Source organism: Manis javanica, chromosome 3, assembly GCF_040802235.1.
Source record: "Manis javanica isolate MJ-LG chromosome 3, MJ_LKY, whole genome shotgun sequence".
Lineage (NCBI taxonomy): Eukaryota > Metazoa > Chordata > Mammalia > Pholidota > Manidae > Manis > Manis javanica.
Genome location: NC_133158.1, coordinates 157,820,768 through 157,892,856, shown reverse-complemented (window position 1 = coordinate 157,892,856; position 72,089 = coordinate 157,820,768). Strand labels below are relative to the sequence as shown.

At 37.2% G+C, this 72,089-nt stretch overlaps 1 pseudogene; it reads right to left on the bottom strand.

The window, feature by feature from the left end:
• Positions 1-14,804: 14,804 nt before the first annotated feature.
• Positions 14,805-63,133, bottom strand: LOC108392795 (E3 ubiquitin-protein ligase TRIM36 pseudogene; annotated as a pseudogene).
• Between the last annotated feature and the right edge of the window lie 8,956 nt (positions 63,134-72,089).

Sequence of the window (72,089 nt, the reverse complement as noted above, 5' to 3'; positions counted from 1 at the left end):
TATCAGTTCTAGCAGTTTTGGAGTGGAGTCTTTAGGGTTTTTTATGTACAATATCATGTCATCTGCAAACAGTGACAATTTAACCTCTTCTTTACCAATCTGGATTCCTTGTATTTCTTTGTTTTGTCTAATTGCTGTGCCTAGGACCTCCAGTACCATGTTAAATAACAGTGGGAAGAGTGGGCATCCCTGTCTTGTTCCTGATCTAAGAGGAAAAGCTTTCAGCTTCTCGCTGTTCAGTAAGATGCTGGCTGTGGGTTTATCATATATGGCCTTTATTATGTTGAGGTACTTGCCCTCTATACCCATTTTGTTGAGAGTTTTTATCATGAATGGCTGTTGAATTTCGTCAAATGCTTTTTCAGCATCTATGGAGATGATCATGTGGTTTATGTCTTTCTTTTTGTTAATGTGGTGGATGATGTTGATGGATTTTCGAATGCTGTACTATCCTTGCATCCCTGGGATGAATCGGACTTGGTTGTGGTGTATGATCCTTTTGATATATTTCTGAATTCGGTTTGCTAATATTTTATTGAGTATTTTTGCATCTATGTTCATCAGGGATATTGGTCTGTAATTTTCTTTTTTGGTGAGGTCTTTGCCTGATTTTGGTATTAGGATGATGTTGGCTTCATAGAATGAGTTTGGGAGTATTCCCTCCTCTTCTATTTTTTGGAAAACTTTAAGGAGAATGGGTATTATATCTTCTCTGTATGTCTGATAAAATTCCAAGGTAAATCCATCTGGCCCAGGGGTTTTTTTCTTGGGCAGTTTTTTGATTACTGCTTCAATTTCGTTGCTGGTAATTGGTTTGTTTAGATTTTGTGTTCCTTCCTTGGTCAGTCTAGGAAGGTTGTATTTTTCTAGGAAATTGTCCATTTCTTCTAGGTTTTCCAGCTTCTTAGCATATAGTTTTTCATAGTAGTCTCTAATAATTCTTTGTATATCTGTTGGGTCCGTCGTGATGTTTCCTTTCTCATTTCTGATTCTGTTGATATGTGTTGATTCTCTTTTTCTCTTAATAAGTCTGGCTAGTGGCTTATCTAATTTATTTTCTCAAAGAACCAGCTCTTGGTTTCATTGATTTTGTCTACTGTTTTATTCTTCTCAATTTTGTTTATTTCTTCTCTGATCTTTATTATGTCCCTCCTTCTGCTGACTTTAGGCCTCATTTGTTCTTGTTTTTCCCATTTTGATAACTGTGATGTTAGACTATTCATTTGCATCTGCTCTTCCTTCTTTAAATATGCCTGGATTGCCATATACTTTCCTCTTAACATTGCTTTCGCTACATCCCATAGAAGTTGGGCTTTGTGTTGTTGTTGTCATTAATTTCCATATATTGCTGGATCTCCATTTTAATTTGGTCATTGATCCATTGACTATTTAGAAGCGTGTTGTTAAGCCTCCATGCATTTGTGAGCCTTTTTGCTTTCTTGGTGCAATTTATTTCTAGTTTTATGCCTTTGTGGTCTGAAAAGTTAGTTGGTAGGATTTCAATTTTTTTGAATTTACTGAAGCTCTTTTTGTGGCCTAGTATGTGGTCTATTCTGGAGAATGTTCCATGTGCACTTGAGAAGAATGTGTATCCTGTTGCTTTAGGGTGTAGAGTTCTATAGATGCCTATTAGGTCCATCTGTTCTAGTGTGTTGTTCAGTGCCTCTGTGTTCTTACTTATTTTCTGTCTGGTGGATCTGTCCTTTGGAGTGAATGGTGTGTTGAAGTCTCCTAAAATGAATGCATTGCAGTCTATTTCCTTCTTTAGTTCTGTTAGTTTTTGTTTCACGTATGCTGGTGGTCCTGTGTTGGGTGCATATATGTATATAATGGTTATATTCTCTTGTTGGACTGAGCCCTTTATTATTATGTAATGTTCTTCTTTATCTCTTGTTACTTTCTTTGTTTTGAAATCTATTTTGTCTGATACTAGTACTGCAACACCTGCTTTTTTCTCCCTATTGTTTGCATGAAACAACTTTTTCCATCCCTTGACTTTAAGTCTGTGCATGTCTTTGGGTTTGAGGTGCATCTCTTGTAAGCAGCATATGGATGGGTCTTGTTTTTTATCCATTCAGTGACTCTATGTCTTTTGATTGGTGCATTCAGTCCATTTACATTTAGGGTGATTATAGATAGGTATGTACTTATTGCCATTTCAGGTTTTAGATTCGTGGTTACCAAAGGTTCCAGGTTACTTTCCTTACTATCTAAGAGTCTAACTTAACTCACTTAGTATGCTGTTACAAACACAATCTAAAGGTTCTTTTCTATTTCTCCTCCTTTTTCTTCCTCCTTCATTCTTTATATATTAGGTATCAGAATCTATATTTTTCCTCTATCCCTTGATTGGCTTTGGGAATAGTCAATTTAATTTTGCATTTGCCTTGTAATCAGCTGCTCCACCCTCCCTACCATGATTTTACTACCTCTGGTGACAGCTATCCAACCCTAGGAACACTTCCATCTATGGCACTCCCTCCAAAATAAACTGTAGAGATAGTTTGTGGGAGGTAAACTCTCTCAGCTTTTGCTTATCTGGAAATTGTTTAATCCCTCCTTCAAATTTAAATGATAATCTCCCTGGACAAAGTTATCTTGGTTCCAGGCCCTTCTGCTTCATGGTATAAATACATCATGCCACTCCCTTCTGGCCTGTAAGGTTTCTGCTGAGAAGTCAGTTGTTAGTCTGATGGGCTTTCCTTTGTATGTGATCTTATTTCTGCCTCTGGCTGCTTTTAACAATCTGTCCTTATCCTTGATCTTTCCCATTTTAATTACTATGTGTCTTGCTGTTGTCTTCCTTGGGTCCCTTGTGTAGTGGGATCTGTGAATCTCCATGGCCTGAGAGACTATGTCCTTCCCCAGATTGGGGAAGTTTTCACCAACTACCTCGTCAAAAACACTTTCTATCCCTTTTTCTCTCTCTTCTTCTTCTGGTATCCCTATAATACGAATATTGTTCCTCTTGGATTGGTCACACAGTTCTCTCAATATTCTTTCATTTTTAGAGATCCTTTTTCTTTCTGTGCCTCAGCTTCTTTGTATTCCTCTTCTCTAGTTTCTATTTCATTTATTGTCTCCTCCACCATATCCAACCTGCTTTTAATACCATCCATCGTGTTCTTTAACGATTGGATCTCTGACCTAAATTCATTCCTGAGTTCTTGGATGTCTTTCCGTACCTCCATTAGGATGTTGATTATTTTTATTTTGACTCCCTTTCAGGAAGAGTCACGAGGTCCATACCATTTAAATCTTTCTCATGAGTTGTATTAACAATTTTACTCTGGACAAGGTTCCTTTGGCGTTTCTTGTTTGTATATGGTGCCCTCTAGTGTCCAGAACCTCTATTCTGGAGCTACTGAGCCCCTGAAGCAATGTAGGGGCTTGCAGGGGAGCAGTACTGGGGGTTGGAAATAGCTGTTCCCCGCCTCCTGGCTCCTGTGCCTGTCTCCACTGCCTGAACCAGTGGGCCGGTCACACAGGTATAAGTTTTTGTCCCAGAGAAGCCATATATGGATCCCTGCTTTCCACAAACAGCTGGAATCCCAGTCTCCCCAGGAACTCTGCCTGTATTAACTTTCCAACCCAGTAGTCATGTGAGTCTCATGAAAGCACCATGAAATATAGGTTTGTGCTCCCAGTACAGCTCTCGGGAGCTAGGTGTTCAGCAGTCCCAAGCCTTCCACTCCCTCCCTGCTCCATTTCTCTTCCTCCCACAGCTCTGGTATGTTACCCCATTCCTGAGGTCTGCTCTTTTCTCCAGGTGTGTGCAGTCTGATGCATCCTCTTTCCTGTTGCTCTCTCAGGATTAGTTGCACCAATTAAATTTTCTAATTGTATCCAGTTTTAGGAGGAAGCCTCTGTCTCTCCTCTCACACTGCCATCTTTAATCCCATTCCTTTAAGATCTAGGTATCACTTTTAAAACTTTAAGCACCTTTAAATGTTGTGCCCCAAAACACCACATTACTCCAAGAATTTAAAAGCAATAAACTACATCTTTTCTTTATCATGCAAGTTTCATAAGTGTAGACTGAAAAATGTGCAGCATAATATGAAGACTTCTCATTTGCAGTGTTCAATACCTGGAGAAGAAAATTGATTTTTCCATTTGTTAGTTGTTTGGGGTTCTTTAGATAAAGATTACCATGTGTTTTAGAGGTGAAATTTTATCAATGGCATTTTCCCTAATATTTATTATTTCTTCTAAATAAATCATTATTTCAATACTTGGAGTAGAACAAGATGTTTGGGAATAATAATAATAATAAAATTATTGTGGCAGTGTTAGCAGACAGTACTAAATCCAAGCTAATCTGTAATGTGGATTAAATTCAATAGAGAAATAAGACAATATTGACTGGGGAACCAGAAATACAAGAAGCCATTTCTTTGAAACAAATTAAAATAGTCAGCAAGAAAAGATAAGGGAGAAAATAATGGAAGAAGCAGGATTTAAATATCTATTTGGAAGATAATTAAACTAGAAATTACAATTACTCTAGTTCACTTAGAACAATTTAAAAAACTCACAAACCCATCGATTTTTTTAAAAAGTTCTATAAACCGCACAGGAAATCTTACACTTTTTTACTTTCAAGCTACTATACACTTAACCCTAAAGGAATGCTAGAAGTATTTTAAAGTGGAGTTTGAGGGACATTTTGGGAGTTATTGGGTGCAATCAAGTTCCATGTTCCCACACAGAAAGGAGGAAAAAATAAGGAAGGAAATAAAAGTAAGGTGTGGAGGTAAAAGGTGAATGAGGTAAGGAGAGAAAATGAAGCAGAGAGAGAAATGACATCAGAGGTTCAATACCATGAAGTAATACAAATACACCATCAGCAAATTTGATTAAGGAAAAAAAGAAGAAAGTGACAAAAATAAACTACTGTCAGTCCATAAATTGACCCCTGAACACCGAGGACAGAGAGTGGTTGAAGAAAGAGACAAAGTGCTCCAGATTTTAGAGGGCAGATTTAATATGTAAAGGAACTTACATCTGAGGCTTGTCTAATGCCCAAGATGAGTATATGTCCGCAACTGCCAGCCAGGATTGTAACGTTCATCTAGAGGCCTCGACTGGGCTCAGGCCCCTATGCCTGTCCAGATGGTCTCAACAACACATTACTCTCTCAAGACTGCGTCCTTGACAATGGGAACAGTGGGCACAGCATACCTTCCAAGAACAGGGGAAGGGTGAGGAGCCTCCAACTGACCTTCCGGCTCCCAGGTAAACTGGCAGTCACCACCTCTCCGTGACATCCTCCCACAACAACTGAAGAACTAAAAGAGAAACCTAACTATATCTATCCCAAGATTTTCCTTAAAACAACAACAATAAAAAAAATGTAACTACCATGTAGACCTTTACAAGAGTAAATTTAAGATGCCATCTAAAATCATTTTTTTAAGAAAAATATAAAACTTACAAAGAATAAGCAATGTATGCACTCTAGAAAGTAAATGAGCACAGATGAACTCTCAAAACTATCATGCAAATGCAGGATACTACTGTCAACTTCTACCAAACTTTCAGAAAAGGTATATTCTATATTAGGAAAATTATTCCAGAGCAGAGAAAATTGTGTGCCCTATGTTAAATGCCAGAAAAGCTGTTAAGACTCAAAGGTAAGCAAAGAGGGTACTAAAGGCTCTCTATTCTAAATTTAGAAACCTTCAAGCATTGGTATATGCCATTATGGCACTTCCCAACACAATAAGACCAAAACAAAATGCAAATGAAAACTGCACAAGTATAAATTCTGGAAAGAAATAATCTTTTCCAAATTGTTACTCTATTTAACAAATGCAAGAAAATAGTATGTTAAACAAAAATAGAATTAAGGGTAGATTTTAGTCAAGTAAATGTGAAATTGGTGAATTTCTTATACAGCAGTACTAGGAAACAATTAGTAAATTCATTACGTAAAAGGAATCCTTTTAAAATAGCAATGAAATGTTTTTTTAAAGTCACAGCAATACATCTGAAAAGAAAGATTCAATAAGAATATAAAACTCAGTTGAAGGATATTAAAAACTTACAATATATTAGAAGTACAGAACATGGCTTGGAAAGATCTTCAGTATTTTAAAGATATAATTCTTCTCCACATACACTCAATGGATCAAACAAGTGAAGAGTTTTTTAAAACAAAACTCAACAGAATAATTACCAACGTTAATCCAAGAAAAAAATAATGCTGAAACTGGGCCAAAAAACCTTTGAAGAGAAAAATGAGAAAGAATTTGCTCTGCTGAAATTTAAAACAGGCTATAGAAAGATAAAATGTTATACATATTTTGATTTTGGTGAATATTCAAAAAACATATCAAAGGAACAGAATAAAAAGTTCAGAAGTATATTGTGCATTTATTTAAATTTCAAGATAATAAAAACAAGTTTTCACATCAATAAGAAAAGTAAACTATTCTATCATTCATGATGACCTGGCTCTCCATTTGGGGAAAAGTAAAATTAGATCATCACACTATTCACAAAAGTAAATTCTGTGGATTAAATTTCTAAATAGAACGATTTGAAAAGAAGTATAGAAATGTTAAACTGAAACATTTGTTAATTTATGTCCTTGATGTCAGGAAAGCCTTCAGAAACAAAATGGTAAATGCAAAATTATAGAGAAAAATGTTTGTAATGTTAACTACAACTAAATTTAAAGCTTCTGCATGACCAAATGCATCTTAAATAAAGTTAAATGATAACTGAAAAACAAGGACAAAATATGTTGAATGGATAAAGAAAAGATTTCCACAGTACATAATGCAAAAGGTGGGGACAAGTAGATACTCTTTTGTCAGTAAATTCCAAAAGAGAGAATATGAATCACAATGAGCTGTATTTGCCCATTGGATTAGCAAAAATGATAGTTGGAAAAAGAGTTCTCTAATATTCTGATGCTGGAGGTTTAAATAATATAACCATATTGCCCAACTCTATTAATATCTAAAAATCTGGACCCAGTAATCATAGATGATTATCTATCACAGGTGATTATGTACATATGTGTAAACAAGAGCAAGTACAACAGAATAAAAACACAAAACAGTCATGATTTTTATCAATAGATATGGTGAAATAATCTAAATAGCTCTATGTTGAAATACATTGCAGCAGTAATAAGTAACACAATAATATTGCATTGAAATATGGAATAATTTCTCAAGAAATTGCAGAAAGAAAGTTATAGAAAAATGTATAACATTTGTGCAAATAGACACAAAACATTTTTCTGTGCATTTATATGTATCCAAATTATGTAGAACTTAATACTTATAAGGTGGTCTCTTTAAGAAAGAGACTGATTTTTAAGTAAGTATGCAGACTTTTGGTTTATCTTCATATTTTTATCTTCAAATGGAAAAATAATACTCAATGAATTATTTTTGAGATTTAAAAACCTTTTAATCTTTTTTTAAAAAGTAGGGGCCAAGGGAAGACAATACAAAATTAAATCCAGCAGGCACTTAATAAGCTTAGAAATATTGTGGAAATTGTGTCCCATTTACTTAAATAAAACTATCAATTCATTTTTATATAGCCATCCACATAAATCATGTTAAATCAAGGCCATATTTTAATGGAGACTAACCATAAGCATTTGAGGCTATTAGTTATGCTTCCATTTGCAGTCTACACAGCACATCTGGGACTGATCTTTAATGCTATTGCAGGGTTTTTTGCAATTAAAGAGAGTTAATGCAAACAAAATCAAACTTAAATGACTCTTATCTTTACTCTGAAAGACCCAAGAGAAAAACGTACAGTTAAAAATGTTACTCTTCGGGCTAACTGACTATCATAATATTGTCCAACAGACCAAGACACAGGTTTGTAAACTACTTGGAGCAAGTGACTTACTTGAAGGAGGGTGGTTATATTAATACAGGTTGTGTTCCCTGAGGAAGCACAAGGGAGGTGAAATAGTGTCAGCATCCCTTGAGAAAATTATTTTAATTGTGAGGTAATTTTCCAAGGCTTTATCAGAGATTTCTGTAACAATTTCAATTCAAGCAGTGTTTATTTAGTGCATTTGTCTAAAGAGAAATAAGCAAGATTCCTGAAAATCTGAAATTTATAATCTGGTTGTTGAAGAGGCAGCCTTCAAGTGCAAAATAATTGAGGAACATTAGGAGATAATATATTCTCAAGTGTTAATGGATGTGATAAATTATTTAATGCTGTAATAAGTCCTAAGTCCATACTGGAATGGGCCATTGTTACCTGGAATATCAATTCACTGAATAAATTGAAATGAGACTTAAATTCTTAAGGTCAAATCATTTACATAAATTTTGATCTCTACCATATCCCTTTCCAGAGGATATCCATCTTGAATTGACTAATTTCAGTATGTATCAGAGAATTCATGCTAAAGGACAGCTCGGAAGATTCTTGTCTGGGGCAAAATCTGCCTCCCTACAGCTCTCAGCCATGTATGCAATGCTACCACACCTGGGACAAACAGAAAAAAATGTATATACACTTGCTTTTAGTATGCTAGTCTTCAAAAGCTCGAACACTTCCCCGTCCCTGGAGTTTTCTAATCTCCAGGACGAACTTTGGCTTTATAACCTTCCTCTTGTGGCCATGAGCTGAATCCCCTTTTCATCCTGGCCACACTCCTTTTCTAGGGTTTTAGTCTTTCTGCATCTCAACCTGCTGGTTAGGACTCTCTGTGCTATACTCAGCAGAAACAAACCTGAGTTTTATTGCCAGAAAGAATGCAGGGAATTCTTCTCACACCAACGTGGAGAATTCATCCCACACACACAACGTAGAACCAGGAAGCCAGATGAACCAAGGCTCTCCTGCCTCGGTACCTCCACATCTTCATCTGCATCTTCTGCCTGTGTATCAACTACGTCTTTTTCCTTGTTCTCTTCCTGCCTTTCTCTTTCCTTACTAACTTGTTCTGCTGCCTAATTTTAATGTTATTCTAGAGATTCTCCCAGCTGGATATTTAGATAATATAATTCCAGCTCCCCAGGACTTTTTCCAAGTAGTCCTTTCCTGAAAAGGATTCTGACATGGACCCGTTGAGATGGGAGGTCAACTTCTGGTCTGCCCAGTCTACTCCGGCTCTAAGGGGTGGGGCTGTGTTGTTCAAAACGACTGCTAGGGGCTCTGCCTGGGATTTAGCGTACAGATAAGAAAATCACAAGTTGGCCAGATGACTTAACATGTGGATCTCATACAAAACTTCAGGACTGATGGAGGCAATATTACAGTAGCACAACATATGTCAGAAATGAAATTAGTGAATTTCATTTTACAGATTAGGAAACTGATATATAGAGAAATTGAGTATCTTAAAGTTGTGTGGTTAATTTCATGGCTAAATAACAGGGGTGACACATTTCTTCTGAATCCCACTATATCCCCCTTTAGAGTGTTTTCATGGGGACATTTCTCTAACAAAAACTTCTCCCACTAAAATCTGAGAAAAGACCATGAGGCCTAATGATGTAAAGGAAGGAGAGAAAATAGTCATGTCTCTTGTATGAAAATTATTTCATGGTGAAATGTTACTGCTAGGACTCCTATTTGCATACAAAATGTCAGGCACATGAAACCTCACCTAACATAAACATAGAGCAAATTCTAAATTATTCTTATATTTTTAATTAGGTAATTGACATTTCTCCATTACAAGCATCCTAAATGAATTGGAAAATTGTTGGAGACATTCAATAATTTTCAAAAAATGCAGTTAAAATAGTTTTAAGTTGTTTTCTATACCACTTTTTATTTTTATTTTTACTTTTTTCTTGTCTATATTTTCTTAGTTTCTGTACCATTGATGCTCATATTTGGAGCCTTGATCCTGGAGGGACTGTCCTTCCTAGAACTGGTTAACTGCCAGAGACAGCAAACTACTCCCCTGTGAATACTCCTGTGCTACACAAACCAATCTATCCAGAGACCACATCCTCAGCTGTCTATTTTATCAAATTCCCACACCAGCCATTATTCCCCCTGCCCAGCATCACCCCAGGGTCAGGTACCAGACAAGCTGATACGACTCCTACAATTCCCACTAACATTATTAAAACTATCCGCCCTAAATTTATTGAACATACATATCCTGCCTCACCCACGTTTCCCTTCAAAACTCCAAAAGAGGCTCTGAACCATGCCCTTCTTGCCTCTTCTCTCTCCTGGCCAAATTACTTGCCCTTCCTCATTGAACTTAAATTGGCACGGCATTCCTCTTCTTTGTAGGCATCTGTAAACATAAACTTCTTCCTTTATGACAATCCTCTCCATGTCTGCTGGTGTACTATACCTAATTGAAGAAAATCCCAGGTACATTTTACAACACTCCTTAGAGATTTGGATTGAAAAAAATTGTGAAACCAAAGTACTCGATAATGGTACATACCGGTCCAAAAAATGTATTTTCTTGGTTTACAATGGAAAAACTCCTAACACGCATTTAAAATATATCTACCTGTCCAGTTTCTTAGACTTGTAGAAAATAAATTGCACAGATTCCTTTCAATGTGTTTTAAGTTTATCGACCTTTCAGGCAGTGTGCTTTTATAGTTAACTGAAATCCCTCAATCTTCTACTTAAGATCTCAGTAATCAGTTTTATTGTCTCCTTCAAGGCCAGAAGCAGTTAGTTTTCACCATGAGTTCTCTGATTAAAAGGAAAAAAAGAGAAGCCCATTCTTCTCCCTCTCCTTTGTTCTCCTGAGGAGCTAGTTTAAGGTTTGGATTTTAGGGAGACTGGGCAGCTGGACTGTCCAGTGTATGCCATTCCACCTAGGAACCGTGACAGGGATCAGGGCTCTTCTCTAACCTTAACATCTGAATGAGTAACAGACACATCAATAGGATTCATCATTCATGTTTTCACTTGTAATAAAGCCACAACACAATTCAAGTTAAAGGTGAAGAGAAAGAAATGATCACATAGATCATGACAGATTGTTTCCTTCTTATAGTAAAGTCATATTTGATCTGTAAGATGTGCTTTGACCACCCATTTGACACTTAATGTTTCACTATTACACTTTGAATTTTAATTTTTATATGCATTTTAAATAATGAAAGGGAATATTTAAAGTCACTTTTCATTAAAGTATTAAATTTAAAAAAATAAAGTGTAATTTAGATATATTTAAGAAATATTGTAGTTATTTTTCTTAGCTGAAGGTTTCCTGAGAACGCATGTAAAATTACTTCAGCAATGCCAAAGCCAATGGGCCCCATTCTCATACAGTATCTGATCCAGTGATACGCAAGGATGTGCCACATGTAACAGTACACACACTTAACCCAGTCTAGGAGGAGCCAAGGAAGGCTTTGCTAAAGAATGATATTGAAGCTGAGGTCTGAAGGTTAAATAGCAATTGGTATGGGGACGAGAAATAGAGAATGATATAAAGTAATACAGTCATGAAGAAAGATCCAGAAGCAAGAAAGGATGTACAGTAAATGACTATACTAATAATCTCAATTTTTCAGGCCTCTCTGTAGCCACAATCTTCACTAGTGCCTTTCCATACTGACCCTGAACTTGGCCATGTGACTTGCTTTGGCCAGTGGGATAGAAACAAACTTGGTGCAAGCCAAAAAAGAAGTGCATTTTTGCTTCCTGTCTTGAATCTCTCTGATGGTCAGGAGAACATGCCTGGGCTATCCTGCTTAGGACAAGACATGTAGAGACAGCCAAGGACATCCTGAATGAGGCAATAGCATGAAAACTGCCAGACTTATGAGTGAATCCCATCCAAGACCACAACTATTTAGCTCTGTCGATATTAATAATCATAACTGCCCAATAGTCCAGGATTTGGAGAATAAATGGTCCTTTTTTAAACCACTAAGTTTTTGGCAGTTTGTTACACAAATTATTAAGACAATAGGTAAATGATAGAAAAGACAAATTGACAGGCAAAAAACAAATACATAAAATCATTTTATTATCTCAATATGTTTTACTAAATTTCTGCAGAGATTGAATCTTCTTTCAAACGGTAATTTCATTTATGCTGTCTCTTTGGAGATGTGTCTCTTTGTGTCTTCAATTTGACCACACCTCAATCTCTGGAGCTGGATATCCATATACAAAAGAATGAGGCTGGACCCTTTCCTAACACCACATACAAAAATTAACTCAAAATGTATCAAAGCCTTAAACATAATTACCTAAAACTCTGAAATTCTTAGAAGAAAACACAGGGCAAGAGCTTCAATCTGGCAGTGATTTCTTGGATGTGGCATCAGACACAAGCAACAAAAGAACACATAGAAAAACTGGATTTCATGAAAATTTAAAAATTTTGTGCATAAAAAGAACAAACAGTATCACCAGTAGAATAAAAAAATTATCAACAGAATAAAAGGAGAATTTATAAAAATGGAATAAAATATTTGCAGATCATATATATGATAAGACTTTAATATCGAGAATATATAGAGAACTCCTAAAACTCAAAAAAAAGAAGAAAATCTTTCAAAAATGAACAAAGGACTTGAATAGACATTTCTCCAAAGCAGATATATAAATGACCAATAAGCACATGAAAAGATGTTCAGTAGCATAAATCATAAGGGAAATGCAAATCAAAATTACAATGAGATATCATCCTGTACCATTAGGATAAGTAACTGTCAAAAAATCAGAAAATAAAAAGCATCGATAAGAATGTGGAATAATTAGACTTCTTGTGTACTGCGGATAGGAATGTAAAATGGTTCAGCTGCTGTGGAGAACAGCATAATTACTCAAACAATTAAAAACAATTTCCACATGATCTAATAATTCACTTCTGGATATATTCCCAAGGGAGTTGAAAGCAGAGTCTTGAAAAGATATTTGTACATCTGTACTCATAGCAGCATTATTCACAATAACTAAAATGTGGGCAATCCAAATATCCATCAGCAGACAAATATATAAGCAAAATGTGGTATTATACATGCAATGGAATATCATTCAGACTTACAAAAGGAAGGAAATTCTGGCACAAGTCACAGCATGGATGAACCCTTTAGGGCTTGCTCAGTGAAATAAATAAGTCACAAAAAAGCAAGCACTGTATCATTCCACCTATATCAAGTAATTAAAGTACTCAAAATTAAAGAGATGGAATGTAGAATGGTGGTTGCTAGGGGCTGAGGGGAAAGGTGAAGGGAAAGTTATTGTTTAATAGGGTTTAGTTTTTCAAGATATAAAAGTACTAGAGATGGATGGTGGTTATGGTGGTACAACATTTTGTATGTATTTAATACCACTAAACTCTACACTTAAAAACAGTTAAGAAGGTAAATTTTATGTGAATTTTACTACGATATTTTAAAAATTGAATAAAAAAGATAAATACAAAATGAAATGTTGATAGGATTTGGATTTATATGAGTATCTGTATTTGTCAAAACTCAGCAATTGTGCACCTAAGATTTGTATGTCATTATATAAATTTTTCCTTTCAAATACTGAACTCTAATTAGTGATATGCATGCTGAATTATTTGCCGAGAAGCATACAAATATCTGCGATTACTTTGAAATGAATACAAAAAATAAGGTGGATTGTTAGATGGTAGTGACAGATGCAGGTGTGTGATAAAGCAAAAACACTGTGAATGCAGGTGTGTGATAAAGCAAAAACATTGTACTGTGAAGTACAATGTTAATAGTAGAATCTAGACTCTGCATGTATAGGTTATGGGTGTTTACTATAAAACTTTTCAACTTTGCTAAACGTTTGAAAATTTTAATAAAAATTTAGAAAAAAAGGTTTTTTGAAACACAAATGGAGGCATTCAGACATAATAGCAGTTTGGGGACATTTAGTTTAGGAGCAAGTAACCCTTCTTGTATTAATAGTTCTTGAAGATGTATTTATAGCCGAGTATACTCATTAATTTCATAATCATGAGCCATTTCATAATGATGTATAAAGTGTTCTCAATTTAACAAGTCATAAGAGTATGATGTATTTGGGAAACACTGTTATCCATAATAAAAATTAAACTATTCGCTCCTTAAATAGAAATTCTCAGTTAGTAAGAAAATTCAATTTTGCTGAAGAAGTTTCTTCCCTTGTAATGCTGACTAAAATGAAGTTTATTTCCAAATGAAGAGGCCTTTGGGACGTTAACCAAATCATACCCATGTAAAGCTTAGTTTATTTCCTTGTTTTTCAGAAACTATGGTTCCTTAATCCATTTAAGTTTCTGATAAATTCAGCAGTCAACTTGTTTTTTTCTAATCTTTTGAAAGGATGCACATAATTTTAATGTAATCTATTCCAACATCATTATGAATTACTCAAATTTAAATGAGATCAGTTGTGAAAAATAAGTATGTCTAGTTTGGTATCATACAGAAAAAAAAACTGTCTTAAAAGTAATCTTGCAGTGGATTCTAATGAATTCTGGTAATGGAACTAATGAAAACACAATATATTTGGCTGGCCCTCTTATTTATCTTTTGTTGGCCTTTTTAAAATGAAATTTATGTTTGTGCATGAAGCTGCTGTGTGAAGACAGCAGCATGTGGTCTTTTTAACCTTGTGAGGAAAAAACAACAGAAGATGGGCAAAAGCAATTAGGAAACAGGATAGAATTGAATATGGGTCGAGATGATGTTCATTTTACAAACCAAACTGTGTATTTACAGATTGAACACTTTCAGGTGATTTGCAAAGCTAACTTAAGTTTTTCCTACTTTCATTTTCTCAATGCTCTGTAGTAAAATGCCCAAATAAAATGCTTGCAGCAATTTTAAAATATAATTTTCCTTTCCAGTAGAAACAAAAGCATGTGTGTAAGTTTTCATGTACTGGAATTTCTTCACATGGTGTAAAATGAAGAAGTAGACATGCTGCCTTTTTTAAAAAAACTGTATTTCAACACAATTAGCATTTTATAAAAGAAACAAAGGCCACCCATTACATATTGTCAACAGCTGAAATGTAGGCCTTATAAGGACAGTTTCATTGTCTTTCACTGTCTCATCCCCAACATATAGTATTCAGTATAATAGTATATGATAAAGGTTTGTTGAATTTAAATCAAAATATGTGTATTTTAGTTCATCTCTTATGTGCTTACTTTGTGACCAATCATTCTCATTCTATGAAGAGTCCATTAACCATTTTCTTGTCTTCGTAACAATTCAGCATCAGAAGGATGTATGGTTCCAGCCAGAAAGACGTTGCTTTGGTGCTCCAGGTGTAAAGTGACAGGGACTGGATCACATCAGAACAGAAGAGAAAGGGCAAACCTGGGTGAGAGGAGGAAAACTCAGAATTTGGTGATAAACAGCAGGAAAGTCAAAGGCAGAATCTAGCATGACACCAAAGTCTAGACAACTGAAACAAAAATAAACTGACATAACTTTAATATTTTGGGAGGTTAATCTCCAATAATCTAGGGGGTCACGATTTTGAAGGAAACTGATAAAATAACTCATGCTATTGTAAATCCAGATTCTCTTAGAGTCAAGCCCCTTCATTTCACAGCATGCTAACTGATCTTCAGAGAAATGAGGTTGGCAGGTCGCACAGTTCAGCTAGTGGGAGAACAAAGCATCTTGTCTCTCTCCACAATGGTCTGCTTACTGCTTTGTCCCCAGGAACACACCTTTGAGTTTTGTGCTACTAACAGACTTCCTTCACATTAAGCTCACCCATCCACTCACAAATAATAAAGAGTATACCAGAAGCGATTAGTCCATATTCAGATTGTCATGCTGTGTTCTGAACATGTTCGCCTGTCTAGAGTGGCTGCATCCATAGGGGCATTGTTCATCATCTTGCTAGTGGCCTGCATCAGTTGAGAGGGCTATGTGACTCTTAACTTCTTAGACTGCAGTGATCATTCTCTCTCTTTCTAGATACACTGTCCACCATCTTTCTGTCTTGCTGTGTGCCTCAAGCAGTAAACTCTTAGATAATGTATTACTCGGGTCTCTCGCTTTCTGGTTTCCAATAGTTTTGGCCAAAGGAAGGCATGAGTGGGAGATCAAAGGTGGGGAAGGAAAAGACTGGGATAATTTTTCCTACTGCCTTTCCCTAGGACCACACTTCTACCCCTACCTCCAACACACAAACACACACACACACACACACACACACACACACACACACACACGCCCGGTCCATGTTTTCTGGCATTGCCTGCATCTCTTCACGGCCCCTAAGAATTGTTGGCCCCTTAATCATGGCTTTCTTAACCAAACTTCAGCACATTACTCTCTCCCCTTGTTCCTTCAGGCCCAGGGGTTGTTTATCTTTGGTAGCCTCCATCTCACTCTTTGCCCACACCTCTGTAAGCAGTCCCTGCAATAAAATCTTGAGTTGCACCTCTGAATGGAATTCTATTTCACACTGGGACACTGACTGGCACATTCAATAAAACTCAGCGTTAGTCAGTCCTGAATTTAAGCATAACTTAAATACTTATGCACATAATGACAAGGCCCTTAGAACTAGCTGTTTGTGCAACAAAAGGTTAAAAGAGTAAACCAATGTTTTCAGATGGATTTCATCACAAAATCCTGAGGCTTCCTTCTTATTCCATTTATATATATATATTCTTTCAAAGTTCACCACATTCTTTTTGCTTTCTAAAATCCTTCATCTTTTTTATGACATCTTGATGAATCACAGATTTGTCACTACTACAAAGAACCTCAGTGTAATAGGAGTCTAAGAATAGCATGCACAGTAACATGGAATTACACTACAGCCTGTGTCTTTCGAGACCGAGCAATCACAGATGCCAGCTCATATACATGGTCAGAGGACCACCCGGACTTAGAATTTCCTGAGTAGTAGTAACTTTTTAGCACACTGCCTACACATTTATAATAAGCATCTCTGGAAAAAATATTAGGTAAAAGAATTCATAAAATATTTAGAGATGGATAGTCATTTTTCACAATTGAACCTTCTAATATATGAGCCCATGGAGTCTCTGGTCAGTTAATTTAGAAATCCACGGACTTACTTCTGCTACATTCATTTACATTTTTTTGTTTTCCTTTATTTTTTACGAAACAAGATTTGTTTCCTAATATCAACATAGATTCAATGCTAAAGTTAGGAAAAATATGTGCCAGGGGATTTTTTAAAAAATTTTTTTCAATAATTACACTTGTCATTTTAATTTTTATTAAAAATTAAAGAAATCCAGGGGAACAATTTATAGACAACTGTACAATGTTTTAAACAGCTTTCCTATTCCTATTAAAGCTTTACATTTAAACTGTCTACATGATATGTGCTTACACAGGCTTGGGAATCTCAAATTTTAACCACACATGTGACATCAGCAGCTTTATTGCACGATGATCCACATAACACTGCATATTGAGTTCAGCCTAAGTCAAAAATTGCTATTCATAGGTGGGAGAGTAACAAAGCCTACCTACCCCTGAAATCCTCCGTGAAAGTCCTACTGGGTTGGGAGAGAGAGAAAGGGAGGGCTAGTTAAGGGCTATTAGCCTGAATAACAAATTTCCATTAAAAATAAATAAAAAATAAACAAACCTAACAGTTTTGATTAATCTATTAAAATATGAAAAAACATTTCAAAATGATTGGTTATAAAGTATATAACTGTAGTTTATGAGCATTTTAACTTCAAAACAATAAGCTAAGTTAAAAACCAAGAAAGAACATCTTTCAGAAATGAATGTAAAATTTCAATGAAATGTAATTCTTAAAGAATTTTAACTTTTAAAGGGGTGGACAGTCAGTATGGTTTTACTATCATTCCTGAACAATTAAAATTGTATTTTTACTTGTTTATATTACAATTATTATTAAACAATGCACCATAGAAAATGTCATACAATCAGTTACTTCATAGTTTGATATATTTAATGACACTAAAAATACATCAACTTTTCAAACATGTAAACATAACCAAGATAATCTGATATGTAATATTTGTGCCAAAAAATGAAAATCATAAGACACAATAAGAGGGCAAAAAGAACAAACATATCAAATATCAGTGTATCTTCACTAATATTTGTGAAAAATAGTTACTTGATATAAGCATAAATATTTTCATAGAGTAAGAAAAATTGAAGACAATTTTTCTGCAAAAAGTTACATAGAATAGAAAGTTTCATCATGTGTTAGCCAAGAACTTTTTGTTTCCTGCGAGAAAACATGTTTGCTACACATGCATGTAGACGTTATACCTAAGGGAACTCTTAAAAATGTCCTCAAGAATACAATTTGTGGTCTTAGGGGAAAAAAAAAAGCAGTATTCATTTTCCAGGCAATTTACTCTTCATATTAGTTACACACCTTAAAATAGATAATTTTCCACTTAAATATACTGGCCTTTTTATCTTCTCTTAGGACATAAGCATGATATCAAAATGAAAAACCAAACACAAAAGCAGCATAATAAATATTTTTTTATCCCCTCCGCACTTGAAGAAAAGGAATTTAAGTGTCAGCAATACCAGCTGACATAAAGAAATTAGACTTCCTGTTCCTAAAAAAAGAAAGACAATCCAGTTGCAAAGTTAACCATTTCAGAGTTGCTTAGGAGAGTGTCTTTACTCCTACCGTTTCAAAGGCGGAATAATGACATGGAGGCAACACGACTGTTTTAAGTTCTGTTTTAAGAAACATACACAAAAAACAAGCCCAGCGACAAGGTATGTAGATGGTATGTAATTAGTTATGGAAGTTAACATGAAGGCATTAACCTGGCTCACATTTTTCATCCTAAATCATATCAGATGCTTCAACTACAGGTTCTCTTGGTATTGTAGGTATTTTGCTGTGATGGGCTCTTCAAGTTGAATTCCCCCACTGCCCATTAATGCGAAAGCTGGATACATTGTGTGCGAGCAGTCCACCTGGCGCTCATAGAGGCATTTCATGTGATTCATGTCATAGAAACTCACTTTGCCTTTATCATAGTCAAGGAAAACCCCTATACTTGTTGGCATAGGAAGAACTCTATTTTCAGGTTCATTAGAAGAATTAGGTGATTTGGGTATAAAAAATTTCTTCATGCCTATGGTAACTAACGTAAAGGGCTGTGAAGAATCAAAACCGGCATCTTCACTTCTGCTGTCATGCCCGCTATCTTGCTCATACCTTGGACTCACTGCATCCTGGGGAGAACGGAGCCATTCTTGCAGTTTATCACTGGAAGCAACTCCTGCTTTCACCAGGTACGAATACGGTTCTACGCTGAACGCCCAAAAGTGTTTCCCTTTTGTGATTCCAACGTCTCCAATGATGTAGTCTAAGCTTGTGTAATAACCCACTTGGATACGTTCTGCCGCGAGCAGAAGACTGAATCCAGCCCTACTCTCCACACGGTCTCCCTTCAAGTTCAGCAAGAGATGTTCATTATTATATCCACATTTCTTATCAAAGAGGAAACTGAAAACTGGAGCTGGAGGCGTATGAAGTATCAATTCCTTGCTGGAAGGACTACAGATTGAGCCCTTGTAGGCTCTTACTCTGAAAGCATAGTTAGAGTTGCTCTCGAGATCTGAAATAACTTTACTTGTGCCACACACTTCTATCTCATTCCAAGACATCATTTCGTCATCTCTATTAATCTTCCGATATTCAAGGACATAGCTATCAGCTTTATCCTTCTCTGCATGGTGCCAGTTTATCAAAGCACTGTTATAGACTTTACTCTGTTCCTCATTGATCTCTGGCACATCTATTCCACTAGAGAAAAAGGACAATTCTCCCAGAAGTTCTGTTTGCTTAGCGGTATTAACAACATAGTCTTCAAAAGAAGTCTGAGCAGCAGGTCTAAAGCTCTTCAAGGATTCTGTCGCTTCCTGTAGTCTGAAGTGGAGCTGTTTTGCAGTCTGTACAAAGCAGGGCTGATCCGTCTCCTTAAGCACTTCCTGAGCGTACCCCACAAGTCCGTTGTGCTCTAGAAGTCCCTGATATTCTTCCATTTGAATCTGAAATTTGTCTAATCTTAGTTTCTTAGATGCATCGATTGCTTTCAAAACAGATGATTTTCTCTCTTCTAGAATTTTAAAGAGCTTTTCAAAATGTGTAACTGCCTCTTCTTTAGCCCTCTCTCCATTATACTCCGTTTCTTTCATTAGCAAATTTAGTTCAGAAATTTGACTCTTCACCTGGCTCTCCTTGCCAATAAGGTAATCAATATTCTTTGAAAGCTTTTCCTTTAAGGTTTTGTAGGCACTGCTCATAGTGGTCACACGGTGATTGGCATGATTACCACCCAATTTACAGAGATGACAAACCAATCTCCTACATAATTCACAGTACATGTTTATTCTCTCTGTTTCATGTTCTGGGCACATTAAAACCTTGGGTCTAAAATTAGTGGTTGGGCCCACATACTCATGCTGAGCTTTTATAGTTCCCCAAGGATGATAAATTTTGAAGCACTCATTGCAATAGCTTGCACAGCAGTCCATGCAACTTTTTGTGGATTCTTGAAATGGCGGTTTACAAAGATCACACATAATGGTCGTGGCTGCCCTGGCTGCCTGCCGGTATCTTTCAACGATAGTTTCCAAAGTGAAATTTCGGAATAGGCCGTTGATTCCTCGCTCTCCAAGATCCACACCATGCTCACAGCCAGGGCAAGGAAACGTAGTTGCTCTAGCGGTCAAGGAATTGCGCTTCCAGCCTGGTCTGTTAATTCTGTCCATTTTATCCATGCTAGGGGAGGGCAGCCAAAGTCGAGGACTGCTCTGATGGGAGTTGTCTGATCCCACATTATTGAATGAATCATCAAGTATCAGTAAGAGTTCTTTTACACATTTATGACAGATACTATGTTGACAAGGGAGAATCAACGGGTGGGTAAACAGCTCCTTGCATGCAGGACAAATGAGCTCTCTTTCGATATTCTTAATGGCAATCAGCGAGTCTGAGCCATCGCCTTCCATGCCAGCCTTCCGCCAGCTGGCATCAGCGGCAGCGGCCCGAACACGAGGACGGGCAGCCCGGCAGGGTCCGGTGGGAGGATCCCTGCGGCGGCCGGGGAGCCTCGGATGGTAGCCGGAGGGCGGGCTGATCAGCGGGCCCCGGCCAGCGGACCGAGGCGGCGAGACGCACAGGCACGGAGGGCCGAGCTTCGCGGCCGGCGTCGGCACCACACTCCCGCCCGGCGGCCGGCTGCGGCGGCGGCTCCTGCGGACCGCGGCTGGGCGGGCGGCGGCGCGAGGGGCGGGGCCAGACGGGGCGGGGCTGCACCGTCGCCCGGGCAACAGCGCCCACCGCACAAAGCCCTCTGTCCGCCCGCCGCCGTCGCCCCCTGCCGGGGTGGGCAGCCTCCGAGCGGCGGCCCGCAGTGTGGCAGCCGCAGTGCAGCGGGGCGCGGCCCCTCCGCCCTTCGGTGCCCTCTCTCTACACCCCTGCCAGGGGGATTTTAACAAGAAGAAAATTTAAATACCAGAAGGGTCTCAAAAACATTTCCATTCACACTGTTTTGCACTCCACTCCTTCGTAACTTCTCAGACAACGGGTAGAGGACATTATCCTGAATCTGGAACAAGAAACCAGAATTTTCAGGCTGACTCTCTGTTTAACTGTAACACTGTACAAAAAAAAATACCTTTTCCTGGCTAGAATTTTGTCTAAGACATTTGGATTAGAAATTCATTAAGATCCCTTTCAGATTTTGGATTCTATATTCTGCCTATAAATTGACATTTTTCTCTTTACCATCTCAGGAAGATAGCCTAAGGGAGTGTCTGTTTCATAAGAGGGAACTGCCTGGGAACAAAGCAGGGAGGGGTTGACTGACGGGAAAACTGCTTTAAATGCCTAGTGCTCCAAATAACACACTCAGTGACACCCTTCATTCAAATAGTTGTGGGTGGCCACATGCCAGGGAGGCTTGAGGAGAGAATATACAGTCTCTAACTTTAGTTTTATTGTGAAGACTTTCCTCAGAATCTTCCCTCCGGCTTTTCATAACGATGTAGCAAAGCCTGTCTCTCTGCCTGTTACCCAGTGGGACTCCCTGGTAAAATGCCCACGGATGTCTTTAGACAGGACATCTCCTTGTCATGCACCTGGATCTCCTTGCGATGTTCAAAAGGATTTATGTCCACCATTGTCCTCATAAAATATTTAATTACTTCACCATCCTCTAAACTTTAGTCCCTCCAACACCTGGCTACTTTTGTTGGGTTTTCAGCCATCACTTTGACTAAATTTAGTCACCTATGAACCTTTATTTCTCTAGGGCTTCTAGCTGTTCACTGCCAACCATCTTGCCAGGTGCCATAGCTGCCATCAGTAGTTGTTTTGGGGCCTCCTCTTCAGTCTTGCAGAGATAGTTCTTGCTACTGGAGAATTCTAGTTCATGGCTTCTCTCTCATACCTGTTGGGGTATAAATTCAGGGATGATTGTTTATTTTGGGGAGAAAGAAAGGGAATGACACACAGCCCTATAGCCACTGAAATCCTTATAAGATGATCAGGTCACAGTTATCATCACTTTTCCTAAGGGCATTATGCCTCACCAGTTCCCCTATAGGGATACAAAATATAGCTTTTGGATTCTGTATTCTTCCTATAAATTGGATAGGATTATGGAAAGTGTACAATAGGTATATAGGAAGAATTTGGAGGATCTTCACTGAGGAGATGAGCATAAGAAACACCAGGAGTTTTAACATTAACTTAATTTTTCCTCATGTACTACAGAAGGGTTGGCTGTGCATCTTGGCAACTGGCTCATAAAGATCTCTCTCTCTCTCTCTCTCTCTCTCTCTCTCTTTCCCATCTTCCCACTCCCTTCCCCACTCAATTTCTCTTCTCTCCCTTCTCTTTTCTTCCTCCTGCCTATTGATCTCCTTTCCTAAACCCCATCCTTGGGAAATTTCCCATGGTTTGTCTTCTCTTTCGTCTTACAAACCCAAGCTCCCACTTGAGTTATTGGTTTCCTCTGTAATTTCCCCCAGAGTCCTGAAAATGAATAATAATTTATTTGAGATGGAAAATTTGGGATTATCTTTATTTAATATACTCAGTTATGCTCAAAAGGTATTTTTCAGCAGCTCTCCCCAATACACAGAGTTATAGAATCTTAGCTCAGCCAAGGATGACTTTAGATCACAGAACTTGTTTACAGTGTGTCTTTACACAGAACATCCTAAATTCAATAATGATCTCAGGAATGCAAATCTAACACTCTGGTTGACCTTTATAGTGCCCAGACTTAACTGCAAGATCCTCTATTCTTAATCTATCGTCTGTTTTATTTCCCTTTTCTATTTCCAGCTTCTTTTTTTTCCAATTATTCCCCCACAGAAATGAATGAGTCATGACTTGGTGGAACCAAAATGCTCTCAGCCATAGAAAAGTAAATAGAAGTAAATCCTGGAATAAAGTTTCTACTGAGTAGAATTATGTAACTGCCAATCTGGTCCCAAGCACTTCCTGTGCAGGGACAAGGGGGTAAGGATTTAGCAGAAGGTTGAGAGAGGTACTTTAACATTTGTTTTCATACAGGGACCCAGGAGAAAAAGAACTGATGGAAAGAAATGGAGATTATTGCCCAGCATTTGCTACCTGCCCAACCACTTGAACTCATCTTAATCTCTTCATGACATGATGGGCCTGAAAAGAGGTTATTTTTAAGGGACTCTGGGTAGAAATACTGCTGTTTCTGGACTGAGGTGACACAGGGTAAAACAGAGTTGGAGAGAAGGTAGTTCCTCCTTGTCCACACAGAATTTAGCACATCTCCAGCCCTACAAGGGTGAGCATATTTGGGCACATCCCTGGATAGTACCTTTGATGTGCACATTGATGTCCTTGTAATATTCTGAGTAGGTACTTTGCCACCACCCATATTGCTGTTACGCTTCTAGCAGCTTCACAGAGGAGTCAGAACAGGGAGAAAAGGAGTAGATGGATGCCATCTGTTATTGCAGGTGATAATAAGTGTGTGAATTCCTACAATGGAAATTCTACACATATATTTGGAAGACTAGACTTCTGGGTTATTAAAATTAATGTGATTTTTTTCACGTCCATCTATAAGTTAGGATTGGTGGTACTTAGTTAATAATTACCTACTAACAAGTTGGGGAAGAGTTACTGTATTTAGGATGTTTCTATGTAAAAATTAGTTGGAGCCTTTAAAAATGTCTCATAAATGTATTTATCACAAGTTCCAATTTAAAGTAGTTTACTGCAAAAAAATTTACATAAGTTCAGGATTTCAATTGTTAAATGACAACAAAAGAAGCCATCAGATTTTGAGTAACCACTAAAAAAGCAGGAAGTAAAGACAAAGATTTATTGTACAGACAATTATACAGTTGGAAAGACTTGTTCAAAAGAATAGAATTTCAGAAGGAAAAGGAGCTCCAAAAGAAATATATCAGAGGAACATTGCTTCAGATTGCTTATATAGAAAACCAAAAAGAAAGCTTTCATTATTGATAACTTCATGATCAGGGACTTCCTTGCAAGGCAGCTCTCAACTGAGGTAAATTAAGAAAGGAATAATGAAGCTGTTGTTAATCATTTGACGGTGTTTAAATTCCAGAAGAAAATAAAAGGGAATTTGTTACACGCTGTTAGAAAATGTATTACTGTGTTTGAACTCTTTGTTGTTGTTTATAGGGTCCATTTTCTGGAACCAGACTGCTTCCATTTAAATCTTATCTCCATCAACTTCTAGGTGGGTATCCTTGGCTTCTTCATCTTTACACTAGATAGTAAAGCATCAACCTCACAAGTTTGTTATGATGTTTAAATTAACTAATATAGGTAGAATGCATGGAACATGGCCTGCACATAACCACTAAATTAAAAAATAATTTCTTTAAAGAGATGAACTATTATGATTTTTAAAGTAACTAAATAGGCTTTAGACTTAAAAAAAATGTCTTCTCTATTGCCAGACCTAAAACAACTTCTTTACTACAGTCGTTTCATATTAACAAGACAGAAAAGACATAACAAGCTCATTTTATTAAGACTTGCTTAAATCAGACACAGTGAAAAGACTGGGACACTCTTGAGTGTTTCTGGCCCAATGAAGAAGGCTGAAAGCCAGGCTACTCACAGGAACTCATAAGCCCGTATTGCTGAGTGATGTCATGTCCTCAAGCACTTGCTCATCTGCTATTACTTGAGAACAGTAGCTTATGGCAGGCAAGGACCTGAAACCTTTATGTGGCCATGGTTATGAACCAGGAAAGGAGGAATTAATCAGAACAAAAAAGCGGATGTTGGGTCCAAGTCAGGAGATAGTACAAGACCTCACAGAAAGATAAAATAATGCATGGGGCTGTGGCCTCCTAGAATAATATCCAATGTGACAAGCATGTCACCAGTTAAAAGCTTACTCCAGGAAAAACCGAAGGATGGCCTTCAATTTTCTCATGGATGTACCAATAAGACTGATGTAAGGCAGAGAGATCCCAGAAGACTGGGACATTAGGGTTATGAAGACTCTTTTATGGGGAAAAAAATGATTCTGGAAAGCTTCCTTTATTACATTTACATGTCTTTTGACTTTCTCCTGTGCCCTGGAATATGAGCCGGTACAAAGCAAATGAGGGTGAACCCCTGCTCCAAAAAACTGTATAGTTTGTTTTGCTAGTTAGCTAGTGACTGATGATTAATAGATAGATATAAAATGATATATATAATTTTATACTCATAGATATCAACTAAAGTATTAATAAATTCAGTGAAGAATAACTCTACCTTCTGGATTTTCCATAGCACTATCTCATCATTTGAGGGGATTTCTCACAAATGGAAAAAAATTACCAAAGTTAATTGAGTAGCCATGGCAGGCCAATCACTATGTCAAGAGATATACATGCATTGCCAAGAGATCTGTATGCATTTGCCTTGCCAATGGGTTTCTGCCCCAGGCAAGTTCACTATGGATTCAGTGTGACCAAAGAAATGACAGTGGAACATTCTTGGGGTGAAAGGGTTATACCCAACTTTATTTCCATGGTAGCAGGTCAGTCACTAGAATCCCATTCACTCAGAGAGAGTCTGCATGCAGCAAGCTGGTCTCTGCCTCTGGGCCTCTCTGCCCACACAGCCATCCCAGTCTCTGTCCTCGGTGCTGCCACCACTCCATCCTCTGCTCTGCTCTCCTGCAGCCTTGCAACCTTACCACCCTGCCACCATATCACCCAGAGCACTGGGCAGAGCTCTTTATATAGAGTCACTAACAATGTATTGCCCACACTTGTGTAGTGGCAGATGAGAATCCTGGCCACAGGAACTTTCCTTTTATCCACACACAATAACATTTATACTATAACCTCACAATATTTTTCAATTTAGTGATGATCACTCTAACACATTCGGCAGTTAGACTCTCAAATTTTCTTAGCTATCTTTATAAGATGTAAATTTATTCTCACATACAGAATGATTGGCTGGGTTCATTTCAGAATTTGAGAAACATAATCAAAATTCCCCAGAGAAAAAGATAGGGATACTTACAGAGGCCTGGTCAAGTTCTAGGGCTCATCCATGCATTGTTGAGCAGAAGCAGGTACATGAGCCAGGAAAATCCAGAGGCTAGAAACAAACAGTGGAATACGGCATCAGTTAAGTCCATTTAATAGCCAAATGGGCTACATTCTCTGAAAAAATCAGGTGGACCCAATAACTACAGGATATCTCATAAGGCAGCCTCTGCCCAGAAGGCCATGGGCAAGGTGGCCTGCTCAGAGCTATAGAGGAAGCAGGCTGACCTTCTGACAGTCCAGGCCCAGCCAGAGGGTTATCCTAGCAAGATGGAATAAAAAGCTCCTGTTACTGGGAAATCAACCAGTTGGCATTGGGGAAATTTGTTACACATCATAAAAACACCACCAGGGAGTAAATTGTGCACATTTGGAAAACACATCAAGCATTAAATGGTGCCTGAGTGCATTAACATGTCCTGGTAACATTAAACACTTCCCATAGCTTCCAAAATTGCCCACATTGTACATAACAAATAGCCGGACTTGCTTACACATTTAGACAAGGGACTCTCATTCTATTTATACATGAGATGTCATCTCTATTGGTATATGTGTAGTGGTATTCCATATAATTTTATGCTGTAGTCCCCATTCTTTGGAAGCACACATCTGTATAAATTTCAAGAGAAAGATCTTGAGATCTTATTATTCTAGTGCTCACAGCCAAATTCCTAAAGGAAGACAACAGACACTGACCACCTTATACTAAACCATAACCTATCTATCCTTTGTACTATATATAATGGACCTGATATTTCGAACAAGGATGGAGTTAACAGAGCTGAGACAGACAGAGCTACTGTCTTTATTATGTATAATAATATAATAATATACATTATTGTACAATGCAAGAAACTTGGGCCCATATCAGAGCTAGAAACATAATCCCACTAATTCAGTGGTCTTCAAACACTTTGAATGGTGAGACCTGATTAAAGGAACCAACTCAAAACTTCAGTTTCCTAAGTTCTAAATGGAAAATCAAACCTCTTTATCTTGGAGAATTGTTAAGGTTAAAATACTGCGACCTAAGTAAGCATATTTTATAAAATGTATGGAGCTATATCATAATAATCTTATTATTTCTGGTTCTAGTAATATAAACAGCTGATATTTATATAATTAGTTTCCTCCAACTTCAATAAGGAATCTTTAAAGCCATTATTATCTAAACATTATAACCATTATAATATTTTATGAAACTATCTGTATGTAATTTTCTTACCTTATAGATGTCAATTTGCCAATTGCTTTCTTACATGGTGTGCTAAAAAACCAGTGGCTTTCTTACACATTGTGCTTAGATAATATGATTTCAGCCCTTCAGTCCTTAGCATGAACTAAGATTGCTGACAATTTCCTACTAAGAGAAGACAGTTTCCACATGGAAACTTGCTCCTCACCAAGAGGACTTTATAACCTTCCAGTATCTGCTTCTGAAGGTATCATCACACCCAGCTTAGTAAGGAAGGGGCTTAATGACAGAGTGGAGTTGTACCAAATTCCTCCCAGTTCTCAGATGCGTCCCGTAGTTTCTCAGAGCTTTCCTGATCCATTGCCCTTGTCTCCTTTGTTTTTCAGTATTTGTAATTACATCGTTTAATGCTATCAGTTAACCCAGCCAAAATTCTTCCTTTATTGCATGATAAATGGATGGGCAGTCTTTAATAACTAACAGAGGCTAATAAAACAATGTCAATTTTTCATCAGTGGTTTAAAATATTGAAAAGTCTCTCTCCAGAGGCTCCTGATCCATGTTTTCTCACTTCTTGGCACTGTGTTTCTCTGTCTATGCCACATAGCCAACCAGGAGGGGAGGAACAGCAAATGCTGTGACTAGCTTTTTACCCACCATGATACACTCTCTTTGGCCTCATAGCTTTACCTTGTGCAGATCCGGGTTACTATCCTGGGTGCCTTCCCATGAATACTTTAGAGAGGGATCTCTCAAAACAATTCTAAGGACATTTCAAATAGAAATATCACCTTGATAATCACACTAGATAAATTTGAGAATCTGTCAGACAAAAATGGTTTCTCTTCACAAAATTCCCTGATTAGTCAAACTATAGGGAAAAAGAAGCAGATTTTAGACTTTCACTAACTGATTTTAATTTTATTCATTCATTCAACTAGGAGAGCTGCTGCAGCAAAGTGGTTTGATTTTCACTTTTCATTCCATGGCACTTTGTTATTATCGGTGTGTGTGTGTGTGTGTGTGTGTGTGTGTGTGTGTGTGTGTGTAGCTATCTGTTCATGTTTCCTGATTTGCCCTTCATCCTCCATCCCAAATATTTTTCCTCTTCCTGAATAGGTACCCATACTGACATACTTTTGCCCTTGTAAGCCATGTCCCTTATCTGTGATGATTATATAGTCAGGATCTTATAATTCACATAAAATGATCATTCTGGGGTATTTTTCTCAACACAATATTTTAGAGGGTTGTTTATCTTGTAATATGCAGTATTGTTCTATTCCGACCACTGAACAATATTAAAATTATATCATAGTCTTCCCACATTTTAGTACCCATTACTTTGATGTACTTGATGACTAAGAAAGGGTTAAGCAGAGACCATAATACAGCAGGCATACTGAATATACCTGCCTTCCCAAGGGGGATGAGGAGTCGGGCAGCAGTTGATGAAACCTAAGAGTAAAGAAGCTATTCCTTTCTATCAGAAGAAGAAGAAGGAGAAGAAGAAGGAGGAGGAGGAGGAGAAGGAGAAGAGGAGGAGGAGGAGGAGGAGGGGGAGGGGGAGGAGGAGGGGGAGGGGGAGGGGGAGGGGGAGGGGGAGGGGGAAAGAAGGCAAGAACAGCATCAGGACTGCCAGAGCTGAAATGGAGATAGAGGACACGAACATTTCCCAAGATTAACGATGGCTCATCCGCAACTCTGTAATTTGTATGGGCCTAGCCAGGACTTGCCCATTAAGCCTACCCTTAGTCAGGCCAAGAAACTAACATTTAGGAGGATGAAACCTTATTGACTTTACTCACTGAATGCTTCTCCCTCAACCATCCTCCTTTTCCACTTTCCAAACTCTTTGGTACTCTGTGCCCCATATTTCTGATTTTGTCTTCTGTCTACAGCTTCACGCATGCACGTTGAATCTGACACTGGGTAAAGCTGTGGCAGGGCTCACGTAATCTCCCTTTACCTGTGATTTGAGTTCACTCTTCAGACCATTGCAATAAACTGCTCCAGATAACAATCCAGATATCTCAAACTCAAGCTTAAAGACCATCTTGAGTAATCAATATTTCACTTGAGTTTGCTTCATTAAAAGGAATACAAAAATATGGATCAAAAGAACAAAAGTGATAGTAATTAGGTGTCAAGGTTTGGGAGATATAAATGGTGAGATGCCATACCTCTTGCAAAGAAAATCAATGTGTAGTACATTGCTTTCCAAATGTCTGATTAGCCTGCTCTAATTGGACTAACTCAAATCCATATGAGATTTATTGTAATACCCTATATTTCATCTTTAATGCCCACATTAGGCAATTTGATCAATTGTCCTACATATTCAGTAAGCCTTAAAAATTTTCCAAAAATGAAGTCATTTCAAAATACTGTGGTATTTCACCAAGGATTTTCCTTCCCTGGGTTTTTAGTAATGAGGCTATACCTAAAAATAGATATAGGCTTCACAAATACAAAGAATGTTACATAAAAGGAAATTCTATTAGCTTTAAATGTGTTGGGGATGCAAAACTTCTCTCATACGATCTTTTAGAAAAGTGACATTCTGTCACATGTGTAGACCCTATTTTGAACATGAAGAGTGTAGTGATAACCTACTACAATAGGATCAGATTGTTGACTCAATGTTTCTATTCACTTTCCCTAGAAATTTCAAACCATGAAATTTGTAAACTGCTATTATAATGCAGTTTTATTATTGGATATATGCTTTGCAATTTATTACAGTCATTAATTTTAAATCACAATTATTGTGATAAGACACAATTATACAAAAAGACATACATATATTTTAAGATACAGACGTATCATAAGCAGAAGAAAGGAAGGGAATAAGAAATCAAAAATGGTGTTAGAAAATATTTCTAAGTGGCTTTGATATCCTCCCATCTATCACTGACTAAAATGTCCGTATTTTGTGGTTCATACAAATAAAATAAAAATTTAGAGCATTTGTATTCTTACTCTCTTGGGGTTTTCTTCTATTCATTTTAAGTAAAGATAAGGAACTAAGTCTGAGCCCTTAGTACTTCTCTACCTGTCTCAATCTGCACTCTGTTCTGCATAGTGTATATCTTTTACCACCCTCTCTGATTATAAGCCAGGAAGACTCCTCATTTTTTAGAGGGTGGAGCTAGTCCCTCACAAACTTGTCTAAACTGGGATTCAGGCGTATCTGTCAGATCCATGTCCTCTCACTCCCCAGCACACGCCCTACTCTGTAAATGCAGGTTACCTGGATTTCTGTAAGCAAGCATACACATTCTTTTTTTCTCTCTGAATTTTCACTCCTCTTATTACCCCTATCTAAAATATCCTTTTGCCATTTTCTACCTGGCAAATCTTATCCATCAAAGCTTTCTCCAAATACTACCCACTCTGCATGACATTCTTAAAAACAATCTCCCCACCTCCCCTTCCACAAATAGGATTAATCACCTTCCCTTTGTGTGCACTTGGTAGTAGGGAGGGAACTACGTAGTGTCACCACTGTACGAATTAGTGTCGGTAATGAGTCCCTTGTAGCCATATTTTTAACCTTCTTCCTACTGCAGAAGACTTACACAATAAATTCTGAGTTTTCAATGTCTGTGCTGAAAGGAAAGACTGTGATAATCCTTTATCTTGAGTCCTAATAAGAAACAGAACACAAATTTCCAAGCAGAGAAATTATGTGATTTATCAAATTGTTGAGAAAATCTACTCATCACTTTTACCACTGTAGATACAGGAAATGGAAATATCCAGTGACTACAATGAAATGACACAATTTTTAAACAGTACTAAATTTTGCTCAAAATGTTGATCATAAGCTCATGTAAGTCCAGGCAGTGCATTTTTCAAAAATGTCCCCATTCCCCTCGATATGGGAGCTTATATTGAGAAAATTCTTGATATTTTACATCCTTTACCAAAACTCATGTGCCATGATCCATGTTAAATTACAAGCAGATCAGCAAATTGGGTTTGGGTTACATTTGCCTTTTCAAGAACATTGGAGACCTAGGTTGGACATACAGATCACAGTTATAGCAATATATGAAATCTACGCTGAAGGAACCTAAAATACTTCTCAAAGCCAGAATTTCTCCAGTATCTAAGAGAACTGCCGACAGGAGGCATCAGCTCCCTTAAAGACTAGGGGGCCTCAAGTACAATAGTGGATGAGCCAGCTAGGGCCTGGGGACTAGCCTCCTAGAGAGAGTTCCGTTTACCATGAAGGAAGAAGGATGTGGCCCTCCTTTTCTTCTTCCTCTTCCTTCTTCTAAATACTCATGTTCAACTTATCATTGCTAAAACATGCCAGTAGAGCAACTCACATGCAAATAGTAACAATGCTGGTTATTACTGTGCTTTCCAAAACCTTCAGCCATTCTATCACAAGGCATGTGTGTATGCATGTGTGTGCATGTGTGTTCATGTGCGTGTACACACATTACATTATATAAAATGCCTTTGGTATCTGGGAAGTTGTACCTATGAGGAGAAACAAAGACACCAGAGTAACTGGCAGTTTTTGGTATCATTTATCAAAAGACTATGGGGACATCAAACCTCTCACCTTGTTAATTCCTAGTAGCAATAGAAGTATAAAGGGTGGGTTTTAACAAGTTGGAGTTTGGAGAGAAATTGATGCAGTTTGCTTCTCTTGCCATGACATGTATGCTAGTACATGGCAGAGCTGTGATCTGCATGAAGATATTTGTACTTAAAAATTCCAATGTGAGAATAAGCTTGACAGGACATGAACATCCCTAGCACCTAACCTCAGATCCACACACTAAGACAGAAACATCACCCAAATAGAGCCCATTAGTATGACAGCATTAGCTACTCCTGCATAACAAAGCACATAAAACATGGCCTAAAACAGCAACTATTGTTTCAGCTACAATTCTCTAGATCAGAAATTTCAGCTGAACTCAGTTGGGCAGTTCTTAGCTTGGCTGGGCTCCCTCTCTCATGCACCAGCTATCATCTGGAGGCATGGCTTTGATATCGTCCAGGCTCTACCATGTGTCTCTGCCCTCTGCGGGGAAAACTGGGCTGGCGTTAACTACGGTTGAGGCAGACTCCCATCCACAGCAGATCTGCCTGCTTTTGTCCAGTAGGCAGAGTTGAAATCCCAGGGAATAACTGGAAGTTTGCAAGATTTCTTCAGTCTTAGTCTCAGAACTGGCACACATTTCCGCCAAATTTTTTGGTAGAGTACAAGTGACACTAACTGCCCAAATTCCAAGGGAAGAAAAACAGACTCCACCTCTTGCTGAAAGATGCTACAAAATCATTGTGCAAAGGGGTGTGAACTCAGAAAAGAGTGAAGGATTATGGTCACTTTTACAGTACACCACTGTGTGGCAGAGAGAAGGTGCATTGTTTCTCATTCCTGGGAAATTGCTGATGCCCTGAAGATACTTCATCTGTGCTGCAATATAGCACATCCTTAATGAGCTAGTGCTGGTGTGATGAGTCTTTTTTAGCATCAAGCTGCCACATGTTTGTAAATGCTGGAACCTCTGGCATTTGCTATCAGCTTCTTTTGACATAGAAAGTTTAAGAAAAAATTTCCACATGTTATCTACACAGAGAATAAACTTTATTCTCCTCATCAAAGGCCTAAGAATTTAAATAGATGTTTACTGGGTTGTCAAACACAAGTACACAAACTTAGATGATAATGGAGCTTCAGTAGTTCCAGAAAAGAGATGGCCTATGATGCTGTATATGCTGACCTGTTGGAAACTTAAACAGAGGTATTGAGGTATTGATCAACCTCATACATACTTCAGAAAATAATCAGTAGCCACACGTATTTACTTTTTTATCAGACTTTAGCAGTAATATCAAGATTCCCAGAATGTTGAGGCAAAAGTATGCTAAGTGATATGGAACAGGCCCTATACTAAAACCCTTGGGACACAGTGGGTTTAGACAGGGGTGCCTGGTACTGGGGATCTGTTCAAGAGTGTAACTGACTAGTGACATGGAGAGTGCTTCTTATGGATCCTAATGTTCAATTGAGAAAATTGATACAAACATATGCGATTTACCGGTTTTGGAAACAATGCAATTAAAAATACGATTAGCAGTTGTGCAAAGCATGGCCTGAAATTTGAGGAAAATTGAGGGAGATGCCTGTGACCTGGCTGGGACCATCAAGTTCTGCAGGTTCTTAGATACCAAACGTAATGTCACTGTTGAACTACATGGAGAACAATTGTAAACTGGCCAAGAGTGAATGAAAACAGGCCACGTTTCTGAGTTAGGGAACAGAAATGTCCCTGTGGAGTGGTCATCTTCCATTCTTGTAGTGGATTTTAACCTGGGATACTTTAAAATATGCTGATACTTCTGCACCACCCCTAGAGGTTCTGACTTAAATCATCTGAGGTGAGACATGGATATGCAGATTTTTAAAAAGACTTAGATGATTCTAAAATTGACCAATTCCTTACCTAACTGGAGAAGAGGCAATATAGAAATTCCTGGAGGTGGTGAAGGGAGTGACTTTCTTGATACAAATGTTTCAGAGAATGCTTGTTTCGAGTTGTAAGCCGTTGGCTATCTAGGGAATAAGAGACTTTAGAGCAAGTGACACTATTTGCTGGCTTGCAAACCTGTCACACTGACTATTTCCTGAAAGTGTCATTCATGCTTGTTGAAGTGATGTCCTTTTGGGGGCTGTACTCTCTTGTCTGTCATAAGCAGGTGAAGAAAGAAATAGCCTCAAGATCTCAGGCTTATAAGTGGAAAATAATCTTATTATACAGGACTATCAGGACAGGAGTGCTGTAAAGGATTTGAATATTTAATATTTTGACTATAATTCAAGAGTGACTTATTTATGGGTTTTAATTTATACCCAGAAATTTAATAAAAAGAAGGGTGTCATATCGATTTTTATGTTGCTGGTATTGAATGTAATTATGTTGCCATGGGTCACCTAGACAGTCTCTAATCAGCTGCTTTGGAATGTGTAGCTGAGTATAACTTGATGTGAAAAATAGAAAAGGGATAGAATGCTGGGCTCAGATTCTGTGTGACAATGGGTTAAGAGGACACAACTAAAGGGCTTGAGGAGGACCCAGATCTTCTGACTACATTCCGCCTGTGGTCTCTAAGAGGGAACCTTTGCCAATCATTCCGCATTCCACTTTTATCTTCAATCTATTACTCACTGCTCCCCAGTTGAGTGAATATGATCGGCTGTGTTACCAGTGGTTTTGCAGAAGCAAAGACGACTGTGTTCAACGTTTCTTGCTCATGGCCTTCTGGACCCAAGTGTATGCTGGGCAGACAAAATGTACCTCTCTCCTGCAAACTTATCCAGCTCAGCCCTATTTTGCCTTTTCTGTCTGGCAATCGGTGAAAAGTAGAATCAGTCCCACTCTATGGGCTTCTGTCTTAAAAGAGGATGAGGTCCTGTTTTTGGCACAGGTCATTCACTTCACTCCACAATCCAACTTTTTTAGGAATAAAGCTGATGTAATAATTTGCCTCATTTCATTCCTTGGGTCAATTTTCAACTTGTTACAACCAAGAAGGAATAATGAGAAAGTGAAGAATCTATAATAGGATCCCCCAAACATTGCTGAAAGTAATTAAATGAAACTAGCAAGTAATATGATTCCAATATATTCATCAGGAAAATATCTGCAAGTTCAAGTGTCTGCACCACTATGATCTGCTTTGAAAGATCTAGATGTATATATGGGCATGTATATAAATATATATAGAGAGAGAAAGAGTCCAAGAGAAAAAGACACAGAGACAGAGAGATACAGAAAGAAAGAGAAAGGAGAGAGAAAGAACACCCTTAAAGCAGGTCATGTATGTATACATACATATATATAATTCATATATACATGTACCCAAATACATCATATATGTACCATATATATATGAAAAATATATATACATATATGTTTATAATTCATATAAATGTGTACGTGTGCATGTATATTAAGCCAGTTTATCAGTTTAATCTATTAATTGTTTAAATAAAAATTCTTCACTTCGGAAATAATTTTAAATAAACACTAGAAATCTCTAGGTAATTTGTTATCATTTTTTTTCAAGAACACAAGAATTATATGAAAAAAGTAAAGGGAAAAAATGCCAGCTCACAACTCACTCACCATATAATCAGAAGCATGTCATTTGAAATCTGCTTCCTTTGCCTCATCTATAAAAAGAAATATTAACAAATGCCCTACCAAAAACAATTATAGCAAGGCTTAAATGAATTGAAAAGAATTAAATCTTTATGTGAAACTCAAAAGGCTATGCAATTTTTATTGTATTTACTTTCATTTAAGATAAATAAGGGCTTATAATAAAGATCAGATTCTTCTCCCCTGCAGTTCATGATTTTATCAGCTGTCTTTCCTGAGGGGGATTGACCCTAGGCAAGTTCACTCTGGATTCGGTGAGACTGAATACCAACAAAATGTTAGGGGCAAAACAGTTTATACCAAGGTTTATTCTCACAGTGGCAGGTTGAACACTGGAATCACATCTGCCTCTGGAAAGTCTGCAATCCATCTGTGTCTCTACCTCCAAGGAGAGCACTGGGCTGAGCTCTTTATGTAGTAACACCATTGCCAACAGCTGTATAAGCAGTAGCCTAGCAGCAAGCCAATTATATCATCAAGTAGATTAGGGTCAGGTGAGGATCCTGGCTGCAGAACCATCCATTTTCCCTTCATCAACCACTGAGAACTTATAATGCAATTTAATAAGTTTATCTAGAAAACTACATGCTATTAATAAAAGTCAATATTGTGGTAACATCCATAAGAATTTTTAACCCATTGCTGAATAAAGTACCTAATAGATATTCATACTAGGACACAGAGACACTTTAGAATTTAGCAGTTAAGAACATAGACCCTAAAGTAGAGATCCTGAGTTCAAATCCCTTCTTAGTTCTGTGGCTTGATTGATTTCCTTAAGATTCTGTGACTTAGTTTACTCATCTATAAAATAGTAGCCACCACATGGGATTGATTGAAGGATTAAGTGTGATAAGTATAGATTTATAATTTAATGCAGGACCTAGCACATAGCACTCAGCTCTTATTATTAATAAAAAAGTGTTTACTATTTTGGCTTTTTAAATGCTGCTTTTCATTTATTACAAAATGTTATAAATATGCTTAAAAATACTGATGTATCCAAAACTGTGCTGCAGTCTTCCTTGAACATTTCTGCCAACCCTGAGCTCAGATCATAATCAGGCAATTAAAAATATTTAATAGCTCAAAAAATATAACTAAAATGTAAAAAGAAAATAACAAACCCTTCACCTAACCAAATATTCTCTTGTTCTTTATGTCACTAAGTAGCATAACTGACATTTTTCACTAAATTGTCATTTCTAAACTTACATGACTAATTTGAATAGTTCTTTTAGCAGTTTATAGGTGAATCCTTAGGTATTGCTGTGAATGACCAAATCACAAGTTTATGTATCAGTCTACTGTTGTCTTTATTTTAATCACATAGAATAGATTTATGATCTCTTTGATGCCAAATAAGCATTTCTGAAAGTCCTAGAACAAGATCCGAGCTTCTGTCTGCTCTGAAAGTATTCACATTAGCACACTGATGAATAGTAAAGGCCTTCTGCCAACTTACAAGTATTACTGAGTAGAGAGACAGACAGACAGACTTTGTCAAGCCCCTAAGAGTATTGTTTTATCACAATTTACTGTGGATATACCTAATTCAGTGTGCAAGCTTTGCAAACAAAATTCCACAAATGAAATAATGTACGTTATTACAATAGAGCCAAGATCTACAACACTATTTCATAGTTTTCACATTTATTTTTAGAACACCAGAATTAGTTTTAATAGGTACTTAATCACCATCTGCAAAGTTCAAAGCTTGGAAATATGAAATGGTGAATAAGTCTGTTAACCTTTTACCTTGAATTTCAGGTTCGGTGATAAATGACTGAAGCATGATAACACTTTAAATCTACTACACCTTTGAGTTCAACTCAAGTAATCTTATTGAAGTTAAAAAAAGTAGATCTAAATTAATAAGAGTTTGAAAACCAAGTCAAACTGTACTATAATGCTGATTGTACCTGTAGTAGTCAGCTAGGGCTACCATAGCAAAATACCAGAGGCTGGGTGGCTGAAACACCAGAAACTTATTTTCACTTAGAGTCCTGGGGGCTAGAAGTCTAGCATCAAGGTGTTGGTGGGTTTCATTCTCCTGAGGCCTTTCTCCCCTGCCTAAAGATGGTGTCTTCATGTGGCCTCTCCTCTGTGTACAGGCACTCCTGGTGTCTCTTCCTCTTTCTATAAGGGCACAGTGCTATTGGATTAGGGTCCCACCCTACGACCTCACTTATCCGTAATTACCTCTGTAAAGGCCCTGTCTCCATAAACAGTCACATTGGGGATTAGGGCTTCAACATGGGAATTTTGGGGGGATACACATCCATCTATAACAGTGCCTCTTTTAAATGTCAGCATATTTATTAACAATAAACTCATTTCATTTGTTTCCAAGTTCCAAGCTTCCAAATATCAAGTTGATTTATACCACCCATCATGAAATGCAAGTCATAAACTCAGGATGTGTTAAGAGTAACAAAAGACATTTAGGAATAAAGATATAAAGCCAGAAAAGGAAATTTCTAATTAACTAAGCAATAATTTTATCTGATTATGTAAAATAACCATAGAGTCAAAAATTTAAAACAAAAAACACATTTTTCTATCATTATTCCAAGGTTCTAGTATATCAACATATAAATACACAATTAGTATTGTGGTAGTAGATATATCAAGGAAGATGAAAAATTGGCATAGACTAATGGTAACCAACTTTAAAGAGCACAAAATGTGGGGAATTATGGACAGAAATCCTTTAATCCATTTGAATAGACCCCCCAAAAAGAAAGTCTTCCACATATAAATACAAAACATTTGTCAAGCATATATGTACATTCTCTTAAAGTTAATAATATTCAATCTCATTTGAACCCATTATTGAATTCATAGCAGCTTTTCATCTTTGTGACTTTTTATTACAACAAACAAGTGGCAGTTTGTGGTCCTTATAGATGCGCACACACACAAATTAAAAATGAAAAAGGTTTGGAAATGTTGTAAATAATAAAACCATTTGTAGTTCAAAGGCAAGACAAAATATTGTGAACAAAGATGGCCAATGAAAATATTTTGGAAATGGTAGGCCTTAAGTAAATTACTGAGAGAGGAATTGGAGGATTTACAACAATTTTATAAAAGACAACAACATACTAGATTTGAGGGCAATGGCATATGAAAACATTCAATTAATTTATAAGGGGGCTACTTATAAGACTAGAGTAATTAATTGCACCAAAGTTTTAGGAAGTAAAAATTATCACATTCTTGAATATCCAATAACAAGAGTTAAATTTTATCCTGAGGAAATGAATACAGTGAAAGAATTTTAGTAGGAAAATGTCCAAAATGAACACTTTCTTAAGGATCACTTATCCTCTCTTTTTTGAAGATCAATAGCTGAATCTTCCTTGGAAAGCTACTCTTTCTATACTCTTAATCCCCAGGTCCACGATAAATGTGGAGTTTCTCTCATCCTCTGGTCCAGGGCTAGGCATTGGTCCCAGGCCTGACCAATTAATGCATTGCAAGCCCTTGGCCAAGGATGACCTCCTGCAATATGCAAGGCCTGCATGACAGTATAGGGAAGTTTGTTGGAACTGCTGAAGAAAGTCTCCTTGTGTGAGAATGTAAGCTGAGAGGTGCTTGGGTTCACCAATAGATCCTGCAAGAGAATGAAGATGATACAGAGAAGAGTAGAACTGAGAGATGGGGAGACTTTTTAACAGACTTTTTAGGCACCTTGATAAGTCTGTACCTGAATGCAACTTTGCTGCTGAGATGTTCAGTTGCATCAGCTAATAAATTCCTTTTTGTTTAAGCCAGTTTTCAGAATGGTGCTGGATTCCTGAAGCCACTATTAGGTTTTCTTAACACACTAACAGAATGAACATGTAGGACTGTGTCAAAAAATAAGGCCTGTAACTATGGAAAGAGAACATGCTAAGTAACAAAGTGAGTGTTGTTCTAATGATTTACCACTGAAAAAGGAAAACACTTCCCCAGTATTGCACTTTGCTCAGAGAGAATGATGGATGGAGTAGGCAAACCATGAACTAGGGGATTAGTTTAACAGATGTACTGGAAAGCAAAATAACTGACTTCATAAAACTACAGCTAAGGATGGGTCCCAAGCCATGATCCAAGGAAAGTGGTAAGCCATAAATTTATGGTGGAAACATATAGTTTACTATTAATAATACAGTTTATGACTGTAGCAAATATGACTACAATATAAAAAGGGGCAAAAGAAATAAATAGAAATCTATGTGCTGGGGAGGCAGTGTGGGGTTTTTTTGCACACACAAAAAAAGCATGAAATTTTATGATTTAGAGCATGAAAGTGGATGAAATGGCTTCAGAGAAACTGATAAAACCTGTAAAACAAGTATTTTTTATCAAATATTTCCTCTATCCATTCTACAAAACAAGTACATAAGATTCACTCTGATCCAGCTTTTAAAGGGAAACTTTAAAGTGGTAAGTTTAACTTGTAATGTTATTTCCAAGAGAACTTCAAAAAAATACTACCCATTACCTAAATGAGTTTCATGAAAGAATGTAATATATAATAGTTTAACAAATGATCTTCCACTGTGCTGCTGCAAACTTGCTGTTTTGTCTAATACTAATCTAATAGAGTAGTTATGAACCCAATTTGGTAAAGCAAAGGCAAACTAAATGGAAAGACAAGAATATAGATGCCACTGAGTACCTAGACAGTTTGGTCCAGTGTCAAAAGGGAACCAAAAATGTTTATTGATCGATCAAATCTTTGGCTTAGTTTAATCAAGACAGAAAGAAAAAGAAAGAGAGAGAGAAGAAAGAGAGGGAGGGAGGAAGAAAGGGAATAGGGAAACTACAAACCCTGGTTTAAAAAAACAAAATGTTCACATGGAAAACCTCTCAGTGATGTTGAAAGGTCACTGCCTCTTTCAAGGTACTATGCTTCCATTAAACATAGTAGAAATAATTTGCTAAGTGAAATTTTCTTACTGCCTTCCACAGTACCCACATAACAGGCCTCTTAAAAGTATATAAAGGCAGTAACAGCAATGGTCTTCCAAAATTTCTTTTGGAAGCTCAACAAATCCCTAGAGCTCAACAAATCCCTAACTTGACCCCTCTGTGGTGACATCAGATTAGATGACACATTATCTCATTCATTCCCAAACTCCTAGTTACAGTGAACGCCCACTTGGGGATGTTCTTCCATATTCTATTTCCTTTCTTTCAGTACAAATGACTGCTTCTTTTTTGATCAACATGTATATACATATATACATACATAAACACACATGTTATATACATATGCATATGCATAATATGTAAATATATTATGACTTGCTAGATACATTCTTTCCACCCCTTAGTATCATGCTAGAAAAGAAAGGAAAGAAAAGTTGACCTGTTGTAGGGTTGATGACTCAGACACAGGTAGAATGACTAAAATCATGGACAGACGATCCAAAGAGGTAATACAATCCCCTTTGAGTGGATACCTTTAAAATGTTAATATCTTGAAAATGGTCTAATAAAATGATCCTTGGAGACAGTTCCTCAATTGCATAGTTAATTAATATTAAATAATTTGTGAGAAACATGTTATTAAGTGGTTACACACTTATACAGAGTCAGGCCAACATGATAAAAAATAATTCTGCTTTCTTTTTCTCCTTCCTCCGTCAAATACCCTCAACAATTTGGTGCCATACCTTAAGAGGAGCAATCTAGAATCATTGAAAATTACAGCATTAACAAAGTATAATACTTATCTGATCCAATACTAATATTTTTCTTATTAGGAGGGTAAATCATTTAACCAGCTCACATAACCAATCAGCGACTAAGCAGGCCCATGCTCACTCCCTTGACTCTTTATGCTCTTTCCATAGACAGCCACTTTTCACATCCTAAATATATGGCTAAGTATTTCATTTCCAGCAAATAGATAGTAAATACTGATAAAAGCATAAAATTATGACTTTTGCCTCCTGTGAGGATCAAATAAATATACATGGAAGTACCAAGATTCTGTAAAGGTTTGAATCTAAAGTTAAAGTTTGGCTGTCTCTGTCTGATGAACTGGTGGTCTACCCCACTTTACCATCTCCTGGTGTCTCTTTGTATGAGCTTTGATGCGCAGGAATAAAGGGGCTTGCCAGGAATAAGGTCATTGTGGGAGTTTGCTTGTTTGTTTTTAACATTTTCATTGGTTTTTGTTTTGCACCTGTCAAAAAAGGTAATGAGTCAGGATGAGAGAAATAAGATAAGGAAAAAAGAGACTTCCCTAGCCCAATCCTGTGGATTCAGTTTTTAGCATCTCCCTAGCGAGATGCTAGTATTTTAAAGAAGCTGACAGAGCTGTGTCTATTTGGGACTTTATGAGACAGACGAAAAGCTAGTGGAGCTACTTTGGACCAAGTCAACTGCGCAATTAGGTAGTGTTTTTCCAGCTTTTGCAAGGAACATTACAAAGCAATGATATGAAAGAGTGCACTTCTATAGCACTTCAACGGTTTTGTGCTATAGAAGTTAAAAAAAACATTGAAACCTACAAAAAGTAGGCACATTCTTAGAGGGGAAAGAAGCTGCATTGACAAGGATGGGTCACATCTTCCACCCAAAATAGCTTCTAGTTTGTGGAAAAGGAGGCCAGAGTGGAAGCGCAAAGAGGACCCTCTCTGATCACACTCTGAGCACATAGAGAAACCCAGAAATAATTGGCTAGACCTTAAGGGAGAATTCTACAAAGAGCAGATGGGGACAGTTTAACCGCAAAATGTGAATATTAGTGGGAATGTCCAAAGCCAGTGAGTCCCAGGGAAGTTCTATTGAGTTTTTATTAGCCTTCAGTTAACTAATCACAATCAAATGTGTAGTCACATTTCATAGGGAGAGAAAATCAGTGATGGAATAGACCTTTCACACAAAGAATCAAACAACTGATGAATAACTAGAATGTACTGGGATAGGAACCATTTTGGCGATGAAGTATGTATTATTATACATAACCATGCTATTTATCTATTGTCAGTAACTGGAAAACACAATCCATGTTTACTTAAATTTAGTCTTTGGTAGACAAAAAATTTGGTTAGAAAATGCCAACTCTCTCACCCATCAGACAATATATCTTTTGCAGATCACAGACATAAATATAAATGTGGGCAAAAATAATATGCCAGCTCAGACATGCTTTGAGTTTTTTAGTATCCTTCTCATGTCTTTCAATATATTCATCTTCAGAGTGAATCTCCTTTACATATTTGAACCTTCATGGTTAAAGTCAAGCTTCCAAAATTATTGGGCTTGTGAAACAACTGGAGAGAAATGTGAATCATTTCTTGAGAAACTCAGATTAAATCAGGTAATAAAATTGTAGGATTAAAGTGGAAACCTAAACCCACACATTTCACTCTTTTTCTTCCAAAGGCAAATTCAAGAATTTTCTTGTGTTGCCAAGTCCAGCCAGAAGTGCAGATAAAGACATGAATAAGCAGCCAAGAGCCTTTTGAGGTTTAAAATTATTTTGCATGTACTGTAAAAATGCCCCTTACACCAGGATGGATTGGGTCACTCAGGAAAAGGACTGCAGGATATCCTTATGCCCCTTAACTGTGAAAGCACAAGTCTCTAACTTCCCTTTCCTAATTTTAGTCCAGACATCGGATACATGATCCCTTATCTTTAACTGATAAGGTACTTGGGTTAAAATTATCAAAACACCTCCTAAGTAATAAAGATATACCTGACATTTTATTTTTATTTTCAGCAAAACTATAAGGAAGAAAAGACACCCAACATGGTCTAAAGAAAGAGAAATAAGTTATGGAAGAAGAGCAAAAATATCCCCTGGAAGCCAGGCCAGAGTAAGGAAAGAGGCTACAGTTTTAATAGACTCTGTGTGCCAGAAACTCAGAGTACCTACATACCCCTCTAAAAATTGTTAGAGAATTTACCGCAGCTAAACTGAAAAACAATCAGAAATTGTTCTGTCTCCAGAAAATAAGATAGAGACTTTGAATGACATGTCTGAGAATAACTAGACAGTAGGAAATGGTGTTTAAAATCATGCTTGAGTATATCAAAGAGTTAACAAGAGAAAGTCACAGAATTAAGATCAAGAAAGAAAGATACCTAGAGCAATGTACCTAGAAATTTGGGGCCAATTCTCCCATTATAGTATCGGCCAGTTCCAGCAGAGACAGCTGAGAAGTTGAGCTGCACTTTCAACGGGTCACAGGGCTGGGAAAATGAGAACTGAACTTGAGGGCAGACTGGAGGGGGAGAAAGCCAAGGAAAACTCAAAGATCTGGGGTTGAGACACCAAAGATCTACCCCTGGGAATAATAAGAAATAAACAGATTCTGGAGTTGAGACACCAAAGATCTACCCCTGGGAATAATAAGAAATAAACAGATTCTGGAAAGGACTGAAGGCTTCTTTAAACTGAAGACTGCTGTGTGACCTCATTACTGAGATTAGGGAGGCCCTGCCTGCCTTCAGGAGAAGGAGAGAATCAAATAAGCAAGATTCGTCCATGACTTCTGGGACATGGAATGTACATATTCACTATTCACTTGATTCCTTACACTTCTTTAGTTTTCTTCTGTACTTGCCGTTCTTTGATCTCTTATTAGCAATTCATCCTTTATGTATTTCTGATCTGCTAGTAATCCATCCTTAATTTCAGTTATTGTATTTTTCAGGTCTTGACATTTTAAAATAGCTTTTAGAACAGCTTTCAATCCTCTCAAAATTCCCCATCTTGTTATATATTTTAGATACATATTAATATTATTATTTTAATACCATTATCCAATAACATCATTATCTGGATATCTTTCATTTGTTTCTACCTTTATTATTTGTCTTGATTTTCAAATACTATAAAGAAAAATTATAGAGATAATTTAAGGTATGGTTTGGACAGAAACATTACAAAGCCAATGATTTAAAAAACACTTCAAACGAGAGAGGATTAAAGATGGTGACATTAGAGGAGAGACAGAGGCTTCCTCCTAAAGCTGGATACAATTAGAAAATTTAATTGGCGTAACTAATCCTGAGAGAGCAACAGGAAAGAGGATGGCATCAGACTTCATACACCTGGAGAAAAGAGCAGGCCTCAGTGAATGGGGTAACATACCAGAGCTGTGGCTCCACGGGACCCGAGCCACTCTGCCGCCCCAGCTCACTGGCAGGAGGAAGAGAAATGGAGCAGGGAGGGAGTGGAAGGCTTGGGACTGCTGAATACCTAACTCCAGAGATCTGCTCTGGGAGCACAAACCTACATTTCATAGTGCTTTCATGAGACTCGCATGACTATGGGGTTGGAAAGTTAATACAGGCAGAGTTCCTGGGAAGACTGGAATTCTGGCTGCTTGTGGAAAGCAGGGATCCCTATCCAGCTACTCTAGGACAAAAACCTACCTGTGTGACTGGCCCACTGGCTCAGGCCGTGGAGACAGGCACAGCAGCGGGGAGGTGGGGAACAGCTCTTTCCTAACCCCAGGCACCAGTACCACTACCCTGCAACCCCCAACATTGCTTTAGGGGCTGAGCAGCACCAGAATAGAGCTTCTGGACAATAGGGGGTGCCATATACAAACATGAAACGCCAAAGAAACCTTCTCCAGACTAAAGTTGTTAATACAACTCCAGAGAAAGATTTAAATGATGTGGACCTTATGACTCTTCCTGAAAGGGAGTTCAAAATAAAAATCATCAACATTTTAATGGAGGTACAGAAAGACATCCAAGAACTCAGGAATAAATTCACGTCAGAGATCCAGTCATTGAAGAACATGATGGAGGGTATTAAAAGCAGGTTGGATACGGTGGAGGAGACCATAAATGAAATAGAAACTAGAGAAGAGGAATACAAAGAAGCTGAGGCACAGAGAGAAAAAAACGATCTCTAAGATTGAAAGAATATTGAGAGAACTGTATGACCAATCCAAGCAGAATAATATTCGCATTACAGGGATACCAGAAGAAGAAGAGAGAGAGAAAGGGATAGAAAGTGCCTTTGAGGAGGTAGTTGCTGAAAACTTCCCCAATCTGGGGAAAGACATAGCCTCTCAGGCTATGGAGATCCACAGATCTCCCAACACAAGGGACCAAAGGAAGACAACACCAAGACACATAGTAATTAAAACGGAAAAGATCAAGGATAAGGACAGACTGTTAAAAGCAGCCAGAGGCAGAGATAAGATCACATACAAAGGAAAGCCCATGAGGCTAACATCAGACTTCTCAGCAGAAACCTTGCAGGCCAGAAGGGAGTGGCATGATGTATTTGATGCCATGAAGCAGAAGGGCCTGGAACCAAGATTACTTTACCCAGCAAGATTATCATTTAAATTTGAAGGAGAGATTCAACAATTTCCAGATGAGCAAAAGCTGAGAGAGTTTACCTCCCACAAACCATCTCTACAGTCTATTTTGGAGGGACTGGTATAGATGGAAGTGTTCCTAGGGTTGGATAGCTGTTACCAGAGGTAGTAAAACCATGGTAGGGAGTATGGGGCAGTTGATTGTGAGGCAAATGCAAAATTGAATTGACTATCCTCAAAGTCAATCAAGGGATAGACAAAAAGTACAGAATTTGATACCTAATATATAAAGAATGACAGAGGAAGAAAAAGGAGGAGAAAGAGAAAAGAACCTTTACATTGTGTCTGTAACAGCATACTAAGACTCTTAGTTAGTAAGGAAAGTAACCTGGAACCTTTGGTAACCACGAATCTAAAGCCTGAGATGGCAATAAGTACATACCTATCAATAATCACACTAAATATAAATGGACTGAATGCACCAATCAAAAGACATAGAGTCACTGAATGGATAAAAAAACAAGACCCATATATATGCTGCTTACAAGAGACGCACCTCAAACCCAAAGACATGCACAGACTAAAAGTCAAGGGATGGAAAAAGATATTTCATGCAAACAGTAGGGAGAAAAAAGCAGGTGTTGCAGTACTACTATCAGACAAAATAGACTTCAAAACAAAGAAAGTAACAAGAGATAAAGAAGGACATTACATAATGATAAAGGGCTCAGTCCAACAATAGGATATAACCATTATAAACATATATGCACCCAACACAGGAGCACCAGCATATGTGAAAGAAATACTAACAGAATTAAAGGAGGAAATAGAATGAAATGCATTCATTTTAGGAGACTTCAACACACCATTCACTCCAAAGGACAGATCCACCAGACAGAAAATAAGGAAGGACACAGAGGCACTGAAAAACACACTAGAACAGATGGACCTAATAGACATCTATGGAACTCTACACCCAAAAGTAACAGGATACACATTCTTCTCATGTGCACATGGAACATTCTCCAGAATAGACCACCTACTAGGCCACAAAAAGAGCCTCAGTAAATTAAAAAACATTGAAATTCTACCAACCAACTTTTCAGTCCACAATGTTCTAAAACTAGAAATAAATTGTACAACGAAAGCAAAATGGCTAACAAACACATGGAGGCTTAACAACATGATTCGAAATAGTCAATGGATCAATGACCAAATTAAAATGGAGACTCAGCAATATATGGAAATAAGTGACAACAACAACACAAAGCCCCAACTTCTGTGGGATGCAGCAAAATCAGTCTTAAGAGGAAAGTATATAGCAATCCAGGCATATTTAAAGAAGGAAGAATAAACCGAAATGACTACTCTAACATCACAATTATCAAAATTGGAAAAAGAAGAACAAACAAGGCCTAAAGTCAGCAGAAGGTGGAACATAATAAAGATCAGAGAATAAACAAACAAAATTGAGAAGAATAAAACAATAGAAAAAAATAAATGAAACCAGGAGCTGGTTCTTCAAGAAAATAAACAAAATAGATAAGCCTCTAGCCAGACTTACTAAGAGAAAAAGAGAATCAACACATATCAACAGAATCAGAAACGAGAAAGGAAACATCAGGACGGACCCAACAGAAATACAAAGAATTACTAGAGACTACTATGAAAACCTATATTCTAAGAAGCTGGAAAACCTAGAAGAAATGGACAACTACCTAGAAAAATACAACCTTCCAAGACTGACCAAGGAAGAAACACAAAATCGAAACAAACCAATTACCAGCAAAGAAATTGAAGTGGTAATCAAAAAACTACCCAAGAACAAAACCCCCAGGCCAGATGGATTTACCCCGGAATTTTATCAGACGTACAGAGAAGATATAATTCCCATTATCCTTAATGTTTTCCAAAAAATAGAACAAGAGGGAATACTCCCAAACTCATTCTATGAAGCCAACATCACCCTAATACCAAAACCAGGCAAAGACCCCACCAAAAAAGAAAACTACAGACCAATATCCCTGATGAACATAGATGCAAAAATACTCAATAAAATATTAGCAAACCAAATTCAACAGTATATCAAAAGGATCATACACCATGACCAAGTGGGATTCATCCCAGGGATGCAAGGATGGTACAACATTAGAAAATCCATCAACATCATCCACCACATCAACAAAAAGAAAGACAAAAGCCACATGATCATTTCTATCGATGCTGAAAAAGCATTTGACAAAATTCAACATCCATTCATGATAAAAACTCTCAGCAAAATGGGAATAGAGGGCAAGTACCTCAACATAATAAAGGCCATATATGATAAACCCACAGCCAGCATTATACTGAACAGCGAGAAGCTGAAAGCTTTTCCTTTGAGATCAGGAACAAGACAGGAATGCCCACTCTCCCAACTGTTATTCAACATAGTACTGGAGGTCCTATCCATGGCAATTAGACAAAACAAAGAGATACAAAGATCCAGGTTGGTAAAGAAGAAGTTAAACTGTCACTATTTGCAGATGACATGATATTGTACATAATAAACCCTAAAGACTCCACTCCAAAATTACTGAAACTGATATCAGAATACAGCAAAGTTGCAGGATACAAAATCAACACACAGAAATCTATGGCTTTCCTATACACTAACAATGAACCAATAGAAAGAGAAATCAGGAAAACAATTCCATTCACAATTGCATCTAAAAGAATAAAATACCTAGGAATAAACCTAACCAAAGAAGTGAAAGACCTATACCCTGAAAACTACAAGACACTCTTAAGAGAAATTAAAGAGGACACTAACAAATGGAAACTCATCCTTTGCTCTTGGCTAGGAAGAATTAATATCATCAAAATGGCCATCCTGCCCAAAGCAATATACAGATTTGATGCAATCCCTTTCAAATTACCAACAACGCTCTTCAACGAACTGGAACAAATAGTTCAAAAATTCATATGGAAACACCAAAGACCCCAAAAAGCTAAGGTATTCCTGAGAAGTAAGAATAAAGTGGGGGAATCTCACTCCCCAACTTCAAGCTCTACTACAAAGCCACAGTAATCAAGACAATTTGGTACTGGCACAAGAACAGAGCCACAGACCAATGGAACAGAATAGAGTCTCCAAACATTAACCCAAACATATATGGTCAACTAATATTCGATAAAGGGGCTATGGACATACAATGGGGAAATGACAGTCTCTTCAACAGATGGTGCTGGCAAAACTGGACAGCTACATGTAAGAGAATGAAAGTGGATGACTGTCTAACCCCATACAAAAAAGTAATTTCAAAATGGATCAAAGACCTGAATGTAAGTCATGAAACCATAAAACTCTTGGAAATAAACGTAGGCAAAATCTCTTGGATGTAAACATGAGCAACTTCTTCATGAACATATCTCCCCGGGTAAGGAAAACAAAAGCAAAAATGAACAAGTGGGACTATATCAAGCTGAAAAGCTTCTGTACAGCAAAGGACACCATCAATAGAACAAAAAGGTATCCTACAGTATGGGAGAATATATTCATAAACAACAGATACAATAAAGGCTTGACATCCAAAATATATAAAGAGCTCACACATCTCAACAAACAAAAAGCAAATAATCCAATCAAAAACTGGGCAGAGGAGCTGAATAGACAGTTCTCCAAAGAATAAATTCAGATGGCCAACAGACACATGAAATGATGCTCCATATCACTAGTTATCAGAGTAATGCAAATTAAAACCAGAATGAGATATCACCTCATACCAGTAAGGATGGCTACCATCCAAAAGACAAACAACAACAAATGTTGGCGAGGTTGTGGAGAAAGGGGAACCCTCCTACACTGCTGGTGGGAATGTAAATTAGTTCAACCATTGTGGAAAGCAGTATGGAGGTTCCTCACAATGCTCAAAATAGACTTACCATTTGACCCAGGAATTCCACTCCTTGGAATTTACCCTAAGGATGCAGCGCTCCAGTTTGAAAAAGACAGATGCACCCTATGTTTATTGCTGCACTATTTACAATAGCCAAGAAATGGAAGCAACCTAAGTGTCCATCAGTAGATGAATGGATAAAGAAGATGTGGTACATATACACAATGGAATATTATTCAGGCATAAGAAGAAAACAAATCCTACCATTTGCAACAACATGGATGGAGCTAAAGGGTATTATGCTCAGTGTAATAGGCCAAGCAGAGAAAGACAAAGACCAAATGATTTCACTCACCTGTGCAGTATAAGAACAAAAGAAAAACTGAAGGAACAAAACAGCAGCAGAATCACACAACCCAAGAATGGACTAACAGTTGCCAAAGGGAAAGAGACTGGGGAGAATGGAAGGGTAGGGTGGGATAAGGGCAGGGAAGTAGAAAGGGGGTATTATGATTAGCATGTATAATATGAGGGGTGGGGGAAAGGGGAGGGCTGTGCAACACAGAGAAGACAAGTAGTTATTCTACAAGATGTTACTATGCTGATGGACAGTAACTGTAATGGGGTTTGTTGGGGGGACTTTGGGTAGGGGAGAGCCTAGTAAACATAATGTTCTTCATGTAATTGTAGATTAATGATAAAAATAAATAAATAAATAAATAAGATATGAGAATACTAAAAAAAAATAACACTTCAAACTACAAATATGATAAATGCAACATAAACACATTTTGTGGAGTAAAACCAACGGACACTATGACAAAGAAAAATTGTAGTCACACAAAAAAGAAAACAAAGCATATAATATTGTGAACTCTGTATGAACATAATAATGTAATCCCTTATGCAGTAAGAATTTACAGTGCTAAAAGAACATTTTCACACACCTCTCTCATTTGCTTATAAAGGCAGCAGACAGAAAAATCAGTAAGGATATAGATTTGAATAACAATAAACCATTCAATCTAAGGATATTGTTCTTCACCATAATTCAATGAAGTAGGCTCTATTATTCATATACCTCTTCCTTAAATAGAAAAAAACATATGGCTTAATGAGGTTAATGCACTAGATCTCTCAGCTAGAGAGTGGCTGAAATAAAATGATCCCTAATTCTGTGCTCTTACCTGCTACAAGAGCCTGCCTTACAAAGTCACATGTAAACAATGTAGGAAGACGGATTTGTTCCATAACAATTCGGTACAAAGATGTTAGATTGGGTTGTTTTCTAAGTTAAAGTACAACTGATTTCAAGCCCCCTCAAACTGTGAATGAAAGCAAGGTGCCTGCTTGTCCACCCTGCCCATTTCCTTGGGATATCCACACACAAAGTCCTCTGAAGAGTGCAAGAGGGATTTTACTTGGGAAGGGAAAAGAATACCTCAGCAATGTGAGGTGGATTGAACATCTATAAAAGGGAAGGCATTACAGCAAAATGGAATTAGTGATCATCAATCCAGAAAGTAAAAACCATCTGTGTGGCTAGACCACTGCAGGGTAAAAAGAAACTGAAAAAAGAAGGGGGGGGGAAAAAAAACAGGGAAGAAGAGTAAAAAACACTAATTAGGGTCATATTGTGACATAACAAGTTTGGACTTTTTCCTATAAGCTTCAGTTTTCAAATTTTTCATAAATTAGGAAACTTTTTTCACATTATAAATCATTGTAAGCTCAATGTGCATATATTGTTTGCACAGCATCCCCTCCTTTGGGGAACTCACCTCCCAGCTGTCCACTGCAAAAATGAAGCTGATTTATTCTTCCCAGCCCCATCTCCCAGTGCCACCTATCTCAATAATTATTCCATGAATAAGCATGGAGCCAATCAGAAGACTCTCTGAGTCTTTTTTTTTTATTACTATTTTCTTTTTACTGAAGCAATTGGGAAAGATAACCCTCTGGAATTAGATGTACAGACAATGTAAGCAGCGGCTCCTTGCAGCCATCTTCCCAGCCATATGAAGAAAGTCTTCTGTGCTAAGAAGGCAACCAAGGAAGGAAGAGAAGCAGAGCTCAGGGAAGGGGGGCCACCAAAAGCTAAGGTTTAAGCCTTTACATTTAAAGCCTGTAGAAAGTCCTACCTTGACTATATTTGTGATGCAATCTTATAAATATGTTTAGGTGTATTATTTCTTTAGTACACAGACAATGTTTGATGTGCTTCCAGATTTATTTCAAAACTCCTTAAAATGAAAGTTTTATCCTTTCTGGCATCAGGATTCCATGGGTTAGAGATCAAGATACAAATAATACAAAGAATGGGAAGCTAACAGAATTACAGAGCAAAGATAAATAAAATGGCTAACTTTATTTCTAAGGTCAATATGTATTTCAATAAAATTATGGTTTTTGTACTTCATAATAATAGGGAAGTTGTGCTTCAAAAAAACTATCTTTTGTCTAAAAGATAGTAATATATTTAATGAATGCGTTGGCATAAAGTTATAGTAGATATTTAGCATTGTTCCCAATTAATTTATCATGTCAAAAAGAACTGAATTATTTGAACTACACAGACAGACATGTTAGAAACAATATTTCAGTATGTTCAAAATGTAGAAGAACCTTTAATTTTTTTCAGAAAGTTAAAAATCTATGGGACTGTGTTATAATTCACCCAGACCCTTGTAAAATCATTCATTTGATGGTCATTATTTTTCTCTGCTATTATAAGTAAATATAACTTATTTTTAATTCAAAATTGACAATCTGTTAAATTATTCATTTTGAGAATCAAAAGTCAGCCTTTGTCAGATGCTTGGTTTCTCAGGAAATGAGGTGCTAAAGTTTTTGGATAATGCTATCTTTAATTTTCTGATGTTCTCTGCACATAGTAGACATGTCTATGTGAATCTTCCATTTCTAAAAACCATCTTCCAGAAGCACATATCTTCATGTGAAAAAAATTCTTTCCATAATTACTCCTCATGAACACTATGATGAAACTTTAACAAAAGGAAATTCATTTTTTTAAAAAGTTGTTACTGTTGCTGTTTTTGTTAGTTACTTTGAGCTTGTACCTCTAAACAATCATTACTGTATCAGAGAGATAATGCTCAGTGTTCTACATTATTTATAAACAGACCTTGAAGACAATACGCAAAGTGGAAAAAATATTCAGGATCGAGTCTCTGAAGAACCTGCTTATTCAAAGATACCTATTTTGTCATCAAATGCTGTCAATTCTTGTGACACCATGCCCAATGCCCCTTTCAATTCTGTTGTTCCTTGTCTGATTTAGCTGCCACCCCTAGAGGTCATCAGAATTTCTCCACTTCATTGTTATCACAGAAACTGCATCCTCGTTACTCTCCCTGCTTCTTTGCTCAACTAGGTCTGGTCTATCCTGAATACTGCAGTTGGATTCATCTTCCCAGATACTGTTTTAGTTGAGTAAACTCTTGCTGCCACATGTTATATTTCTAAAAATATGAATTATAACTGATGTTCAAAATCTGGTAAAAATTTTTCAAAATTCTTCCCCTACCACCTTATTTGAAGACTCCCTCTGAAACGTCTTTGTCACCTCTAAAAGTATTTGTCCTCTTCTAGTGTTTTCTCCTTCCTTATTCTTTCCTGACACTCAACTGTTATCTGTGTATTTCATATCCACCCATCCTTCAGAGCTTATGTAATCTGCATTAATCTCACTTTCCAGCTCTGATTGGCAATAGCGTTCTTATGACAGACATTTTTACAGTTTATAAATATATGTTTAAGAGCCTTTTATTGTATGGTAAGATTTTGAATAATTCATTGTAATTCCCATGGTGTCATCACTTGTATTTTATAATGATACTGAATAGAGGTGAAAAATAAGTAGATGATCTTTCAATCCAAGTATTAAACTAGTGGGGAAAAAGAATATAATGGTTTCAAGCAGAGTTACAATTTGAATCCCAGTTAGCTTCCAGATTTTGCTTTCAATAATTTCCAGAGTGTACATGGTAATTTACCTTTCTAACTTAACAAATATATGGGGTTTACTTTATCACCATTATTGAGCAACCTACATCACACATTCTATGTACAATTTCTTTAATCAGAACAAAAGGGAATCAAAATGAACAGATTTTGGCATATTTGTGTTCAAAATAAAAGGGAATCAGATAAACCAGACAAATTGACTCTGAAAGAGTCATAGACACATGTAATATCTTTGACTATTTCATTCCATTAATATGTCCCTATTTCAACTCTGACTCAGAGAAATTGTTTAGTCTATTTGGTATTTCACTTCTTTTACTTGAAATAAAAATTACCAGATACTTTACAAGCACCTGTTGAATAGCCTTGTCCAATTAAGGTAAAATGGGAAATGCAACTTTCATATTCAAAACACTATTGTTTAGACTCCAAATTCAATTTTACCTCCTGTCACCTCAGTGACTTAGAATTTCAGGTTTCCATTCTCTAGCTTCCTCATCACGGCAGACTGTCATCTGGCTTCAATGAAGGAACATTGGTGATACAAAAATGGCTTTCAAGAGCTAATGCTAAAGGCATAGTAGAAAAGATCCTTTTAAAGTCATTACAAAGATCTCTTAACTCTTTCTGGAACAAGGTAGAATACAAATGAAGTCATCTTATTTCTTTGCTTAGGAAAGGACTATATACCGATTATTTTCTAATAATTTGGAGAGGAAATTTCCCCATAAGATTTTTGTAAAAGGCTTTTTCTTTTTTTGTTTACAAAAACATTTGATGATACAGCTTTCTCTGTAGCATCCCAATTTTGAAATCCTTCTTCCTTCCTACAGACAGTAAAATATGCCTTGATATCACCAGAGCACAAAGATAAAAATACAAGTCACTGAGGATGTGAAACTCCAGGAGAGGGGTTAGCAGCCCCATGAGGTTCACACTCAGTTGCACAAACCCTCTTCCACCCACCCCCACCTTCTCCTCTCGTGAGCTGGTTACAATGGCCTTGTGCAGCGGCAGCCTCAAGGGTACCCACCCCCAGCCGAATGGATCCAGGCTTGAAGGCGGACATTTCCTCCTCGTTCCTCAATACTATTAAGAGAATAATTTGTCTTCCTGATCATTTTCTCAATGCCGAAGAGGTGGGTAAAGTTGGGTGCTTTTAGCTGAAGGAAGATTTCTTCAAAAGTATCTGGACTGTAATATATGTGAAATGAATACTTAAAAAAATTAATATTGAGTAATCTCAATAAGGAAATTGGTTGATATCTGAAACCCATCACCATCATTCAATGTTGGTTAAATTATTTAATACCCTTGGATCCAAATTCCAACAAGAACCTACACCTGTTCATTCTTTCATTCAGTTTATTGAATGCCCGAAATATTTCAGGCCGTATTCTGTGAATAAAGCAGAAGATGGTTCCTGCCAATGCAGAACTTAGTACTGAGCAGGGAGGCTTTGTTTCCTATATTAACAATCATCCCCTCCATTTTCTGGGCCTCTTCCCCAAATCTCAGATACTGACCTTTTACCCTGCCAGGCACCTGGGGCTCATCACATACACTCCTTATTCTCTCACTCCAACACCCTCTTAGTAATCAACTTTTGCTGATCCTACTCCAAAATCTGCTGTCTTTGCAAACAAGTGACAGTTGGGAAGCATTGCCCCACCAGGTGAGATTGGTGCTGGCTAGAACTAAATTTCAAGTCACAATACATACTCTGTTTTCTAATTAAATGTACAAAGTTTTACTTGTGTTCTTGTCAAGGCAAGGCAACTTATGATGAGTTTATTTTAACTTTCAGTATATCTCATGCCAAGGGTTTTGGCATTTTTCTTATGTCCTCCTTTTCAATTATGACTAAGGTCTTATTCTTTTCAATGAATGCTTCCATTTGCCTTTGATTATAGAAGTCTTCATTTCTCTGCCTTAGCAGGAAAGATAAAGAGAAGGAATGATTTCCAGATGGAAATGTAACAGATCATCTTTGGTGCTTGCTGCCCAATCACAGTGACTTGGTAAACTAAATATATCCAATGCCTCTTTAGGTTTTCCGGAAAATTTAAATGTAAAGAAAACAGACCCAACTCTAAAGTGAACTTGAACTTAAAAGCCTACCACATTGCCAACTATCATTCCTCTATTTCAGGAAGAATTCAACAGAATATGTTTGTAACTTTTGATGGGAGTATGTGAAATAAAAGAGGTGGAAGAGAAAAATATGAATCAGTGGATTGAAAAGGAACTTTCAGCTTTGAACTTCCAAAAAATATGGGACTGAGGGGAGATGACTAAAGAGGGAAACCCAAGTAAGAGTTGCATAAGCATATCCTGGGAGGAAGGAATTTTTTCATTATGCAAGTACCATATTATAACCTTAATAGCTGCTAAGAGTGTATGTCTTAAATGTTCTCACCACACACCATACACACACACACACACACACACACACACACACACACACAAATGGTAATTATACGATGTGATGGATGTTTTAGCTAACATTATGGTGATAATCATTTTGCAATAAATAAGTGTCAGATCAAACTGTGGTACACCTTATACAATATTGTATGTCAATTATATTTCAAGAAATCTTGGAGAAAAAGAATTTATCAAAATATAGCTTGAATATTTCTAATGTAGGAACAGAAATGAAAGGACAAAAAATTAACATTACATACCTTCTGTGTACTTGCACTTGGCATTCATTCAATCTTCTCATCAATCCTCTGAATAATAATAATCCCTACAGAGAAGCTGTACATGTTGTTAGAACTTTATTGAGACTTGAATTAAGACTACAACATGATCAACTTCTGTGAATGTTTTGTAAATGTTTGTCCTATATGTTGACATTTGGTAAAGCTTGTTAATATTCTTTTCCAATGATTTATATTATTGATAATATAATAAATAATTTATATTTATTACATTATATTGTTATTAATATGTTATGAAGGATAATATATCATATACTTAATAATTTTAATCTATTATATATTAATGTGAACAATACATAGAGTTGCCAAACATGAAGATGAACGAATCATCTCATCTAGTTTTGTCAATTTTTACTTTATATATATTGAGACTATATTATTAGGTTCAGACAAGCTTAAATTTTTCACAAATGAGTGTGGTTAAGTTAACTAATTGTATGGTCTTGGTTTACTCCTCTGTAAAATGAAATATTACTTCTGCCAGGGGACCAAGGTCACTAACACCCTAGCTTCACTTTAAACTAAATTTTAGATCATATTCCTTCAGATTATAATCCTCCAGATTTCTATTGTTTAAGTGAAACCAGACAAATTTATTTGAATTATGAACCAGTAAGAGCAAATAAGCTATTTAGTGAGATAAAGTCAGTTCTCCTTTGAGTACAGTACCTGACTTTTCTAGAATGATATGTAAGCATATTTTTGCTTACACAGAACCCTCTACTACTTAAACTTTAGTTATTGAAAATTTTTATATTAGAGAATTATATTTGTCCCAAAAGTTTCTTCAATTCAATAGTTGTTTACAATTACTATGCTTCCTCAAGCAGCAAATGGTACATGGGAAAAGCAGTGGAATAGAAAAATATATTTGTAACTTTTAACTGGTAAATTTTCCTATATTTACTGGTAACTCATCTCCAGAAATAAAAATCTCCCTTGAAGATTAAGAGAATAATTTTACATCAGTAGAAATCAGTAGACGAAGGATTTGTGTATTCTCATTACCATTGCTCAACCTAGAAAACCATTAGCTAAAAGGCAACCAAATGTCCTTTTGGTCACTTACTAAATTAGAATGAGGAAAATAAGCCAGGGGAATTGTGTAAGACATGCTTGGAAGGGAAACATTTCCCATTTTCCATTCCAAATTATCTGAAGAATGATCATTATTTTTCTCAGTTGAGACATGTTTTAATGCATTAAACGCTTTCCCATAGTAACAACTGAATGCAGAATACTAAGAATATAGCCAAAAATGTAATTAGTTACAGCAAAAAAAAAAAACCCTGAAAATATTCAGAGACAGAGATAAAACTTTTATAAATTTGGAAGAATAGTGTAATTCTGGAGAACAGAATGTTCATGAATTTCAGGCTTCAACTTCTTACACGTTTATATTCAAAAAAACGTCAAGAAGAGAAAGCCCAAGATTTATGTACATTTCATTTTAGATCTCACAAATTTTATCCATTTTTATGAGGAATGCTTCACAAAGTTTATCTTTTCATAACATTTAAAGCTCTCAATATAACTTTTCCTTGATTCATACAGAGATAATAAAATATTACTTTACTTCCTTCTTACATCATTCCTGAAAACAATGGTGGTAAAAGAAATAAGGGATTCCACAGTTTTCCAGGGAATGTTTTAAATTCAAAATTGAAGAGAAATAAACCTATTTGCCAGTCAACATTCTTCCAAAACATCCAAATTATTAAAGTTTCTTTTGCATTGTTGTTGGTAAGTGTGACTAACTTCCCAAATGAATGATTTGTTTATCTTTTGTTATATTCAGATGTAAGGCAAGGAATTATACATGTTACTTGAGCCATGTTCAAATGTTAATCAAAATTGTGACTATTCTTAAAGGAATGTTTCTAAAACCATTAAATGTGCTTGGTTAGTCTAAGTTCTGTCTTATTAGCCCTCCTCTGAGGGTAGAAGCTCAGAGTCTAGTTCTATAAGATAAGATACATTTGGCTGCAAGTAACAGAAAGCTTAACTAACTGGTTTAAGTAATAAAATCACTAAATCATGACACATATCAAAAGCCTAAAGGTATGTAATTCTTCACTGGGTTCAGTAATTCAGTGCTTTCCACAAGAATTTAGGCTTTCCTATCCTTTGCTCTGCTATCCTCAGGACGTTGGCTTTTAGACTTGGGGGTGTTTCTTACCAAAATGCCACAGCTCTGAGGGGCTTTCCTTTTTATCTGAAAGCAGAATTTTCCCTATATGTATTTAATTTACCAGAACTTGTCCTGTACAGGGTAGTTGAGAAAATAAGTACCTAAAGAAGGAAATGGGATGGCCAGGACTGGCTTTGACCAATCATAAGTACTCTCCCCTGACTGGGCACAGCATCCAGTGAACAGAATCCTGGTTTATTTAGAGAGGAAGATGTCCACTGTAAAGCCAATCATCTCTTTGTTTACCTTATCAAACTTCTTGAAGGTGAGAAATTACTCATTTAATGGTAGAAATTCACTGTGTTCAGAAGCAGGAATCTTCTAATTTTGCAATCTTATTTATCTATTAATTTTAAAATGTATATAAAACTATGGCTGTATATGAAAAGACCACTCCTCTCTTTTCCCCAAAGGATGAAAAGAGTGTCTTATAATAAATTAGGTATTTGCACTAATCTACTAAGCAAACTGATTGCAAAAATTTCAAAGCCGGTGCCTCTTGCTTGATCAGAAACACATTTTCATAGCTGTGTATCAGAAAAACAATGTGAGGTGTCATAGAAATATATAAAGTACTGGCTTTAAGACAAAAAAAAATCCAAGAAAATATACTAGAGTTGCCTGACACCAACAGCGCATCTTTTAATTTTTATCTGTGTGATAAGAAGAGTGACATTTATGTTTAAACATATACAAGGCCATGTATAATCACTCTGCAAGGATTTTTCAAAACTACTTTCATTTGAATATTACACAGAAGAATCTAGATTATGTTGTGGTATAACAAACAAGTCTCAGTAGCTAAGCAAAACAAGGCTTATTTTTTGTTCATTTGAAGTCTGCTTTAGATCCAAGCAATTTCCAGGACATCTGGCCTCTGTCCTTTAGAAGCTGTTTCAGACTTGTGGCACCTCCACGTGAGTTCATGCTTCCAAGATCATGGTGGCAGTGTAAGATAGCATGGGAAAGTGAATACCATCATTTAAATACTTTTTCCTAGGAGTTTTCAAAAACTTAACTCATCAAAGCAAATCACATTGCTTTACCTAATTTGAAGGGAATGTGTGCCCCAAAGAAGTGTAGAACAAGAAATCTTTGTGAACACTAGTATTAAGTAAGCCATCTGAAAGAAAATATTTTAAGATCACATTTCTGAAGTATCTGTGACTTCTTTTCCATCTAATATTCTTAAATCAAACCTAATACATGTCAATACATATTTGAGTGTAGGAATTATGCAATCATTTAATTCAGCACATATTTACAGAGTAATTCCTAAGGGCCAGCCAGTGGAAAATCACATCTAGAAATATGGAAAGTCTTATGTGAATAAGACTCATTTTTCTAAATTCCACTCATCCATCATATTCCTGTTTGGGTCCCACACATTTGAAGTATGTCTTAGCACAATAAGGAAGAGTGCAGATTCTGAGATCAGAGAAGCCTGGATATGACCCTACCATTACTTAGGAATTTACCACTGAATCACCTTTTAAACTCATTAGATTTGCTGGGTCTCAAGGTTCTCATCTACACAATGATTATAATTAAAACCTTCTTTTTGTATAGCTAATCAAAATTAAAGCAAGAAGAGTTATAATTCCAACACAATTGTTAGTGCTACATTATAAATCATTTTACTATTTTTGCCTTGAACTCTTGAGAGCTGTCATTATGAATAAAATAATGACATTTATTCACATTTATTTAATGTCTCTAGCCCACCTATGCTAGCTCTTTAAGGCTGTTTCCTGATGATACTGTTCAGACATTAAATGCACAGTGAATTATAATCCTATGCTGCTATTTACCTGGATTTTAAATAAAATCTTTTTCAGTCAACCTTCTCTTAAGAGCTGGACTAACTCACTAATTTTAAAAGCATTTAAACATTACACTTGAGGAAGAAAAGATTTTAAGGATCCAAAGGAGAATGGGCACGTCCATTCAAATAAATCCGAAATATTTGTAAGAGTATTTTAAACTTAAAGATTTCCTAGCCAAACTCAATAAAAACTGTTTATGACTATTAGGATGAATTCTAACATCATCATTGCTTCTACAAACAAACCCAATCCAATTTAGCAAAAGGGACAATTGGGGCAGGTACCAGGAACATTTTAAATAGGTCAGCTTTACTGTAATGACTGGAAAAATACTGAATAGAATAATCTGCCATTTCCATTAAACACTAGAGTTTATACAGAACCAAAATGCTTTTATGAAGGACAAAACATTCAGACTAATGTGTCTCCTTGTACTTGCTCAAGTAACTGGCAAATCTTCAGTGTAAACAGAAAGCAGAAAATACCCAAAAGATGTGATACATGTTTTAACTGCCTCCGCAATCCAGATACTTAACTATTTACACTCTAAGCAGAATAACCAAAGGCATTATTCCATATTTATTTTACACCAGGATGATCTTATTAAACCCACACGCATACACACTTAATATTTGGGAAGGTAAGCTTGCCTAGAAACTAAGTGTAGTAAACCTGATAAGGACCAAAATAACTTGTTTTATCCAATTTGTAATTTGCTATATATTACTTTACAATATAAATATATCAAATTTATATAACTTTATAATATCATTATATCAAAAATTGTTTCATATTTCCTTGAAGATGTAGGTTATGGATTATCAATAATTATTATATTGCACTGTCATTCCCAAATCATATGGTGTAAATTATAGTATGTCATTTACAATAATTTTTAACACATTTCTTTCCAAATGCCTGTGTAGAGTCTATATAACTACCTAATAATTCATTTAAATATAAATTCATTCATTCATTCATATAAAGAAATTCATTTCATCCTTAAATTAATTATTGAATCAGTGAATGTATTTCAACTTTTTCTCCTCTCTCCGTACTTGAGATTATGATTCACCCTTTCTGTCAGCTTCATCTCCCAGGTATCTCTTAATACCTGGGACCCTGTTTTTTCCATCCTCTGTTCTCTTCACACTCTACAGATTCTATGAAAGTTCTCATCATCCCCTGCAGAATAATGGCTCTTAAAAATCAATCATTCTGATTGCCACACCCCAAGAACCAACTGCCTACCAGACGTTTCCATGTAGGCATCCCCCAAACACCTCTAGGCTCAGCCATCTGCACTGGGTGCCGCATCTGCTTTCCCCACCCCTCTCCCATCTGCCATCAGTGTCACCACTCAATGAGGGACTCAATTCATCTTTTATCTCCTCCCTTATTTTATCACCACATTCATCTTTTCATGAATCTCATTCAACTCTATCTTCCTAATATCTTTTGATCTCTGCCCCTCCCTTCTTCTCCCTTATGACCCATCCTTTATTTAGACATCATATTTTTCTCCTGGAATATTGCCATTCCCTGATTAAATTATTAAACACTTCCTTAAAGCCTGTAAATATGACTTGCATTATTACAGTTGGCTCCCAACCTTTCCATAAACTAGACCCTACTTGCATTTCTAGCTTTAACTCTAGGCAGCACACTCCACCTGATTCCCACACTGGCTGATCTCCTAATAGATAAGTTCCGTCTTGTTTCTATTCCTTTGCCCAGGCTGTCATCTCTTCATCCAGTTCATTCATCAGAAAAGCAGATTTGTGTTAAGTACCCACCAAACATACATTTCCTTGTCTTTTCTGACTAGAATTTTATGTCTTTGCTTTAATTTCTTTACCTATAGCACCTACCACAGCAACTGGTATGTGGTAAATATATTTTTTAATACCAAAATCTCCTATGTAAGTAGTCTGCCTTCAGAAAATTATTTAATCTCTCTTTGCATCCATTTCCTCACTGGCAAAATAAGGATACATAATAAATCTCCCTCAGAGTGTGTTTTGGAGGGAGAAGTTGCCTTAAAAGATGCAAAGCATTTATAACTATACTTGGTAAATAATAAATTCAAAATAGCTATATTAGATATTATTATCAGAACTAGTTATTATTAGTACTATTTACTATCATTCCTTTGCTAGTCCTTTGCAGTCACCTTTTCTGGGTTTTTCATTTAAACTTTCAAGCATTGTTTTCCCACAGCACCTCCAACAATACACACCTGTGTGGCTTTCCTCTTCAGCGCAATGCTAAACACCTTAGCCTGAAACAGCATTCGCAAGGTCATCTTTTCCAAATCACTAACCATTTTCAACTTCCTTTTCACTGTCGACACACCACTCATGTGAATAAACACTCTGGCACTAAAGAACAGACGTTAGGAAAGCAACTTCTGCAGCCAGACAGCTTGGATTTGAAGCTTGGCTCCTCCCTTTGAAAGTGGTCACTACAGGGAAACCAAACCATTCAGTGTCTCTATGCCTCAGACTCCTTATCCATCAAATAGGGTTGAGAGTAGTATTTACCTGATTAAATCATCATATGATGAAATGTATTAGTAGTTTTAGCATACTTAGAATCTTCCATAGGAAAAGTATGCCCTTAATAAATATTAGTAAGAAGACATCCATTTAAGTGGCATTGGGCACCCTATTAAGAAACAGTGGTGCTGAAAGTACTTTTATAATATTGTCATTTATGTCAAATTGGGATTTCACAACATAAGCCTATATACAACATATCTTTTTTTATCAGAACACAAGACTTGGAAAGAAGTTTTAAAATAGTACTTTCAAAGCCGCTGTTTGACAAATGAGAAGATAGAAGACCACATAGGTTAGACAGTTTGTCTTTTTCACCTGAGTGAGTTCATAAGCTTCTTCATCATCAACACCAACATCCAATATTTGGCTGGAGCTGGCAACAGAACATTATTGCACACAGAGAGAATGCTGGCCTTCTGGTGGGCACCTGACCATCATCATACACAGGGAAGCGGCCAGACTATCAGAGCACACAGGTAAATGCTGCCCTTCCATCTCACCAAACCGATTTAGCACACAAGTAGAAAGGCAGAATAGAGGGCAGTAGCTAAAAGCACAGAGCCTGAAGTTGACTACTTGGATTCAAATCCACATTCTGCCACTTCATAACCATCCAACCACAGGCAATTTACAAGTTTGCTGTGACCCTATTCTTTCATCTATGAAATAGGAGATAGGAGAAGTGCTGAATCAATAGTTTGTGGAGACTTAAAATGAATTAACATATACATGCAAAGAACTTAGAACAGCACTCTACATGTGGTAGCACTACATAGGTTTCACCTGTTACTGCAAACACAACAGCTCCATGAATGTTGCTGAACATCGGTCATTACTTTAAAGTTACTACTGGGAATATCATACTAAAATGCACCATACTTTTCCTCCAAGTACCATAGGATACTGGCAGCTAATGACTTTTTATTTTAACTAGTTTTTAGGTAATACCATGGTCATGCTTTTTTAAAATGAAGCTTAGTTTTGCCCAGGTAGTTCACCTGGCTGAAGATTCTTTAAGGCAGTACGTCGCTTCTCAAGGTGGTAGAACCAGAAGTAGCATTACCACAAAGCTAATGAAGCTTAAATTTTAGAGGCCCTCTGCTTTGTAGGCTTCTACAAGGCTGTGGGAGAGTCTAAGAATGTGTTCGCTGAGTAAATATTTTAATTTTAAAAGTTGTATATATTTATGTTCTTTTTTAAAGAAAGAAGACATTGTAAACTGTATAACTTCACATTGCACCAAATCTGGATTGTCGCATCTGTATGCAAGTGGGACAGAAAAACTATCACATGGCAGTGGTCCCTTCTGTTCTAGGAACCTGTAAAGATTTCCATTCTTTGATTTGAAGCCATGGCTATTATTTCCAGGAAATTCCTGCCTCCAGGTCTTAGACTGAGCCTCTTGACCCCTGACATAGTCACAAATCTTGTGCTTTGTGTGCCATTTTCCTTCAGCCAATAAATTTGTTGTATCAATTAAAGATGTGCTTTAGATCAACTGCATTACAAGTCTTTTATCCACCTTGCCACCAACAGCCCATGATAGCTTTTTGATTACCTGGTTTTCATGATTTTGAAGCCCTCAGACACATTCCTGTCCTTGCTTCAATTTCCACAAAGCCAACTGACTCTGAGACCAAGAATTATATCACAAGCGTGTAGAGGCAAACACACACATATACTCAGAATTCACTGCCCTTGCCATCACCTTCCCTTGAATTCATTGTATTCTGTAGAAAAATATTCATCTATCCAAGGTATTTCTACTACTACATCTGACACTGGCATCACAGACTTTGAGCTGTAAAATTAAAGACACCCTCCAAAAAACGTTCTATGTGTTTGCAATGGCAAAGAAGAGAATTCATAGTCCACAAGCTGTTATGTACTAAATTGGAGCTACACCTGTTTTTCTCTTGCTTATACCAGGCTTTGGGGATCTCAGAGCCAGATGGAGGCTGCCACTGCACTGTGAAGTATTATTCTCTTCTGCTTATTATTACTCTGATACCGTCCATCACACCACTGAAACAATCTTGCATCTGCAAAATGTGCTCCAGGGAAACATCAGCAATTCCATTACTGGGAAAGGTATTGGAAGATTGTTCATGGTTAGCTGCTGGCTCCTGTTCATCTGGTTATGCACTCATATTCTATAGGCCTTGCAGAAAGAGTTCTTACTACTGAATAAAAAACAAAGGATTTTGTCATAATACAGGAAACAGAAGAGAAGGAACTTCCTTAACTGACAATTCCAGTCCTGCCATTTCTTGAATACTAGCCTATTGGCAATGTTATCATACAAAATCAAGCCTTGAAACTTTGAACATTTCCTGATTATGGAACTGAAATTCTTATATGGTCTCTCCTAACCCAAGTTGCCACAAGGTCAACAGTACATTACCCTCAATGTACCACGAACTATCTATAAACCAATCCTTCCATGGGTTTGCATCATCTAAATAATTGGTCAAGAAATAATTGAAAGACTTAAATTTTCCCTCATATTAATCCTTATATTCTAATAATCATCAGACTTACTAATTCTTTGTACTCTAGTAATTCTAGAAAGAAACTTTCTAGAATTACAAAGAAAGAGGCTAATGTGATAGCTTGGCACAATTGATCTTACCTAGTGTGTGTTCCCTCAGGCTGCCTTTTCCAGGTCCAGTATCTGGAAGTCTCATTGCTACTGCATGTGTGCTCCACCCTAGCTCCTTGGCAATGCTAGGGATATGTCTTTGCAAATTCATAAATGCACCAATATGGAACTTTGAGGACACACTTAGGTTCTAAATTGTTTCTGAATCACCGTTGCTAGGATCCTTTGCATATTAAAACATAAAATAATTAACTCTCCTTTAAAATTTACTGAGGTTTTTTTCCCCTCTCATTTGAACATTTTCATGATAAAAAAATATTAACAATTCCCAGGCTTTAGCCAGACCAATTAAACAAGAATGGAGGTGAGGGGTAGGGGAAAGGAATGGTAATTATACTGTATAGCCAGGTTGAAAGTTTTTATCAGTATTTGTGACCTGGTAAGGCTACCAGTTTGTTTCCATAGCATGATTTAATGAGACAATGAGACCTGTGATATACTTTAATATGTCCCCCAAAAAGCCCTATTAGTGTGTTCAAGAGCAATAACTTGATTTTTACATGTTTATTAGATGGTGATTGTTGATAAAGTGAAGGTTCCTATGGCCAGGATCCTCACCTGAACCTAAACTACTTGATGATATAACTGGCCTTGCTGCTAGGCTACTGCTTCCACACCTACAGGCAACAAGCTATTATTAACTGGGTTACTATATAAACAGCTTTACCGAGTGCTCTGGGGGAAGCAGGGATGAAGGAGGATTACAAACCTGCAGACTGTTGGATGCAGATGTAACTCTAGGCCTCAACCTATTGCTGGGTGAACAAGCTGGGTATAAACACTTTCACCCCAAGAATGTTCCATTGTCATTACTCAGTCTCACTGAATCCATAGTGAACTTGCCTGGGACTGAAAACCATTGGCAAGACAGTGATCAAACATTACAATCCATGGTTGTGTTCATTTTGATATAAGAATAGGATAAAAGTAAATGTAAATTGGTTCTGGCATACAGTAAATATATGTACAGAAGTAAATTCTACAGATCAGTCATTTAAGTTACTGTTTACATCCTTAAACTTGATACCTGCTAATGCTCTTAAAGTAGCCCTGCCTCAATTCTTCTAAATAAAAATATGTCCCTGTGGCTTAGATGCTTCCCTTGGACCACATCACTATGACCCCAAATATGGGAAAACTCATAGTGATTTCCCCATCACAAAAAGGAAAAGAACAGCTCTGCTTACTTTGGAAATGCTTAATTGCAGACACTCCAAGCTAGTTGAAGAACACTGGCTTCTATATCAAACAGAGCCCTCTTACTGTTCTTTTCATTTATAAAGTAAAGATGCATTAGGACATGCAAATACAGAAATATTTGCAGGTTATTTTTTCTTTTCTTTATCTATGTCATGATAAATTAAAAGTTAATTTTTTAAATGCTACGAGTAAGCACTCTTTCATTTGCTTTTGGCGTTATTTTGCTAGAAGCTTGACTTCATCACAAGCTATTTAATAATAGTATTTATTTTCCTATTGGGGTTTTATACTAAAGAGAGGCCTATGGTGCTTAGCTACTCACGCCAGCCTTTGGAGCTTCCACCAGTGTGCTCTAGAATAGGTGACCTCACCTTCTTGACAACAACTGATTGGACTAGAGAAAGGAGGCTGACACACAGGCAGTTGTTCATACTCCATTAATTGGTCTATGACAAGGTGCCCAATAGGGATGCATTATACCAAACTAGACACCCTATCAGAATGTGAGAGATACTTGAACTCCTACTGGGCATGTCACTCATTAAGCCATCTTCCGATAGGCTGGTCATCTGTGATTTTCCATACTACAAAGAAATTTGCTGGCCCTGATGCACTGATATGACTCTGTACTCTTGTATTTTTCCATTATAAATTAATAAATTGTAGTGCACCTAGGTTAGGTAAGCAAGTCTGTCTTCTGAGAAATAAATCAAAGCTTTGTGCACTGACTAATGGAAAGTCAGGTTGCAGAGAAAACAATGTTCAACACCCACCAACCTCTAAAGCAGTCTTTCCCAAACTTTACACATACATAGAAATCACAAAATGCTGTTACTATGACGGCTCCCTAAGCCACACAAGCCCAGAAACCCTGGCTTCAGTCTGGCAGTGTGACATGGGAGCTGGAAAGAAATGCAGAATCTTAGACTACTTCAGATCAGATGTTCAGAATCTTTATTTTAACTTCAGTGATTTTATGCCCAGGAATAATTGAAGGTGCTACTCTAAGCCCAGTAGTTGTCAAAGGACCAGCAGCATCAACATTATCTGGAAACTTATTAGATACATAAATTCTCAGACTCCATCTCAGATCTACTGATTCACATTCTCTGGGACTGGGATCCAGTAATCTGTGTTTTAACAAGCTTTCAGATTATTCAGATGCAGGCTAAAGTCTGGGAATAGATCAGTAGTTCCCAAATTTTGCTGCACATTAGTATCATCAGGAGAGTTTAAAATTCACAACAGCCATGTCACACCTTTCAAATTAAATCAGAATGTCTGAGGATAAGAGACAGACATCAGTATTTTCAAAGATTCCAGGTGATGGCAATAAAATTGAGGAACCAAAGAATACCATAATAAATTCAGTAAGAAAAATGTCAACTCTCTTGTCTGAGGGTTTCAGCCCTGGGCAAGTTCATTATGGATTTGGTGAGATGGAGAAATGACAATGAAACATTCTTGAGGTAAAAGGGTTTATAACCTGACTTTATTCTCATGGCAGTAGCTCGAGCACTAGGATCACATCTGCATCCAGCAGTCTGCAGCAGGTCTGTAATCCACCTCCATCTCTGCCTCCGCCCAGCTCACTGGGCACAGCTCTTTATATAATGACTCAGTGAATAATAGCTTATTGCCTATGGGCATGGAAGCAGTAGCCCAGCAGTAGCCCAGTTATATCATCAAGTAGTTTAGGGTCAGGTGAGGATTCTGGCCATAGGAACTTCCATTTTCCCCACTCCTGGAAATGAGCAACCCTTTCCTTCTACTGGAACTTCACTGGGACATTTCCTTTTACCAAGTCAGAGGTTCGTCTGAGCTTAGAATTTGTTGTAGTGTGGTTACCCTCAATGAACTATATGCTTTATATTTCTCTAGTAATAGCTTGGGGGTGGTTGCTGGTTTGCCAGAAGGTCCTTTTTCAGGATCTTCTCCACCATCAGCTTTAAGTCTTCCCTTTACATTATGCCTTAGAGTGGGTTTGTCTTCAGCACTTCAACACTCCCAGCAAAATTCCAGTCTTGCTTATCATGTGACCTTGTTGATCTGGTGGTGATGGGGATGGAGGGGATGTTCTATTTTGTTTTGTTTAAGACTCAGTCTTAGGAAGGCACTGTGTCTCTGGGTCTTAGGGGTGTGGACTACCCAATGCTCCTGCTTCATCTCCACCTATTCTTGCCTCTTCTACCAGTGATAGCACACTTTTTCTGTTCTCCTCCCCTTTATGCAATGGTTTTTCACCAATGACTTAAGGCACATTAAGCCTCTTTTTTCCACAACAGATAAAGGAGAGAAGAGGCCAGGTGGAATTTTTTGCCATTGCACAGAAGCTGCATGTGGAGAAACTGAAGGTCCTTATATCCAGGATTCTCACCTGGCCCTGATCTGCTTGCTCACTGCACACATATGGCCAGTACATTGTTACTGACTCTATATAAAGAGCTCCTCCCAGTGCTCTGGGTTGTGAAACCGTGGCACAGCTGCATGACTGCAAGGCTGCAGGAAAGCAGAGATGGGAGGAGTGGCAGTGCTGAGGACAGAGACAGAGACGGCTGCGGGGGCAGAGAGGCCCAGAGAGAGTCCAGATTGCTGCATGCAGACTTACTCTGTGTGGATGAGATTCTAGTGATTTACCTCTACTGTGGGAATTAAATTGGGTATAAGCCCTTTCACCCCAAGAACATTCCATTATCATTTTTTCAGTCTTATTGAATCAGTAGTGAACTTGTCTGGGGCTGGAACCCATTGGCAAGACACTGTGGTCTGCCTTCCCCAGGCTGCACCATTAGGAAGGCGTTATCAGAATTCCCACCAACCTATTAAGACCAGGTGGGACTTGTGGGAAAGAATATGCAAGGGAGTGAGATTGTCCTCTGTTATCTGTGATCCCCAAGGGCTCTGCAAAGTCTTGCCAGTCCACACTCATCCACCAATTTATCTATTTGAGCCGAATTCTCCTTGCCACATCTGCCCCAAGTAAGCAAATGCTCAGATCCTATCCTTTTATTCACCTCTCATTTTTATTCTAGGCTAACTGGTTACCCTGCAGCCTCAGCTCTCTAACAGGTTCAAGGAAAACCATGAACTCACAATATGTTTGTCTCTTTTTTGTTATAACTGTGTGTGTGACAACCTTCCTAGCTCTTTTCATTCCGAAGCAGAGACCAGAAGTCTGACAAATGGAATTTTAAAAGTATTCCAGTTGATTTTAATATGTATCCAAGGTTGAGGACCATTGCCTCTTAGGAATAAACTTTGAAGCCTTCAAAGTAGATTCCTTCAGTCAGAACATTTCTGCCTTGTCCTTGTTGATCATGCCATACCACTCAAAATGGTTACAGGGAATACTTTTTAGATCAAACACAGGTTATATATTATAGCACTAAATTAATCTACTTCCTAGTGTTTCCTCCCCATTTTATAATCCAGGACTTTCCATAAGGCTAGTAGCTGAATTTTTATTACATTGACATTCCTAGAACTGTTGCCAAAATAAGTAGACAGATTTCTATATATAAAAGAAAGTAAAAAATAAAAAGAAACCAAAGAAAAGGAAAGAGAAGGAAAAGAAAGGGTTGGGCAGCTCCACAAATAAATTTACTTCTGCATTTTTCAAACCAGGGTGTGATCAAGCACGGGGAAAAAAATCAATGAAATCTGAAGGGAAAAAAAAGAAGGGAGCTAGGGACCCATATATGCAGTGATCAGTGTGGCACATGTTGCAATTGAAGGAATATGTACAGGTATATAAGACATTTTTCAATTCAAAATATTTGTGATGAAATGAGAAACTGGTCAACTACATAAAATTATACATTGCTTTTCCATTGTAAGAATACTGAAAAAGGTAAAACCTAGTCAGAATTGCATTATGTGAGGAAAAAATTAGAGACTCAAAAGAATAAATGATCAATTAAAACATTCTTTAAACTATTCTGCCTGGTAACTTTCAATGAATTTCCAATGTGTGTGTTCCTTCTTTCTGTGAAAATGGAAATCTTTTCATTTTTTCAAAGAGCTTGTTCTTCCTATTTACCTTATCTTTCTCCTGTCAGGACTTAAATTATCATATTATAGATACTATATCCTAATATACTGATATTCTCCAGTTTCAGAAACTTTCCAGGTGTCCTGACAATGGGTTTCAGTCCTGGGCAAGTTCACCATGGATTCAATGAAACCGAAAAATGACAATGGAATGTTCTTGGAGTGAAAGGGTTTACAACCAACTTTATTCCCATGGTGGCAGGTCAGTCATTAGAATCCCATCCACTCCGAGCGAGTCTGCATGCAGCAAGCAGGTCTCTGCCTCTGAGCCTCCTCATCCCAATAGCTGTTTCACTCTCTGTCCTCAGCGCTCCCACCACTCCAGTCTTGTCTCTGCTGTCCTGCAGCCTTGCAGCCATTCCACCATGTCGCCCAGAGCAATGGGCGGAGCTCTTTATATTGACTCAATAATGACGTATTGCCCACATATGTTTAATGAACTAGCTGACCAGGGCCAGGTGAGAATCCTGGCCATAGGAACTTTCACTTTATCCACACCACGTTCTCTGAATTTCATGTATCTAACTTAAACTCAGAAGAGACAATTCTCACATAAACATCTAACCAGTAATGTAGGAGCCTCTACTGGAAAGAATTACAAAATGAAGTTGATTATGCCTATTCTGACTTTTGATTCACTTTGTTTATACAACTATTTCTCTTACACACACACACACACATACATGGCCACTTCCATTTAATTCCAGATAATTGATTTTTGTCCCTGAAAACGTTCAAAAGTGAAGTGTAACTTCCAATTTTACATCCATTACCCTTGCTGACTTCTGGATACTATTCTATTTTTCGTTCTAGATACACACCGTTACGTATGTC